Source organism: Phaseolus vulgaris, chromosome 3, assembly GCF_051622355.1.
Source record: "Phaseolus vulgaris cultivar YP4 chromosome 3, ASM5162235v1, whole genome shotgun sequence".
NCBI classification, from domain to species: Eukaryota; Viridiplantae; Streptophyta; class Magnoliopsida; order Fabales; family Fabaceae; genus Phaseolus; species Phaseolus vulgaris.
The window spans coordinates 10,130,124-10,202,212 of record NC_143500.1 but is presented as its reverse complement, the minus strand read 5'-3'; the positions used below and the strand labels follow the sequence as shown (position 1 = coordinate 10,202,212).

The following is a 72,089-nucleotide window of genomic DNA, read 5'->3' as shown; positions in this document are numbered from 1 at the left end:
GAAAAGTTTTTCATGGGTGGCTTCCTACAGATCAACATATTTAGAATAAAGGTTTGCCTATATGTTCTATGTGTATGCTTTGTGAAAAGCACGAGGAATCTATTCAACATTTAATTTTTGAATGTTATAATGCTTTGCATATTTGAAGTTAGGTTCGACAAATTTTTCTTACTTCTCATTTCTCTAATAAGGATGATCTTCTTTCTTTTATTAAGAGTGATGGTAGTCCTTTGGTTAAATTTATTAAGCTTATTGTTATAACTTTTTCTATTTAGATGATATGGCGTATGAGGAATTATGCTAGATTTCAGGATAAGATTGATGTTTTTAGGGCTATTTCGGTAATTAAAGATTTAACTTGTCTATTGGGAAATTCATCTAAAGCTTCAATGAAGTTTACTGTTATAACTTTTTCTATTTGGATGATATGGCGTATGAGGAATTATGCTAGATTTCGGGATAAGATTGATGTTTTTAGGGCTATTTTGGTAATTAAAGATTTAACTTGTCTACTGGGAAATTCGTCTAAAGCTTCAATGAAGCTTACTGTTATAACTTTATTTGGATGATATGGCGTATGAGGAATTATGTTAGATTTTGGGATAAGATTGATGTTTCTATGGCTATTTCGGTAATTAAAGATTTAACTTGTCTATTGGGAAATTCGTCTAAAGCTTCAATCAAGCTTATTCTTATAACCTTTTCTATTTGGATGATATGGCGTATGAGGAATTATGTTAGATTTCGAGATAAGATTGATGTTTCTAGAGCTATTTCGGTAATTAAAGATTTAACTTGTCTAGTGGGAAATTCGTCTAAAGCTTCAATGAAGAATGATATGTTCGATTTCAACATGATTAAGTTTTTTCGTATTAATACTCATTGATAAAGTTCTTCGTCCTCTTCATATTAGATGAGAGTTCCCTTCACCAGGCTGGGTTAAAATTAACATTGATGAGGCTGCTAGGGGATATCCTGATCTTGCTAGTTATGGAGGTATTTTTCGTGGGAGTATGAAGGGGTTTATTGGTGCTTTCTCTGCATTTTTTGAAGTTCAAATTGTTATGGTTGCTGAGTTTTATGGAGTTAAAAAAGGCTATGGAGGAAGCTCAAAAGATGGGGCTTACTAATGTATGGCTTGAATGCGGTTATGTCTTGGTTTGTGTTGCATTTATTGTTAGGACTAATATTCCGTTGATGCTTCGTAATCGATGAAATACTTTTCTTAATTACTGTGGAAAAATCAAGTTTATGGTTACTCATATTTTTCGTGAAGGAAATGCATGTGTTGATAAGTTGACTAATTTATGATTTATTCATAGAGAATCATTTCATTAGTATAATAATAATAAGTTTTCATCTAGTCTATTATTAGAATTATTTATGAATAGGTATAGTCTATCTATGTATTGTTTTTGTTAACATATGAGTTTTGGTCTAGTTCCCCCATTTTTTTGTATTTTTATTTTTTTAATAATATTTTTTTCATGTGATGGCAGATGATTGTTACTTGAGGTGTCAGTGTAGCTGAGATACCGAGTTGCAAGTTATGCCTATCATAAAAGCTTTTATAAAATTTATAAAAAAAAAATACTCCTTACCTTTTCCATCCTTATACTTACTTACTCCTCTTAATTGTTTAGAAAACATTACGCCAACATCCTTTATCCATTCCCCCTTGAGTTTTGTTTTTTAATATTAGAGAGTTTTCCTCTTATTGAGTGTCAAAAAAATCGGGGAATGTTTGTATCATATCATAAAAAAATCTTAAGAATGATTGTAATTTATTCTCATCTTAATATATAACAGTTAAAGAATGTCATAAACTTGGGGGAAATTACAAGTTATACTCAACAGCTACTCATTTTTTTTTAAAGTCACATCAAAATATTGTTGGCCTAAAATTAAAAATATAATCAAAGCCACTTTCTAAAATATGTATAAACATTGTTCTAAATTTATATTTCATATTAAACTGAGACAACGCATGCAAGAGCCTTATCCTCAAGAACTTTTCCACAATTCGAATTGCGTGAAAGCAACAAAATTGCTATGATCACACACATAGGGAAGGAGCAAAATTGTCAAGTTTGCACTGTAAGATGTCAATGGGGACCAAGTTTCATATGCATGAGTCTCAAATATATAATAACCACTTTGAAAGCCTTAGATACAGATGATTTATAAACAATGAAATCAAAGTATAATTAGGCAATGATGATAATCTTATTATTTTTTGGATTACTACTAAAAATATAAGATGAATATATTTCCATATGATAAACATATATACCTAAATAAGGTTCAGAATTCTCATATTTCTTTTCTTCTTTAAGAAAACATGTATCTTAAATGTGACACGAGTGCCGAGATGAATAAAAAATACTACCATATTGCAAAAACAAAATTTATGTGATCATTGCTAATAATGAATTCTACAATAGTTTTTATATTAAAATTCTAATTTTGTTTTGTTTACTCTTATATTTTCATTAAGAATTTTTGTTTCGGTATGTCCAATATAGTCTTACATTACTTAGAAGTCGAGGTCAAAAACAGTTTATATACTCCTTCATCCCTTAATTCATTGAGACACTTTTTAATGACAAAATCGTAATAGAGCTTCGACTCGGTTGTGTCTATTGACCATAGCAATGTCATCTCAAATCTGAACACTTTCTATTGTTATTCTCAATTAAAGTGAAATTGATGTAACTATAAAAATACAAAATTTATTCAATTCTTTTATACCTTCTTTTTACAAATTCACATATTTATTGGGTAACTCCCACTAAAAAAAAATCATTAAATAATTTTTTTTTATTTTTTATTTTTAAAATTGATTTTTATTTAATAATTTTCTATTTGAATTTATTTAGAAATACCCTTTCCTTAATTCAAAAGTTATATTTTGAAAATTTTATTCCAAAAATTATTATAGGTGATTAAAGAATGTGGGGGCTAAGAAGTTGATATTTTGAATTAATTAGTTGAAGTGAAGTAATGGGTTAGTTAGGTACACTTTAGCCCAATAATAATGTCAAATAGAAGGAATTTTGGTGGGGTGTCCATATCAATTTGTGGTGTAATGTAATGAGGTTTAAGTAAATTTTATGTGGAGAAAATGTTGTAATTCCCAACCCACACTACAATGACCTTATTATTAGTTAATAGAAGTTGTTTTCAAATACTTATGTTTTATTATTACTTTACACAACTTACTATCCACCTTAATTCAACATATTCAACATTAGATATATTACTTTATAGGTCACAGAAAACAACATATAAAAAAGTCAAAATGCCCCCAAAATTAATTTATTTAAACATCTCCCATTTAACGACCAACCTCTTCATTCAAATAAAGGACACTTTGCTACCTCAACAAATAAAAAACATCCTTTACTTTTGGGACGGCTCAAGAGTGCAAATTTGGAACGCTCAACTAATTATAACACATTAATAGTTAATTTAAGTTAGTAATTTTGTGTAAAAGAAAGTTAGTCAATAAATTAATAATATTATATTTATTTATAATTATACTTTCTTTTTTCAAAATTACTCTTAAATAGTTAATGTGTCGAGAAACAAAATATAATAATGATATTTTATTTTTCAAAACTAAAATATTCAATTCTCCAGTTTCCTTACGAAATATATGAATACAAATTCGTAACATTTATATTTATAAACCAAAATAATTTAGCAAAAACTATTTAAAATCAAGCACAATTAGAAATTGTTAATGGCAAATTCTCCCCCACCTCCGTACCTTTCTCTTCCATTTCCATATCAAGTGAAAAGTCAATTTTAAATAACCTTACATTTTTAAATAACCTCGGTTGCTCTTCCGCATCCCATATGTAAGAAGGTTGTCAAGAAGATTCGTTATAGTTGACGTTCCTCAATGTGAATATAATTTGTTTTTAGTTTTGTACTCCATTTTTGCATTTCGTTACTTTTTATATGGGTTTTGTGGTTTTCAAAACAATGAAAAAGAAAATAAGCGAACAAAAACATAACCATTATAAGTGAAATACTACAAAACTTACCTTAACCACCAACGTTCATCATCAGTCATCACTATAAATGAACTCTATTTTTCCACTTCGTTAATTTTTTATGGGTTTTGTGGTTTTCAAAACAAATAAAAAGAAAATAAGAGAACAAAAACACAACCACTATAAATGAAACACCACAAAACTTATCTTAATCACCAACGATCACCACCAGTCATCACTATAAATGTACTCCATTTTTCCACTTCGTTAGTTTTTTTTATGGATTTTGTGGTTTTCAAAACAATGAAAAAGAAAATAAGCGAACAAAAACGCAACAACTATAAATGAAACACCATAAAACTTACATTAACCACCAACGTTCACCACCAGTCATCACAAACAATGATCACCACTTGAAAATGAAAAAAAAATCATATTCTTCAACATATTCAAAAAGATATTCTACCACTAGGAAGGTATAGATGTGAGAGAGAATTTGTCTTTACAAGTTGTTGTTAAGTATAATTCTAAGAGATTAATTACTTAAGTATTTGATTAAGTTGCATGCATATTTCTAAGCTCATAACATGATACTTAAAAGGAAGATGAAAATCCACTAGCATATTAGAGAGATGATGACGAATAAAATTATGATTATTATGAAATAATGAATGTCAAATGCATAGCTATGAAATTGAATCTATAGAATAATAAAGGAAGTGAAGGATACATGCAATAATAAATTTTACAAAGTAAGAACATCATGGAATGTACATATAATTAAATCGAAACATTAATTACACTATGAACATGAGAAAGTCATCAAAGATAAGATTAGGTACTTGTCGGAACCCTTGTTCTCCTAGTTCTTTAATCTCTTTCCCTCCATTTTTAATTAAAGTATTATAAGAATCTCCATGTAATGTTAAGCATGATGATATGGGTTGCTTCGTCCTCATCACCCTCCTACTCCTTTTTTTTTTTTTTTTAATTTTCAAATAACTACCATTGAAGGTATATATAACAACTGTACTATCACTACACCAAACCAGATGCATTGTATTGTATGTGAAAACAAAAAATATTCTACTATGTAACACTTTTAATTCTCATATATTTCACATTATTCACATGCTTTATTAAATCATTTTATCAAATTTTATATCAACATATTTTTTTAATATAATCAAGGTGGAAGAAATTTTTAATATAGCAGTTATTCTTTTTTAAAATGTAATAAACATGACTAAAAAATTATTAAATAAAAATTAATTTTAAAAATAAGAATAATTAATTATTATATTGGTTAAATTAAATGTTATTTTATAGATTAAAAAATATTTTTATTTAAAGTAATTTTTATCATTAATAAAAATTTATAAACTAATTTTTATATTAATTTATAATTAAATATTAATTACTTTAGATTTTAATATTAATAGATAAAATATTGGTGGCTAATTAAATATTAATTTAGAAACTAATTTTTTTTAAATTATTTTTTATTTAATGTTTTATTATAGATATTAGTTTGATTTGATTTCTTCCTACTATTGTTGATATTCATGATTATAAATGCATCTTAGTTATATATAGTTGACTATTTCTTTAATTTTATGATTTAACTATATATATCATGTAAAATTAATGTACTATAGAAAATGTTGGATTCACTGCATCTTATCTTCTACTGGTGGTTGGGTCTGGCTTTAAAAAATTGTTCCAATCAATATTTGAAGTTGGATAGTAACAAATAATCTCAATTCGTTTCACAAACACTCGTATTTTTCACCGGATTCAATTCTAGGTGGTGACCTTAATTCAACATTAAAAAATAATATTTACTTTTCAAACATTTCAACTTATGCGTGAAATAACATATTATGAATAGTTTGATAATGGTTTAATAGTGGATGACATAATAAATCCAACAAATATTTGTTAGGATAAACTTTGAAAGACTCTGATATCAATTACAAAATAAAATTTAAACATAACTCAAGCTCATAAAATCGATTTACACTCACTTATATACAATAAAATATTTTAATATCTAGTGAGATCTCAAACATCATTTTAAAAAATAAGGGATAAGTTGCAGATTTGATATTTTATTTTACTTTTATCACAGTTTAGTCTTTATTCTCTTCAAAAATTAATTAGTTTTTTATGTTTTTAAATTGGGGCGTTTTTGGTAATCCATTTACTTTTATTGAAATTGTTTTACTAAAAATAAGAGTAAAAAAATGTTATAGTATAGTGGACCTCTAATAATGGGTTTATGACGAAGCTGCGAGGAAGCTACACGACTTCAACCATCCAATCACAATGTTCTCTTATCTCTCTCCCGCCACCAAAAAAAGAAAATATAATTAATTATTTTGAATCAGCAACCAATAAGTTTACTTATTATTGTTCTTGTTATTATTATTATAAAATATCAATGTTTGAGAAGGATAATTTAAGCCTTGCACGCATCTAAATCCGAAAAAGAAAAGAAATAAATAAATAAATATTAAATCGAATGGGTTGGTTTCCACTACTCTGAATGAATAATTCAGTAGTAACAGTGTGAGCACAGGAGTATAGGTATTAAACATTGACCAAAATAATGAACATAATATAAATATTTAGTCAACATTACACATCACATCTTTGTTTTGGTTCAAACTATGCATATATGAATAAGCTCAAGAATCAAGATCATTGTTCAGTGGTGATCCTCTTGTCTTCTGAATTCTATCTGCACTTTTAAGACACCAAGCGTAGCATTACCTTTGTCCCTTGTCAGTACTCTCACTGAAATCCAAGTCAGAGTCAAGTCTCACTTCCCAAAGTTCTTCACCCTTTTGGCCCTTTCCCATTTGGAAATGGTTCAGCTCAACACCACCAAGATGAAAACCTGGATCTTTTCACACTGATCTTACCCCTTTAACCCTGCCAACCCTTTTCCTTTGCCTAATGGAAGTTATGTCCAACACCATCACCAGACAAACCAAAGTAGCACCTTCTCAAGGCACCATTCACTTCCAAAAGCTTTCTTTTTGGTTCGCCCCTCGAACTCGTCCACCTGGTTAACTTCCTTCTTTTCTTTCTCTTGTACCTCCTCTACACTCAAAAGGGTTTTAACAAAACGGCTCATGATCACAGTTTTGGTCCAAAAGTCAAGCTTTTTGGAGTTTTCCTGATCATAATTTTGCTAACTTCTGCAATTCTAGCTGCATAGGTTGTATTTCTCTTTAATTTCCTACACTGTGACTGCAATTTAAAACCTTTATTATTATGGTTTACTCCTTCTATGACAAAAGCTCTTCTTCTGGTTCTGGCTCTGATACTTCGGGCTTGTTCAATCCCACTTTGCGAAGCCTTGGAGCTTCCAATGGTGATGTTGTGAAGGGTGGCTTGTCATCATCGCATTCTTTGGTTTATGAGAGTGAGAAGGGAGAGCTGGTGAAGTATTCTTCGGCTGCAAGGGTGGGGAAGAATGAGATTTGTGAGGCCAAAGCTTTGGCTGCTTTGAAGAATCATAGTGAAGCAGAGAGGAGAAGGAGGGAGAGAATAAACGGTCATCTTACAACACTACGTGGCCTTGTACCATCCACTGAAAAGGTATGTTTTTCTTCCTTCCTTTTCCTTCTATTGGAGATTTGTTCTTTTATTGTGCATGGCTTATTACAGCACTCAATTATTTTTGCTCTTTAGTTTCATGATTTCACTTTGATTGTATAATTGGACACCAACGGATTCAGAAATTCATATATATATATATAAATTTGTGGGGACAATACTATACTCCATTTTTTGTGCTAAATGTGGGGCAATATTTCACTTCATTTCAAATTTAGGAGGAGATTTGTTATTACACATTTATATTATATTATGAGGAGAAAAAAAGTTTTCTGGGGTAGCTATCCCAACTCTGGGAACCTTAGTTCATCTAAATATGACTTTTTTTATAATTGCCTTACTTGAACGATTATGAACAAAATGGATTTACTCATATAGCACTTCTAAATTTTGCTATCTAGACAGTTCTTACATAAGAACAGTGAAAATGTTTCAGTAAAACGCATATTCTGTTGGTGATATGAATAAGGAATAATAGATTTGAGAGAAGGTTGAAAACTAGGTGAAAAGCCATATGTAGACTTCGTGTTACACTGAATCAGTTTAAGTTGAAGAAGAATGGAAATGCAAACTGTTCTACCAAGGAGAGATGAGATGAGAATAGAAAATTTAAGAAAAACATAAAACATATATTAAGTTATCAATAAGCTACTTGACAAAAAAAATACTGACTTTTGACACATTAGTACAGTTTTATACTCAAAGTTCCATTATGGTAGTTTTATTTTCAGTTATGTCATAAATTCATAATGCTTGTGGCTGTGCATATACGTTTCCCTTTCACATGTTAATTTTGAAAAAAAGAATAGAGCTCGGAGTCTGCTGTATATAAACACCACAAGTTGAGATTTGAAGAACATCATTGTAATTATTGTAATTAAATTAAGGGCTTTTGATTGCATCATTGTTGTCCGTATGTGGTCAACTAGGTACATATATAGGAGTTGTTCCTTGCTAGAGTCAACTACCAAGATGCATCACTTGATTATGTAATGTGGAGTTATTTATTATATATGATATGCATCCTAACTTATTATAATTAGTGTTATAATATGTATTTTTTTTTATGATTTCATATTCTATACTTTTAAACTGAAAACGCTTCACTTATTATTCAATAAGTTATGTATACATGCAAACCAGATGTTTCCTCTTGTGCATCATGTCATTAGGTGAGTATTAATGTCCGTGGATTGTGCTGGGTGCCCAAATATAGTTTCTGCTATTAATACTACTTTATTTGTTAAAAGTTACTGGTTTAGTTGGATTGCTCTAAGAAATATTTTTATAAGAAAGCAAAGGAAGGAGGCAATGTTTTTGTCTGGGATTTATCTTTAACAAGTCATATGAACCAAATTATAAAACATTAAGCACTGTAGAATGTCAATTTTGACTAGGTATTTTAATTTGATGGTCCTTATCAGAGGAAAAATAAATAAAGGAGCATAAATGTCATCTCTATAATCAGATTGATATGATATTCGAATCAAGTATTATCGTAGAAGTGCTAGCTGTTCTTATGGGAATCATACGACAGAGTCAGTATATTTAAATATTATGTGATAAGTTTGTGGTTTGCATGTTTTGTCTTGTTTTGTTGAACAGACATATTCTTTTTGTTGGCTAAGTGATAATGGTGATGTAGGACATGGAAGGAAAACCATCAATGTTTTTAGGCATTGGTTAACCGGAACTAGTGACTAGTTAGACACTTAGTTTAATCAATTACCATAATTAGTATAATTAGTGGATTTGGCCTCTTTTGTAATGAAGTTATCATACTTATTCAAGCCACCATCACCAAAGGATCAATCAACTTGAGTTATCACTTATCACTCTATAATTGGCTTATGCTGAAGTCATGTTGATAGGTACTGAGAGGTGATAATGGAAACAATAATGCAGTAATTAATCCATATAAGTGTCCTTGTCATAAAAAAATAGTACAGTTTTTCTTTTGGTGTGTGACTACAAAAATTATTCTTTTATTTCTGATTATCCTTTCTTCTGTTTAGTAAAACATTTGTTAAAATCTGCTGATTTTTATTTTGTGGGTCAATTGTTATTCCTTAGATGGATAAAGCCACTTTACTGGCTGAAGTGATCAGCCAAGTGAAGGAGTTGAAGAAAACTGCAGTAGAAGCAAGCAAGGGTTTTCTAATCCCAATGGATGCTGATGAAGTGAAAGTTGAACCATGTGACGGATCCAAGTCTTACAGTGCAACTATTTGCTGTGATTTCCGACCTGAAATAATATCTGACCTAAGACAAACACTTGATTCCCTTCCACTGCATCTAGAGAAGGCAGAAATTTCAACTTTGGCAGGAAGAATGAAGAATGTATTCGTCTTTACATGTTGCAAAGGGAACATTAATATTGATACTGAAGAATGCCAAGCTCTTGCAAGAACTGTTCACCAGGCACTATCTTCTGTACTGGATAAGGCTTCTGCTTCACTTGAGTTCTCACCCAGAACATCACATGCTAACAAGAGGAGAAGACTATGCTTTATTGAAACATCCACTTCCTCATGCAACCATGGATCTTGTTTGTGTTGATGTCAACAATTTGATGTGTTTATGTTTCTTCATTTCAAGTGTTACAAAGTGTGCCATTAGTATTTCTTATTTTTTTGAGAAATACTAGCATCACACTTGCTTGTATGTTGTTTAACATATTTTCTATTATTGGGTGAATCTCATTATAAACGAGATTCATTAAATAAGATGTGTGATATCATCATGAAAATCGCGTTTATCCAATAATAGAAATTGTGTTATAAAGTGTGCTAGAGAATGTATTATTAACATCTTTCTGTTGTTCAAAGCTGGATTTGTATTTTAGTATGCAGGCAAATTATACTATGTTTTGATTACCCCTTCCAAAAGTACAAAATCATTCTAAAAAACATGTTCAGAAGGATTATCCGAACATGACAATCATTCTACCAAATTTAAAAAAGGGCTTGTGTGGAAGCTGTTATTGTGAATGTATGAGGAACAATTGAAGATATGTCTTATTTATGGCAGACACGAAGTCAGCACTGAATCATTCAATATTAACGGTTGAGTGAGTAACTGTTGACTTTGAGTGTGGCGTTTCTCATGATATGCTCTTCTTCTTTTTAACCTCTTCTTGTTTACTTTTAGGTCTATATTCTCTTTGTTTTATCATTTTTTTTCAAATTTTCTCTTTAAATTTCTAATTTCATCTCTTAAATTTAATTCTTCATTGGGATTCCTAATGTTTCCATACACATTAGAATGTGTAGAATGAGAACAGTCACTCATTTTTTATAAAAAGATTGTCTCAAAGTTTTGAAAGGGTTTAATAAAAAATGAAGTGACAAAAACTTTCCACAAAAGATTTTCAAGTGTATGTATGCACATACGTTTATTGAACAAAGTGAAAATCAACTAGATGTGTTGAGACGAGTTTTAGTTTTTGTCACGGATCAAGACTTTTAATGGAAAGCTTTAAAGGAAAGAAAAATAAACTTAACAAGTAAATAATAGCTAGACGTATTCTAGTGTGAAAGTTCAATTAATACTTGTAAGCTCCTTGAATCACTTCAACAAATCTAAAATTGTTATATTATAATGTTTGCTTTGGGAGATGACATTGTAATCAAGATATTTTTCCAATACACCCAATAAAAGAAGGAAAAAACTCAAAATCAAGAAAATTACAAGAAAATTTCATGAAAAAACAATTACACAACAAGAACAAGTAGTCACGGATTTAGCTATAAATTTTAGCAGTTAGTGATGGAATATTCCATCACAAAATTTCCTTCAATTCTTTAATGGCTTTTCTATGTAAATTTCGATCCATCTCTCAATTTGCACTCTTTTATAATTCCTTCCTTTGTCTCTTAAGGTCACCATAAGAGTAGCTTAATTTATTCCCCAACAACATCTAAAATGTTATCTTGAAAAGAGGTGAGTTCTCAAGCAACAATGTTAATCATTTTCATTTCACACAAGAATAAGAAGAGAAAAAATAAGAAAAACTTAATTAGAGATGGACTAATTTTGAATGAAAATAAATAATGACAAAACATAAAGAATTTCAAAGAAAGAGATAAGCAGATATTGAGAAAAATTTTGTAGTAAACACACAAAAGGAGTCATATGAGTAGGTTTAGATTTTGAGTACAAAAGTAAAATAAAATGTAAGTTGAATCAAGAACATGTAAGAACATAAGTGGCAATTTCCACTGCAAGAAATTATTGATTTACGAATGAAAAATACCGACGGATTTGTGTTTTGTTAAATTACATGATTTACCCCAATGTCTAATAGAGATGTGAAGTTCTTAAGCCATTTTTGGAAAATTCTTTGGGTCATGCTTGGAACTACAATTCTATTTTCTACATGTCATCCTCAAATTGAAAGACAAACTCATATAGTAAATTGGTCTCTATCCATATTGTTGAGGCCACTTTTATGAGGCAACCAAAAGTCTTGAGATGAGTATCTTCTTTAAGTTGAATTTTCTTATAATCAAGTAGTCCACAAGAAAACTATTTTTTCTCCTTTTTAGGTTGTGTATTGGTTTAACCTTGTCACGCCTCTTGATTTACTACCACTTCCTAAAACTGTTTCTTTGATTCACAAATAAGGATTTTCTAGAACAGAATTTGTCAAAAAAGTTTCATAAGGTAAAATACCATATTGAAAAACGAACTTAGAAATATGTTGAACATAGCAACAAAGGGAGAAAGAAATAAATATTTGATATATGAGATTAGGTTTGGCAGCATTTGAGAAAAGGAAGTCCAAACCTAGTCCTAGAGGAGATGGTCCATTCCAAGTCCTCCAAAGAATTAATGACTGCATATAAGTTCGACCTCCCCGCTAATTTTAGAGTCAATACCACCTTTGATGGTTGTTAGTTTTAAACATCGACAAGTGTACCGAGTCAACTGTAGTAAAACTGATAAGAGATTTTCGTATCCACAAGGACTAGTAGTAAATGTAACAAATTTATCTTTCACAATAATGGGTGCAAGTATTCCTGATAAGTTGTGTAACTAATAGTAATTCAAACAAAAATCTAAACTAATAAGGTTAAAACTTGGTGTAGAAAGAAGTTGTTCTTAAATTTATGAAAGTGTTGGGATTGAATAAACTTTGTAAATTTCTTATACTCGGATAGTTATAAATAGCATGAATTTCAAGCTAAGTACTTTATAAGGTTAAACCAAGTTAATTCCTTAATCATGGTTATCTAGAAATCAACCATAAGTACTAAACATTAAGATATTTCGATGATTTGATTTAGTTTAAAAGATGAAAATATTTATCAATATCATTAAACTTCTAAGATCAATAATAGTTATTCCTCACATATCAAGCTTTAAGTGCAAAATCAAATTAAGGAACTTATGTTAATGTTAATAAGATAATTCAAGATTGAATAGCTAACAACTAAGGAAATATGGCTTTGGATATTGTGTTTCAACTCTGGCCTTTTATTAAATCCTCATTTCCTTTGAACCAAACCTCTTTATTTATAGTGTTGAATGTTTAGCTTAAATTACATCTAGTATGCTCCACACATGGTACACTTACTCAACAAATATGGTTTTTTATGATTAGTTAATTACATGCGCTTAGCTCACCTCCAGCCCATCCTAGTCAATTGACTTTCCTTGCTTCAAAGCTTCTATTCTCTTTGCGCTTCATGGCCTTTTGTTTAGCAACTCATTCTTAAGCTTGAGCTCTTTTCCAGCACAAAACCGCTCAATAGTTATTCCAGGCACTTAGATTTGAGGACTTAAATTTACATGCTCTCTGCCATCAATTCGCTCAGCGCTCTATGCTTATGCTTAACATATAGTTTTAATTTTCACAGTTATGCCTTTGTTGCTCTTTTTCCTTTAATTCCTACAAGATTTCAATAATTTTAACATAAGATCAGTAAATGCAATAGAGTGATCATTCTAAGTGGGAATAAGTAATTTTTAAGACCAAATCTTCTCTATTTTGCCCATTTTAGGCGCCTAAACTAATGTAATATCTAAGACTATTTGGCTCCTATCAAAGTGGTGTTGAGTGTGAGGGAGAATTAGATCTAAGGATAAATCCTTTTTAAAAGGAATGCTCGAATGGAGGACCATCTAGGAGAAACCATATTGGACCTTTAACTAGGGTCATAGCGAGAAAACTAGAGGAGGGAGAATGAGCTCAGAAGGCTCTCCTTTTGTGGAGAGTAATATATTAGACTTTATTTTCCATTTCATTAGCCTTGTAAGAATGTATAAAAGTAAAAAAAAATAGAGCATAAAAATGTATAACAATTAGGATTTTCCGCGTGTAAATAAAATAAGTTCACAATTGTGCTTAGTTTGGATCTAATTATGGGTTGACTAATAGAGTAGAAAAATGTATAAGAATTAGGATTTTTGTTGTGTAAAAAAAATAAGTGCACTTGACTAAGGAGTGAAAAACCCTAATTTAGGAGTCAATGTGCAGTCCTTTCCATTAGGGAAGTCAAAATCCTAATTAAAGAGGCAAAAAGGGAAGCAACCATGACTCAACACCAAACCACAGGGTCATGCAAACACCAAAAGTGAAGCCTTATAAACACACAAAAGGAGCTTGAATTTGGCAATATTGAACTTCGAAGCATGTAGAGGCACCAAAATTAATGCATCTTCATTCTTAAAATTGTGTCCCACATCTCTTAGATCATGGTGTGTGTAGAGCCTCTCTATTTATAAATAAAAGGCCTACCCCGATATTTACTTTGATTGTTGAATGAGAATTGAATTTCATTTTGCATATATATCTTCTTGTTCTTTCAAAGTCTTAAAAATAAAAGTATTCTTCTTCTAAATTTTCATACCAAGAGAACTTCCTTGCAAGAGTACCTCTCGAGTTTCTAACCGACTTCGAAACATGGATAAAAATAATACGATGAATCATGTATGTAATATACATGAGCAAACATTTCCAAAATGTTATGTGAATTTTTCTCATAAAATTTGAAGAAATTATCTTGCCTAACTATTTCATTTTTTTAATTTAGTGTAAATTTTCTTATGGATAAATTTTTTAATATGATAATGAATTTTGGGAATTTAAAATCTTTAGGATATTTTCTACCTATTTTTTAAATTATATGTAAGAAATGTGTTATGATGTTTTTCATGTAAAGATTTCTTACCTTCCGTCTTTGCCTTTAACAAATGTTATATATTAATAACGAGGAATGAGAATTATAGTATAAATATTATTAGGAAGTTTGCATATAGTTTGGTAGGAGGTGAGAGAATCACATTCATATATGAAATTAAGATTAATGTTATTAGTTATTTTTTTATGTTAGATGCTAATTTTTAATGAGGTATGCTTAATAATATGTATAACTCTTCTAAAAAAAAGTCATGTAAAACAATTATGTATTAGAGATGTGATTTAAGAACTTTAATATCTTGTTAATAATGTATCTATTATAATTTGTGATTTATAATTATATATATATACTAAAAAAATTATTAAATAAAAATAAATTTTTGACAAAAAAATAATTAGTTACTATATTAACTAAATTAAATACTATTTTAGAGACTAAAATTATTATTGATATCTAAAGTAGTTTTTATTATTAATAAAATTTATAAACAAGTTTCTAAACTAACTAAAATCTTAATAATATTACTTAAATACCAATCTAGAAACTAGTTTATAAATTTTATTAATAATAAAAATTATTTTAGATACTAATAATTTTTTTAGTCTCTACAATAGTATCTAATTTAGTCAATATAAAAAATTTAGTTTCTATAATAGTATCTAATTTAGTCAATATAGTAACTAATTATTTTGTCTTTAAAATTAATTTTTAATTTATTTACTTGTACTAGTGTAGGAGGGAGAAATTATATATTTTATAGAATATTTATACTTTGAAGTTATGTAATATATATACACTAAAAACAGTTATTAAATAAAAATTAATTTTTGAAAAAAAATAATTAGTTAGTTGATTAAATTATATAGACTAAAATATTATTATATCTAAAATAGTTTCTATTATTAATAAAAAAATTATAAACTAATTTTTAAATTGGTATTTCATTAACTATAAGTCGTAACTATCAATTAATTAAATTAAATTAAATTAAATATATATATATATATATATATATATATATATATATATATATATATATATATATATATATATATACACGTTACAAGTATAATTACTTCTGTTTGGTTCATCGACTTTTTTTTATACAATTTCAACCTCTTAATTTTTATTAAATATTTAAGTTTTAAGTTTTAAACGTTGTCGCTGCCTTTAACGTTGACTAATTAAATTTGTTTTGTAGCTACAGTCATTATTATTTCACTTAAAGTAAGTTTTTTTTCTGTATAAAGACTACTTTTTTCCTATTAAACATTTTGAAAGATAAATTATTTAAAAATTATTAAATAAAAAATAATTTTAAGATTAAAACTAATTAATTATTATATTAATTAAATTATATATTATTTTATACACTTAAAAAATATTTATATTTAAAATAATTTTTATTATTAATAAAAACTTATAGAATAGTTTTTATAAAAAATAATTTATAATTTTTTACTAATAATAATTAATTTATAAATTTTTACTAATAATAATCGATTTATAAATTTTTATTAACAATAAAAATTACATATTCATAATTTTATAGTTTATAAAATAATATTTAAATAGTCATACTAATTCTTATATAGAAAATGTTTATAAAATAAAAGTTAAATATAATTACAGATAATTAAAAATTAATTTGATAACATAAAAAACCATTCTTTTAGTTTCATAATCAAATGATTTTAAAATAAAAAATAATAGTTATGGGTAGTTAAAAATTAAGAGAGAAAAGATTATGGACCAAAAATAGGGTAAATTTCCTATCTAGCACCATTTACACTTTTATTTCCCCCCTCTAGCACCCTTTTGTTTTATTTTCCTATTTAGCACCCTTTTATTTTTATTTTCCTATCTAACACTCTTTTATTTTTTATTTCCCTATCTAGCACCATTTCAAAAATAAATTAAAAAATAATAAATAATTTTTTTTTATAATTTTAATTTTGAATGCTTTAAAAAAATAAATATTTTTAATGTTTAAAATAGTTAGAAATATAATTAATGAATAAAGAAATGAGTTTTTCAAAAAAAAAAAAAAAAAAATTAAAATGTTTAGTTTAAAAATTATTTTTTTAAGAATGAATAAAATAAAAAATTAAACTCTACAACAACATAAAAGTTGAATCTATAAACATAAATTAGTATTTATTTTTATAATTATTGATTATGTAATCATGTTAATTTCAAGTAAAAAATACATGACATAATTATAAAAAAAACAAGTTAAATAAGGACTGATATGGACATAAAAAAGAACAACATGATCGAACAAAAAAATGTTCATATTGTCAAGTATCAGAACACACATAAAGAATATATCCCAACATTACTTGATTATGCACTTCTCGTCATTAATTATGTTTCATTTCGCACAAACTATTTAATGTATCATTGAAGAAAATATTAAATGAATGATCATCTTTCATTTATTTTCATTTTTATGATCAACATATACTTATATCTTATTTGGATTTTTTTTATATCTTTTATCTTTATCTTAATTTGTTTTGCCTTTATTTTATATCTTTTATGTTTTTAGTTATTATTTTTTTTCTGCCATTCTTTTTTTTATTGTTGTTGTTTTTATTTTCTAGACTTTTTTTTTTCATTTTTTGCTTCTCATTTTTAAGCATTAAGTGTAACATTTGCATTAGTGTTTTTTTTAGGATTTTGCATTTAGGATAGACACTTCAATATTATTTGTGTGTCCACTATTAATTAATACTAATTGACTTTGATTTTTTTGTAATTATGTCATGTATTTTTTACTTGAAATTAACATGATTACATCATCAATAATAATAAAAATAAATACTAATTTATGTTTATAGATTCAACTTTTATGTTGTTGTAGGGTTTAATTTTTTATTTTCTTCGTTCTTAAAAAAAATAATTTTAAACTAAACATTTTAATTTTTTATTTTAATTTTATTTTAAAAAACTCATTTCTTTATTCATTAATTATATTTCTAACTATTTTAAACATTAAAAATATTTATTTTTAATGTATTCAAAATTAAAATTATAAAAAAAATAATAATTATTTATTTATTTATTTATTTTTGAAATGGTGCTAGATAGGGAAATAAAAAATAAAAAGGTGCTAGATAGGGAAATAAAAACAAAAAGGTGCTAGATAGGAAAATAAAAACAAAAGGGTGCTAGTTAGGGAAATAAAAGTGTAAAATGGTGCTAGATAGGGAATTTACCCCCAAAAATATGGATTTTGTAAAAAGTATGAACAAGAATTGTAAAAAGAATTCAGAGACTAAAATTGTAAATGATCTAAAATGTGGGAATTGAAATTAAAAAACTTATTGATCAAAATTACTTATAAACTAAACCTTAGAAATATTTGTATAAAGATTAAATGGCACTTTTAATTATAAGATCTAAAATGTATAAACGGGTAATTATTTTTTCTTAATAATGTCGGAATCTACCAGTTAAGTTAAGTAGCCAAGATTTAAAATTTACTTGATTGAATTAAGTTATATGATTACACTTCTAAAAAAAATTAAATACTTAAATAAAGACTAAATTAAAAAAAATAAAAATTAATCACTATATTAATTAAATTAAATATTATTTTATAGACTAAAAAATATTTATTAATAATAAAAATTACTTTAATACTAATAATTTTTTATCTTTAAAATAATATCAAATTTAGTTAATGTATTGATTAATTATTTTTATATTTAAAAATAATCTCTATTTAACTATTTTTATATAAAAAAAAATAGTCTCTCCCATCTTATTACTTTGTTTGTGTTCAACATTCTTCCAACGTTTATCGTATTTATGATAATTTTCAGTGTGGAGCATCTTTATCTCTTGAATAATTTTTGTTTTTCACTTACAAATTGTATAAATAATTGTGAATCCTTTTTCTACGTAATTGCTATTTAAGTCTCCTCTCCCACTTCATTACCTTCTCAAGGTAAGAGGATTTTGACACCATATTATTAACATTTATTTTATCAGCAACACAATTTTAACTTAATAATACATTTTTTTAAAATACACATTCTATGATTTATTAAAAAATGCAAATTTTGATACACCTCACTTATGATTTAATAATACTATAATAAAATATGTCAAAGGTTATATAGGTAATTCTCATAATCGGACATAACGAAACCATCTAACAAAAATGATTTAATTTGGTATATGGAGGTAAAAGAGATACAAAAAAAATGGTATTTATTAAAAATTTAAATATTTTTTGGCGTGAAATAATAATACTTTGTTCCTTTAATTAATTGCTGTGTGTGTATATTAAAGATAATAAATACAGCGTATTAAATATTTAGAATGCTTAAAAGGAATCATTAAATAGTTTGAGTTTCAATTAATAATCATTAAATATTTCTCTCTTTCATAAGTGTGACACAAACAAACAAAACTACGATAACAAACAATTTAAGCCTTGACAAATATGCCTTATTACTATTACTATAATTATTCTCATCAAAGAAGAAGAAGGTTGAATATGAAGGAGATGGAGAAGAGGAAAAGTGAGAAGGAGGGGTGTGAGAAGAATGTGATGGTGTTACAGAAAAGTGTGAAGAAGCTACATTTTGGAAGGTGGGAAGAGAAAGAAGTTGCAGCAAAGGAGATTGAAAGGTTGGCTAAAGAAGATGAGAAGGTGAGAGAGTTGACAAGTGAGCTTGGGGTGGTCAGGGTGCTGGTTTCTATGGCGCTTTCCCCCGTCGCCACCCGCCGCCTCGTCGGACTCAAAGCATTGATCCAGCTATCCCATGGAAATCACAAGTAAGCTTCAAAAACTCCATTAAAATGGTAACAAGGTTCTTTTTCATATTCTGGGAACATATCATATGATTAAAATACTCATTCTTTACCTTCTTCCTACTTCTTTCTGCTATGTATGTGTATGTGTATCCTTCATGCACCTCAATAATACCAAACTGTTTTAAGCTTAATGAGCAATGACTTTGGGTAACTGTGCTTGTAGAAATTATTATTATTATTATTATTATTACCTGTAGTTTTCATTTTATATTCACGAAGTGACATGTAACAGACGAGGTTATAATACAGATTATAAATAGATTAACACAAAAGATAGTTGAAATGACAAGGTATATGAATAAACAGATAGATGATATATTAAAAAACTAAGGGTGTATGTATTACTTTCTTTAATATTGGTGTTGTAACATAAAATGATAGATAAAAGAACAGTTTTTGAAGTTTATGTACTTAATGCTACTTAATGCTAAACCGTAATTCAGCTACAGTTAGTTTCTTTTGCAGATAGGATCTCAGGAATTTTGTACGTTTGTTCTTTTTTCTTTTTTTTTCAGGAATAAGGCTTTGATAGTGGAGGCAGGAATGTTGTGCAAACTGCCTAAGAAAAATGACCTTGATGATGAATCAATAAGTGAATTTGCAGAGTTGCTCTCTTCATTGTCATCTCTAGGAAACATCCAATTTCCTCATTCTAAATTGGGCTTTCTCCAATTTCTCGTAGACATTCTGAAGTCATGCCCAAGCTTTGATACAAAACAGTCGTGTTTGGTAGCCATGTCCAACATCTCAACTGTGTTAGAGCATGCGGGGCCTTTGATTTCTAACGGGGTTGTACCTATTCTCTTGGAACTGTCCTCAGAAAAAGGAAGTTCAGAGAAAGTACTTACCATCCTTGGGAACTTGGTGGTGACTTTAATGGGAAAGAAAGCATTGGAGAACAGCTCAATGGTGCCAAAATGCTTGATTGAGACCTTATCTTGGGAAGATGAACCCAAATGCCAAGAGTTGTCAGCTAAAATTTTGATTATTCTAGCTCATAAAAACTCAACACAGAGAAATAAAATGGTACAGTCAGGCATTATTCCTGTACTCCTTGAAGTAGCTTTATTAGGGAGTTCTTTAGCTCAGGAAAGAGCACGGAAATTGTTGCAATGGTTTAGGGATGGACGGCAAATAAAGATGGGGCCCCATTCAGGCTCACAATCTACAAGAATTGCAACTGAATCACTTAAAAATCAAAGAGATAGAGAAGAAGGGAAGAGAATGATGAAGAGTTTAGTGCAAGAAAGTCTGCATAGGAATATGGAAATAATAACTAGAAGAGCTAATATAGTTGAGGATTCTTCTAATGGGCTCAAGTCCTTGGTTACTAGCACAAGATCCAAGAGTTTGCCAAACTGAGGATCATTCTACATAAATTTTCTTAGAGACTTTATTTATCTGTCGTTTAAGCGAACGCAATTTTATATGGAAAACTCATCCTCGTGAAAGAAATTGCATGTCTTCTGTTACAACATCTCTATATCTTGACCCTTTGATATGAAGATTTTTCATTTTCCGAGAAAAATGTAAATGCTTAACATTACGTACACTAACTCAACTATTTTACACAAGTATTACCACAAATTAAAAAAAATAATAATCTGTCTTTTACCAGAGCCAAAACTATTTATAAGAGACTAGTAAATAACTTATTTATACTTATCTTTCATCATACAATTATTATAAAAATATTTAAATAAACATAAAAAAAACTTTACATATTAGTGCTATTTCTAACTTATTTCGACAAATAACTTAAGCCCATCATTGCAGTCAAATAAATTTGTACAAATAATACATTTACTTGTAACAAAATAATTATACATTTACATAAAAGAACCTTTAAACGAAATCTAGTTAAAATTTAGAACATAGTTGTAGAACGTGTAAAGGACCAGTGACGTATAAGGGGTACAACGCGAAAATTCTATGATTTGCAACTACAAACATATTTAGCAAAAAATAAGGCATAATATTTCGAATATTTTCCATTCTTAATACCCAAACTCCTCCAAAAGAGGTTCTATCTACCAGGCATAATTATTTAATACAACTCACCTGTTGCAAACCAATCAATTTTTTCTCCTTAAACCCAGTAAATATTCTAACTCATAGTCCAATACATCATATTTAAAAATACACCAAAACATAAAACACAAAACAGTATGATATATTACGTAGTGTTATGCATACGTCAAACGCTAACCAGGTTTATTCCATAGAGGAATGGTATCAAATCTTTTAGCCCCATTCACTCACTCCACTCACACATCATTATAAGTTTATAACGCAAAAAGAAAAAACCTCGAGATTTTGGGCAACAGATCCCTAACACCTGTTGAACATCGATATTGAGCTGGTATCACGTTACTGAATTATTCTAATTACAACGTACACAGTCAAAAATGTAATCTTGCCTTCTACCAGAAGCGGCATGCAAAAGTTGTCCACATATTTTCATTTTCACAACTGATCGAGTAGATTCTAAACTGGATACACTGTCTACATACAAAGTGGATATGGTTTTATATAGACACATTACATTTATTACGCATGAAAAGAAGATATTTTGTTTCATCTACAATACAGATTACCTAACTAATAACAAATTATCCCATCTATTGGAAACAAGGGAGCAGGAATTAATAATTGAATGGTATGTGCATGTGTAACCTCGAAAAATAAATCAAGTAATTGTCCCATACATTTAATGCTGTGACGAATGTTTCACTACAAAATTATTACAAAATAATTGTCAATTTCAGCTATGATTAAATAAGCAAAAGAAAAAACTATACACTGATAAAGCAGTCTTACACTGTTTTCCAATCACAAACCCCCATATATGATAGGTTTTAAAGTAACTACGCTAATAATTATACCAAAAGTGATTTTTGATTGGTCAAGAGAGTTGTATGGTCATTAAAACCCTTGGAAAAATATCTAGGCTCCTTCAATGAACATTTGGAAACCAAAATGGCATTCAAAAGTCCTAACCTCAGAAGGACTACAGCAAGGCGGTGTTGGCCGAACTACTTCAAATCGAAAACGACCAGGAGAATCCCCTCGAGAATCATTAGAAAGAGCAGCACATATGGACATTCACAAGTTTTGATACACAAGCCATCAAAATTAGAAAACATAGTAGAAACATTCAGAAAGAAAGAGACATATAATAACTTATCTGGCCCAAAAACATGATCACGACAGGTCAAAATGAACACCAAACTATAGCAAAGCAAGTTGCTTATTATTCCCATGAGAAACACTTGCAAGACGAGGCAAGAACATTTTAAAGTAATAAAATTGCATTAACAAGTAGCCTCGTTTAACAAAGAAAGTAAGTAATAAAACAGAAGTAACAAGATCCTAATTGAAACTTCACCTAAGATTCAACAGCAGCAAAATGAAAAAACAGGTTCACAACCAACACAATTATTCTGTAATGCTCTTCAATTTCTACTATAAAGCCATATATACCTTAAATGCAGTCACCGCAAGCCCATTTTAGTAGAAGCTTCTAGGGAATACCTTGATTGCAGCCTCAAAGGTGGTGTTTAGTGTCAAATCAGAGTTTAGACAATTCTCACCTTTCAAACTAGTTTAACGAGCTTGTGAGATTGAATTAGGTCTTAAGTCCAAATTCTAAGATTTCATACTTTTTTTAACACTATAAAAAAACACAAGTGACCAAGGATGATGTTTAGAATCAAATCGACTAGAGATAAGGCTTACATAGAGCTAGTAAAGCTAGGACAATCCTCACCTTACAAAAAGGTTTTGAGGGTTTATTAGGCTCTAACCTAAAATCCTAAGAAGGTATAGAAGTCTGTCCTATATCCATACTTGGGCCAAAGGATTGCCACACTCCAAGCTAATTTGGATGTCAGAGGATGTGCCGGAAAGCTACCTTAGCTGCAGTAATCCTTAGTTCTCACTAGTTGCAACCTCTTTAAGGATTGCCTAAATTGTAGTCAAGGGTGATGATGCTTTAGGTTCACATTAGCTAAAGATAAGACAGAAATTGAGTTCAAAGCTTGGGCAATAGTTATCAAAAAACTGACTGTGAGGCTCAGTTGAGACCTAAACCAAAATTCTAAAATCTGCATACCTTAAATAAAAGATACAAACAAATAAAACACAAGTAAATCACCAATTAATCCTCAAATTCTGAAATAATAGTAATAAAACTGTTCAAGTGATCCCTAAAAGGTTTCTTAATATTTAAGGGACTACTTCGTTTTATTTAAAATACTTCTAGGATTACTTAAAGTAGTTTGTTTTATTTTTTCAGAGTAGGTTGGCTCGGTGGGATGAGCTTAAAAGTCATCATCATAAATTTAACATTAAAATTAAAGGCTTTAACCTTTTATACATGAAAAAACATCGCATTCCAATTGCCACATCAAGTTTAAGCTCTGATTTCACAACAAACAAGGTGATCAATCTCACAGTTGGCATTTTTCAAATTTACTAGTTTAGGGAAAATCAATAGCAGATCTCATCTTTAACACAGTTTGAATGAAGGCTTGTGAAAAGTGGTTTGGTCATTAAGATTTGAAACTGAATTTAGTATAAAAAACAAGTGAAAGGATATTTCAAAAATATACTCATATATACCCGTGCAATTTTGAAACGTGTTCACAAACGTCCATTTCAGGGCAAACAAACTGTGAATCTCATCAAGACAATTCAAATAAGCCTCTAAAAGACTTGAGGGAACAAATTTACTCATTAAACTTTGATGATAAATTTAGTACAAAACCATGAAGGAAGGATATTTCAAACATTATCCAAAAGTATCATGAACGCCAACATACAAAGCAAAGTACTTGCAAATATCAGAAATTAAAAGAAAGAAATTGAAGTCACCGTGACAAACAGAGTAAATATATGCAAAAAAATATAGACCACAATAAGGAACAATTTCAAAATTTAATGTAACCACCTTGGCATTTAGTCAATAACTTAGGAAAATAATCTAGGCAAAAACTAGGAATAAAAAATTCTACAAAATTTCCACATAAGTACTACATTCAAGTACTACGCCAAGTCATGTAAGCTTCAACTAACACCCATCATAAATGGAACCATAACACATAGATGCAGAGGTAGTGAAGCAGCAACAAATTACAGCAGTCCATGTAACCAAAACCAAAGATTTCATTGTCTGCATGCACGAAAGCAGCACAACCATTTAAAGCATTAGCGTCCAAGAAGCCATCACAAACCTGAATGAAACACCTATCCAAAACTCAAACCAATCATTAACATTTAATAGCAAAACGAACTAACAAATCCCAAAAGCGAAAACCATCACTCGAATGATAATTACAATCAACAATTAAATGAACTTCAACATAGACTGGCCATAAAGAAAAGTATGTTGTCCACAAAAGAAATTAAACACAGTTCATAGCAACAATCAATTTTGCAAAACACATCGTAAGATAAAAAGAGTCATTCAGAAACACATGTAAAAACCTGCATTTGTATTTTAAAAACCATTACTCCATTTCTTTTAAAAACAACCTCAGAGGACTGCTAGCAACACACTCTATCATCATTTACGGTCTGTAGAAAACTACTGAATTACACATTAAACTCGATAAATAAGTTCCAGGACTAATTTTTTCTTTATAATTTCCAAGTCAATATCAAAGACTGTGTTCAAGAGTGTATTGCTTGCATTTTTCTCAACAATCCAGTGCAAGTTCAGCTAAAATAACAACACAGTTATATATTATATATCCAATGAACAAAAGTATGGACTAATCAGCAGTATACTAAGCTTTGTTAACGAAAAAAATTACCTCAATAATAGGGTGGCACGCCTTGGTACATTCCTCCAGGAGGAGGTCTCGGCAATGGCACTTGCTGCTGCGGTGGAAGCGTGGAAGAAGCAGGGTAGCCATACTGGGAGCCTTCAGGGAATCCCCCACCAGAATTGGGAGGCAATCTAGTACCATAGTCACCGGAAACCGGCCCACCCATCTGCGAATTACCATATCCACCACCAATTCCATGGCCATACCCACCACCACCAGAAACCTGAACCGGATTGTTATACTGTGGCACCGGCTGCTGCATTCCGTAGCCATTCCCACCATATCCACCATAATGAGGTACCATCATAGGACCTTGTTGCATCTGTTGCTGCGGATGTTGCTGCTGCTGCGTGTGTTGATGCTGTTGATGATCCCCTCCAAAGGGTTTCGTCTTTTTGCTATCAACAGCCAATTTGCAAATCACTTGGTGCCCATCAATGGTCTTAACAGGTTCCTGCAACGAAGCCCTCGCACCTTCCTCTGTCTTATAAACGAAGAAAGCGAAACCCCTCGATTTGCCGCTGGATTTGTCAAACCCTAGAGGCCCTTCCTCGACCTCTCCGAACTTGAGGAACTCGCTCAATAGTTTATCCGATGAGATCTCGAACGGAACGTTCCCGACGAAAACCTTCCTCGCGGACACGTCCCCGGAGCCACCGGGCCCACCAGCCGCGGCGAGTTGCGTGACCGTCATGCGGCCGTCGATCTTCTTGCTGGGGTCCTTCAGCGCGAGGATAGCACCGTCCACGTGGCGGAACACCACGAAGCCATAGCCCTTGGAGCGTCCCGTGGCCTTGTCGAAGATCACGATGGCCTCGTCGAGTTCGCCGAACGCCGAGAACACGCTCCGCAGGGTCTCGCTAGTGGTTTCGCCGGCGAGTCCACGTACGAATAGCTTTCGGAGGGTGGAGTCGCGGTCCGCGACCGCGCGCACGGCATCGAGGACGTCGGAGTGGCGGAGCGACGCTGATTGGAGGAGGTCGAGGAGCTGTTCCTGGGAAAACGGACGCAAGATCTTGCGGATGTCTTCCGCGGCGAGGGGGGCGGTTGTGGGGACGGTGGCGGTGGGGAATGCTTGTGAGGGTGGTGACGACAGAGAATCAGCATCCCCGTTCTCTTCGGTCTTGCGCTTCTTCGAGAAGTCCATGGTGTGAAGAAGATTTGGGAATTAGGGTTTCAAAGAGATAGGTTCTAAGTGAAGTTACAAAACCAAATTAAGTGTTTCTCCCCACACAGACTCACTGGAATCTGCTTCCTGTTGCTCTATTTATACGACTGAACCTTGTCTGCGTTGCGGGCGGTAGAAACTGGTTTGTACACGTATGCTGTGCGTGCAAACGTGTTTATTTTTATTTTTATTTTTATTTTGTTATATATTAGAAAAACTCTTTTCCTATAAAGTTTTATAAAAATAATTAATTATTGCATTATTATTAGTATTTATTGAGTTACTTTTAATTTTGTATGTAGTTCAGATTAAGAAAATATCTAACATTGCAACTTAGTAACTAGTATTTCATTACATGATGCTACGTATGGATTACGACGACAGAAAAAATTTAAAAAAATATATATAATAGTAGTAGTTTAAATTGAGAAATAAAAAAATTAATTATTTAGAAAAAATATAATTATCATTATATAATAATGTATTTTTGTCCAGAAAACGCAAAGTTGATTTATATAATAAAATTTATATAATTATATCCTTTTATATCATCCTATATTTACCAACTAATTTTTCTGCTAGTCTTATCAAACACTTAAACCAATAAACTCAAAACTTATAAGTTTAAAACAACTTATCAATTAGCTAAAAGCTATCTTGTTAGTTAGAAGGTAACTTATCTGCAACTGGTTAGTTTTATCAAACAGGCACAAGTACTTCAAAATATATTTTTTTAAGATTTTAGCTTTCAACTAGTTTATAGCCTGTAGCTTATTTAACCTTTTTTTTTGTTTTTTTTATATTTTAGTACACTTTCTTATTATTCTCAATTTAATGTTATTTATTATTACTTTTTTCGATTTTACAGAGATACTTATTTTAGTATTTGTTAGTTTACTTTTTAATTTTTTATAGTTCAAATTAAAAAAATATTTAAACTTACAATTTGAAGTAATTAATGTTTTATTACAGGATATATTACTGAAAAGAAAAATTAAATTAATACTCAGTATGATCAAATCATTCAAATAATTAGCTACCAACTATTTTTGTAAAAAGAAACTCATAGCGATGAGCTTATCAGCTTGTACTTGAATTATCACTTATAAACTAACTTATCAACGACCATCTAGTTTATAAATTACTTTTACTCATAACCTAAAATTTACTTCAATTATAATCTAGCTTATATGTGTATTGATTTAGAATTTAGTATTATGAAGTGAACTTTAATTTTAACTAAATCTCATAAAATCAGCTTATTAAATATTTAACTTGTCTAGTGGGAAATTTGTCTAAAGTTTCAATGAAGAATGATATGTTGGATTTCAACATGATTAAGTTTTTAGGTATTAATACTTGTACTGATAAAGTTATTCGTTCTCTTCCTTTTAGATGGGAGTTCCCTTCACCAAGTTGGGTTAAAATTAACATTGATGAGATTGCTAGGGATATCCTGGTCTTGCTACTTGTGTAGGTATTTTTCGTGGGAGTATGGAGGAGTTCATTGGTGTTTTCTCTGCGTTTGAAGTTCAGACTACTATGGTTGTTGAGTTTTATGGAGTTATATATGCTATAGAGGAAGCTCAAAAGCATGGTTGTTTTGGTCTGAAAAGGAATCAAATTACCTTGTCACATGTTACACTATAATTGCTTGTCTAAAAGTTGCAACTATGAGCAATCATGTTATGCTAAATGAAGAAGATTTTGTTTTGATGTACTACATACAAAACAGAATCAAGGTAAACTTGATTTGTGATAATAAGGATGATATGATGAAATCTAAACGCTTGACAAATGATAGATTTTTCTAGATTGTTCTGATATCAAAATTTCTAAAACATTTTGGTGTGGATCTTGATGGAGAGTCTTTGAGGTGATTAAAGGATACTTTAATATATTGAAATGTTCTTATCTGAAGTTTTGGTTGTAGCAGCGAATATTTTAATAGATTACTTTGTCAAATCAATTTATTAAAATTACTTAAAAATCATGAGTAGTTCTAATGGCTTTGTTTGATTATGTTAAAATGAGTTTTTAACGCATTAAAACTTTTTTGTGCTTTAAGAAGAATGTTAGACTATTTTACCAGGTTAAAAGTTTGATTTAATTCACACTTTTCACTAGAAAGTGAAATCAACATATTAAAATGTAGTTTTAATCCATTGAAACTAACATGGTATATTCTATATATATCTCTTTCTTTTCACCTCATTTGACATAATTTTTTTTTAAATCTAAGTTTCAAATCTTTTTCAATACTAAGAAAGAGCTTGCATTAAGCCAAAAACATTTTCTTGGAGCTTACTTCTGATGTTTGATAATTCTTGGTTTTTCAGTACTTTTCTAGACTAATTGTATTTCCTTGAGGTTTCTTTTGTTCTCATTTTTTGTTTTTAGATTCTATTTTTATTTTCTTCAAAATACTAGAGATTCTAAAAAAAGTCATAAAAATTGCACTTTACAACTTATATTTTTCTTGAACCGTCTAATAAGTGCTTTGATCATTTGAAGGAATAATTTTCAAACTGATTTTGACCTTGGAAGCTTGAATGAAGGTGTTGGTGTAATAAAGATTGGAAACCAGTACTTAAAAGCAAAAATATGAAGAAAATCGGAATTAGACGGTCAACAAGTCTTGGTAAACATGCACTAGATGGTCAGTGTTGCACTAAAAAGAAATAATTTAAAATAGTTAGTTTAGTTAGTTTCAATCAATTTTATGGGTCTGATTCAAGGCTCACCCAATTGTTTAAACTTGAAACTGTATAAATAGAAGAATATACAAATATTAGTCAAAGTGAATAGATAGTTAGCAATTAGTCATAGCTTAGCGCAACTTAGAACATAGTTAAACAATGAAATAGTTTACTCTAGTTTTCTGTTTTTCGTTTTCTATTTTTGACGTTTCCATTTCTATAAAGAGTTCTTCCTTTTCTTTTACATTTTTCTCCATCGATTCTTCTTTCCCTTACTTTTTATGTTATGTAATTGTGTTTGAAGTTGAATTTAGTTTTGGAAATGGGTAACATCGAAAAGAAAATCATGTTAGAGGATCCTCTATGTTAGGGTTTTCTTCTTCAAAATATTTTTGGAACTCTATTTTTTATTGAAAATAGTTTTTTTAAGAACATATGAATCGTCTGGTTGTGTTTTTTTTTTCAGTAACAAGGATTCTAGATTTGGGTCTCTTGCAAATTGGAGATGAAGATTACTAAATATGATTTACTTTATCTATTTTTTGTTTTAATTTTGAATTTTGCTTTCCTCATTTTCAATTCGTTTTAATTCCTGCTTGTTTAAGTTTTTTTCACTTTACAATTTTAGTTTACAAGTTCTTTTCAATTAAATTATAGTTTAATTCATTGTCATTTGCATTTTCCACGATGCCCTGTCTTACGTTGCAACAATTTACATTTTTTGCAATTTAATTTCCTCGCAATTTACAATTTAGCCATTTACTTTTCTCGCAATTTAAAATTTTGTCATTTATGTTTTACGCTTTCTTTTCTTTTCCTTTTTCATTGTTTCTTCATATACTCATTAGACAGTCTAATAAGTGACTGCTTACTAAATGATTTAATAGTTATGTAAAGAATTATTTTGTGTAATTCATTTTACTTTTCATACAACAATCGTTAGACAATCTAGCAAACAATTGCTTACTAGACGATCTAATAGTTGAAATTTAGTGTTTCTATTTCATTTATTTTTATTTATAGTTTACATTGCACTTTATTTTCATATATTTAATATTTTATCGTTTACATTTTTTAAGTGTTTCTAGACGGTCCATTAGACAATAGCTATAGACTGTCTAGTCTTCGCTTTGTTTTACTTTTCAATTTCAATTTACATTAAAATTTTAATTCCTTTCTGCCCCCAATTTTAATTTGTACAGTAAGAATATGAGCAATGGAAATATAACACAAGAGATGCGTCTGTGGGGATTCAACCTTGGTTGATCCTATACCACATTAAACTTTTAGCAACCAGTTTATCATTCATATCAGTAATGTCTTTCAAAGGTTCAAGAGATGCATAACAAACTGAAAAAACTCACAAAGATCTATTGCAGAAATATGTTCCCCCCCTAAAACAAGTGCAATCCCAACAGATTCAACCAAATCAAATGCAACAACAGATATAAAACAATGCTTTGGAAAATATAGTGAAACAAAACAATATGCAGATCTAGCTATGTAATCAATAATTCCAATTGTTTCAACAAGAGACTAGATAATTTCAACAACACATATCTACCATAATGAATGATTTGAAGACTTAGGTATGGCAAATAATATCTATAGTAAATTAAATGAAGCAACAAAATTCTAGAGTTATACCTTTTCAACCATTGATGTATCTGAGGAATAATGTAAGTGTTATAACTATTAGAAGATGCAAGGAATTAACTAAGAACACAAAGAAGATCTTGACTAATGAGATAGTATTTTTTGATCAAATGATCTCGCTAGAGCAACCAATGCAAAAAGTCTATTTACCCTTTCCTTCAAAAGCCGCAATAACACGAAAGAATCTAAGGTGATAAAGAATTATGGGAAATGTTCGGTATAAATTAATATACCATTGTTGGATGCCATAAAATAGATTCCTGAATATGCAATTTTTTTTAAAGAACTCTTCCCATATAAAAGGAATTAGAAAAAGGTAAATGTTTATACGATGTTATCTTTATCTGAATCTAGAATACCTTAGAAATGTGAAGATGCAGTTACTTTCACTATGCCATGCACTATTGGAGAATTAACCATTGCAAATGCTTTATTAGATCTTGGAGTGTCTATAAATGTATTGCCATCAACAGTTTATAAAGTACTTAAACTGGGATATTTAAAACCCACCAATGTGACAATACAACTTGCAAATAAAAGCATTACTTAACCTTTGAGTGTGCTTGAAGATATCTTGGTGAAGGTTAACCAGATGATTTTGTAGTCAATTTTTACATTTTGGATATGCAAGAAGAAAGCTCCACATAGAGGTGAACATTAATTTTGGGAAGACTGTTATTAATGACTATGAAGATGAAGATCTATTTTTATAAAGGCACGTTATCTTTAGAATTTGGAGATGATTTTCAAGGTACTTTTGGCTTTGGAAAGGGAGGGGGTTACATGAAGATTGAACTCAATTCGAAAACCTAAAAAGAACAAAGCAAGCACACCATCTAATAAGTTAAAGATAGAGAAAAAGAGAAATAAACACAATATTTTATACTGGCTCACCCAACAACAAGGGTCATGTCCAGTCCCTTCAAGGAACCCGCTCAAGAACTTTTCACTAAGTATTATCCACCTCTTCAGGTACATAAGTATTCTTATACCTCTTAAAGTCACCAAATATTCTTTACTTCTCTAGGCACACCAAGTATTCTCTACCTCTCTAGGTACACCAAGTATTCTCTACCTTTCAATGCACACACAAGTATTCTTACACCTCTTCAGGTAACCAAGTATTTTTCTACTTCTCTAGGAAACCAATACTAATTTCCCATGAGATCAAAACCTCTTAACAATGAGAAAACTCTCTACAGAGAGAATAATGAAATCTTTAAGGCTATACTTTACAGTGTGAAGAATTTGCAATGGTTCTGTTCACTACCCAAACTCACAATGAGAAAACTCTCTACATAGAGAACAATGAAAGCTTTAAGGGTATACTTCACAGTGTGAAGAATTTACAATGGTTTCCTTCACTACCCAAACTCACAATTCGCTCTTCAATAGCAGATGGAAAATTGTATAACATTATTCTAACACACAAATGAATATCACTTGATGATGATGTTACTTTTTGGTTATATGTACATACATTGTTGTGATATTCATCTTCAAGGTTTTTATATAGTCTTCAGAAAATGCTCATTAAAGCTTCTGCGTTCTTCATTCTCCATTATAACCATTAAACACTCAATATAATTTTTTTTTTCTTTAATTGATATTGGTGCATCTTTAACGTGTGAGACATTTTGATTTTTTTTTATTTCTCAAATATAAACGTTGTAACTTTAATCATCTTAACTTTAATATCTTGATCAATTTTCATGTTGATGATATTCATTTTTAATGTTTTAGGTTCACCTTTCTTAATCTATACCTATATATAAAGGGAATTTCCCATTATAACTGTTTTTTGGTTTACACAATTTTTGTCTGATTGTACCCTTATTTAATATATCTCATTTATTAGTACAATGGAGTATTTTGTCATTTCATATGAATTACTTAAAAATAAAATAAAATATTTTTTTAATTTTTATAATTAATATTGATGTACAGTTTTTATACGCAAACTAACTCCTCCACTTTTCCCTTAATTCCTTATTTTAAGGTAACAACAGGAAGAAAGAAAAAGCACACTCTCACCCATTTCCACATCAAATCTCACATATCAAATAAAATAACCTCCACTTTCAATCACTCTCTTCACTCCATTAAAGTAACTATATTATTTGATAAAGCCATTATTCTTTTGTATCTACCATCAAGTCAATCCTAACCTCAACGTGAACATCATCACACTCAAAACTGTCAATGGAAGAAGAGAAAAAGCTTGAAGAAGAAGAGAAACTTAAACTAAAGAAACAGAAAAAAAGAGATTGTTTAATTAATTCATCATTTTTCTTTTACATGTTAATTTTTGTTTTTCAATTTCGACTCATCCAAAATTAGTTTTGTATGTATGTTGAGTAAAATGAGCCTGTGTTTCTGCTAGTTATCATGATGTGAATATGGTTAACTACACCTATATTTTGCAAAATATCATTTCACAATCCTAATTAATACTCACTATTTTTTTGTTACATTACATTACTTGACTTCTACATATTATTTAAACATTAAATTATATATATATATATATGATTTAGGGTGTAGGATTTAACTAAGGTAGTGTTTGCTTCAGGGGTGGACTGTAGTCGACGACGGATGTCCCAATGCCACTCCCGTTTGGTTCCATAGTTGCATGCGGGTGAGGGAGGAGATGGTGAGAAAGTAGAGGGGGTAGTGGTTCTTGTGAGGAATGAAGAGAAAGGAGAGAGTAGTGAAGGGAAAGCTACGTAACAGATGATTAGTTACCAATCTACCCTTCGTTTTTTTTTTTCATTTCTTCTTCACGTGGGTGCCTTCATGCAACGAAAAAATTATTGTTTGAGTTGTATATAAAACCAGTGCTTAGAAACTTCAGAATTCAGTGAAAGAAACTCAAAGTAGAGTGCGCTTGGAGAGGTTCCTGAGGCATCACAATAGTATGGGGGTGACTTTCGCAGTGGTTGTTTGAGGTAAGCATTGGCTTGGTTTTTATTTTGATATAATCGATTATGAGTGTAAAAGGACGGAGTGAATAATCGATTAAGGTGTAAAATATAGTGGATAATCGATTGTTTTTTGTTGCATAATCGATTATCTGGTAGTGTTTTTGGAGCATAATCGATTATGTTAGATGTGTAAAAATTAGGGTAATCGATTATGTGTTAGGATAGTCAATTATGTTGGTTTTTTAGGTGTATAAATAATCAATTATGTGTCTGAAATGCTTGGGTAATCGATTATCATTTTTTTATAACGCATTTAGTTATGTTAAAGTATTTTCCAGAATTTTAATTTTTATGTTGCTTAATTTTTTTTTTCAGGCACAACTTTGTAGTCTCTTCTTGTGCTGGTGTTCTTAATCTTAGTTGAATTGATCTTCCTTTGCTGGTGTTCAGTTTTTTTTTTTATTTGTATTTTTTGTTTGTGGTTTAGATTTAAATTATTTTTTGATGATTATGGTTTTGTAATTAAATTTGTTTAGGGTTTATAGTAGTGATTTATGTTAATAAGTTAGTAAATTAATTTTGTTTGTTAAGTTGTTTATGTAATTTATTATTGTATTTTTGAAGATTTTAATTTTATGGAGATTTTTTTTTAATTTTAAATAATATGTGTATATAACTAACATAATTTAAAGAAACATAACATAATTTAAAGAAACATAAATAATATTAAATTAACTGACAAAATTCATTTAAATTAATAAAATGGAAAATTATAAAATTATATTTAAATATACAAAATTATTTATTTATTTCTTTGAATTTTAAATTAGTTTTTCTTTTATTTATAACTAAAAATTTAATTTCTTTTAATTAAATATAATGTGCACAAAATTAATTATCATTATTTCTTTTTCTTTATATATTAGGGTAAATTTGTAATCTTACAATTTACACAATTAAAAATAATTCAAAATATTCTTACTACCATCACATCACTCATATATTTCAATAAACTTTTCTCACACATCCACTCTAACATACCTCAATTCAAACACCCTCAACTTTCTTCCCACTTTCTTCACAAATCTTCACACTTCCACTGACCCACACCCCCAACTTTCTACTTCCCCCACACCCTCTAATCCAAACAAAGCCTAACCCCCCTGTTTTCTTCTATGGATGTACTATTCACATGTAAAGAACTGAGGGGATATCAGCTATTTGGATCTAGGGTTATGTGGGGAAGTGAAGAAGAGGATATATCTGTGAATAATTAATATCCTGTCCCCTCAAAATGAAGAGATGTAGAGGGAAAGCCATGTCAACATCCCTTATTTCTAAATTTACCCTCATTTGAATGTATCACAGTGCTCCATTTGAATGTATTATTATTTAAAAAATTATTGTGCAATGTTTAATATATATATATATATATATAATATTTAAAATGAAGAAACAAATCATCATAAATTTTAAGGAAGTTTTAAGTTTGTTTATTATTTTATAAAATATAAATTATGTAAATAATGATAAATCAGTGTAAAAAAATATAGTTAAATAAAATCTTTCATTTATATATTAGTTACTAGAGTAAATCAAGTAATACCTATTTTTCAAGTTCTAATCAGATATTTTATTAAATGTGGTTGGATTTAGTTTTGTTTAAAGAAAAGAATATACTATATCTAATTAACACTGAAAATATTACTTGGGTTGGATCATGGGCATCACCAAAAGGTTATACTAAACATTTTTCATTTAATTTTATACTAAATATTTAATTTATTTAATATAAAAATTCCCTAAAAACAACCCATCACTTATCCAAATTTTATATCTCTGTATCTTATATTATTTTATATTCAAACTTGAATGTTGATGGAGTTTTGGAGAAATACATTTGATGTTTCCAACTCACCTGTTCCTGTGACATTTGGTGGACGAATGTAAGTGTAGGGGAGTTTCAAAAAATCCTAAAATGAAGACTTTTTATGGTTCCATGTTTGAATATTTAAAATTATATAAATAATGTTGTTTGAATTCAGTCAATCAAATATATTCAAATAAGTAATAACTGTTTACGGGTAATTTAAAATTTCTCGTATTTTTTTTTGTCTCAAAAGAGTGCAGTGATAATTAAACACTTAAAATAATTTTATTATAACTTAAATTATTCATTAGAAACTGGAAAGATATTTGATATATTAAAATATGTATTTATGTATTATGTTATGTTTTATTTGGTTTAATGGGCACAATACTTTTTAGATGACCCATGCATGCAACAGCATATTCTCTAAAAAGGCATACAAGGTCCGTGAATTTTTCTTGAACAGGGTCCATGGTGATAAAATATTAATTTTTATGTATCAAGTTATGCTTCATTTGGTTTCAGGGGCATAGTGTTTTTTATATAACCCATGCACGCAGAGCTTTTTATATAACCCATGCAAGGTTTGAGAAGTTTTTCTTGACCAAGAGCTTGGTCCATGGTGATGTACACGACACTGGGGTAAATATCACAACTGTCATATGTGCCATATTTATATAAAAAAAAGGAAGGTTGGATACTTTTCTATGAACTATTGCATGTGAGGTTTGTTTATAAACATTCTTCTCAACAAAATTCTTCCTTCTAAAGTCCAAGTTCTTGTGCCTCCATCCTAGTTTTTTTTTAACTATCAAACTTTCAGTCATTAATCAAATAAAAATAAAACAAGTGATACATTTTGCAAACTACGAAAACTCGTCATCCACACGCCCCTCACTTCTCCGGCGAGTTTGGTCAATGCTTCTTATCGAATCCCACCACGGTCGGTTATTGTATTGCATTCGCTTGTGAGCTTGTCCTCGTGGATTCTTCTTCTTGTCTTGCTTGGCCACCTTAGGAGTTTGTCCTCTCACTTTGCCCGGACGCGCAAGAGATCCGAGAACCTTACCCATTTTGATGAATTGATGCTTCTCTCTCTGATACGTTCAGCTGCAGCGGCTACCAGTAAAATCCCCCTCCATCCTAGTTCATATATACTTTGTGTTTTATTTTGTTTTGGCACTGGAGTTTTTTTGCTTGTTTTATTTTTTGTTTTTTTGTTCTATTAAATTCATAAAAAAAATGCATGTTGTGCTTGTGCATTAGTGGTTTTAATATGCATTGGTGCTTTCTTTCTAAGTTGTGTGTTTTACTATTGCAGTGTTATTAATAACAGGTGGGATTTAGGGACTCTTGTTGAGTGCAGAGAATTAAATTATAACCTCTCATAATATTAGAGGCTTCCTAATCTTCTTCTTTCATGTTAGTCCGTAATTTTTTTTAGCTTTCAAATTTGTTGGATTTGTTTAATCATGTACAAATAAAAGTTAAATTTGTGTTGTTTAACATGTATGGATGTAATATGATTAAATCTTTAATTTAATTTGTAATATTAAGGATGGCAGTGTTGTGCAACCCCAAATCTTACACAACAACCGATTTTATCCGTATTTTAAGGTTCATTTATGACAAATTTCATTTATATTTATTGTAAATTTTCTCTTAATTGTTTTCTTAAATATCAATTTTTCATTAGGATCGTTTAGGTGCCATAGATGGCACTCATGTACGCGTGAAGGTCCCACGTGGTGATGCACCGTGCTTTCGAGGAAGAAAAGATTGGCCAACTCAAAACGTTTTCGCAACGTGTAATTTTGACATGAAATTCACATACGTTCTAGTCGGGTGGGAAGGAACAACCTCGGATTCAACAATAATAAATGATGCATTGATACGAGAGGATCCTCTTATTGTTCCGGAAGGTCAGTTGAAGGTATTTGGGTCTGCATAACAATTTTTGTTGAAGATGTTTCAGGACTAATTATGGTTTGCACAATGTTTGTAGGGAAATACTATCTTGGCGATGCAGGTTTTATGTTAAAAGGAAAAATATTAACACCTTATCGGGGGGTTAGATACCATTTGAAAGAGTACTCTCGAAGAGGTCCACAAAATGCTCGAGAGTTGTTTAATCATCGGCATTCGTCGTTGCGAAATATAATTGAAAGAACTTTCGGTGTTTTGAAAAAGCGTTTCCCAATTATAACTAGTGGGATCGAGCCACATTACTCTTTGGACATTATGAGAAATATAGTTTGTGCTTGTTGTATTATCCATAAATTTCTTTGTGTGGTAGACAATGATGATTCTTTCATTGAAGAAGTTGATCGTGAATTGCTAGAACAAGATTTACAAGTTTCAGTTGCTCAACCTCGTGAGGATGATTATAGGATAGGTTCACATATTAGAGACAATATAGAAAATGAAATGTGGCAACATTATGTAAACAATTAATTTTATGCTATAAATTGTATTTTGAATTTTTCTTACTCTATTTGGCCCTAACTTTGATTACAATTTTTAAATGGGTTGTGGTAAAAATGTTGTTGTAGTTTCATCAGGCAACTTGAGAGAGTGGAAGAGGCACGACGAGGTTCAAGAGTTGATGGTAGTTGGACCACACAGGGCTATAACAACATTGTTATGGCATTACACGAGGTTGGAATGCATACCATAACAAAAAATCATGTCAAAAATCGTCAAAAAAGTTTGAAGAACAGGTGGAGGGAGGTGCACGATTTATTTTCTAGTCTTAATGGTTTTGCATGGAACCAAAGCAGTAAAACATTTGAGGCAGAGGACAAAGTCTGGGATAGCTTGATCCATGTACCATAATTAATAATGTTGACAACATTTCTTTAAACCCTAAACAAAGGACTATTACTAATATTTTATTGACATTTTATTGGTTACAGGCAAAGCCTTCTGCCGATAAATGGCGTGTCAATTCCATCCACAATTATGACCTTATGGAGGAGTTGTGGTTGAATGAAAGAGCCACCGGAAATGGGGGAGGACACCTCGACAGGTAACCATGGCCCAACTGAAAATATACGTGTCAATCTAAGTGATAATAACATGAATTACACAGCAGAACCGCCGAGGTTTGATGCTCCCGATGCTCTTGATGAGGATCTTCCTCGTTCACCTGGATCACATGCCGAATCAACTAATAGTCCAAGCAATACTCAATCTACGCCCTCTCAGGCAATGGGTGAGGCCTCCTCATCAAATGAATCAAAGAGAAAAGCACCCATGGTGGATGTCATTCAAAATCAATTTTCCATGTTAAACAATAACCTTGCGGTTTTAGGGTCCTACATGAAGCATGGTAATGAAGTGGCCACTGATTTGGTTGAGATTGCTCGTATACAGGCGACCGCAACACAAGATGTAGTTGCAGACATCAGACGATGCACCGACTATTATGGTGAGCATGTACACCATCAACGCCGCATAACGTCCTACCAATACTTCGAGTCTAATATTTGGTCTTTGTTGGTTGACATGAACATTAGTGATGAAAATCTCCTGGACCAATGCTACAACTTCTTGTGTGAAAACCCAACTAAGGTCAAGCAACTATTTGGATTACCTGCCCAACGAAGAATGACAAAGTTTAATATGATGACTCGACGTAATTGAATAATGTTTAAGTTGTATTTTAAGGTTGCATTTCATTTTAGTTTGGTTGTGTTGTTTATTTGAGTCTTTAAATCATTGTGTTGTTGATCGAACTCTGTTGTTTTGATTGTGTTGTTTATCGAACTCGATTGTTTATCATTGTGTTGTTTATTAAAGTCTTTAAGCCATTGTGTTATTTATCGAATTATTTAAATGATTCACAATTTTCTTCTATTTACTTGTATTTAAATTTTATTAATTTAGTCTCTACGCTAGCTCATAATAGGTTATAACTTTATAATTTATGACATCCTCATCCACCGAGAGGTTGAAAACCCATAAGGATAAAGCTCCAACACATAATTTTCATTTTTTTTAATATATTTTTCACGTATTTTTACATAATTTATTAATAAAAACTACACTTCATTATAAATATTAGTTATTAAATAAATTTAACTAACACAAATATTTAATAAAATAAAATAATAATAATTAACTATTAAACTATATCGAATTATACAACTAATACGTTTTTATCCTTATTTTTTATGAAATCCTTTTCTATGGTTAATTAAGTTATATTTTTGTTGGTGTAGTATTTTTTAGATTGTTTTATTGTGAGATTTTTAATATTAAAAAATATTAATTTTCTATTTATATAAGATGTGATTTATTTTCTAATTTTATAGTATATGTTTAATATTTAAAGAAATTATTTGAAATTCTTTTTTATTTAATTTGTTGTTATGTTTATATTAATATATTTCTATGTATAGTTATTATGTTTATGTTTTGATTATAATTTTTTATAAAAAAAAATTCTATTGTTAATTACGTCATATCTTTGTTTAGGGTTTATGTTTAGGGTTTTTCTATTTTTCATGGTTTTTAATATTAAAAACAATATTTTTTATATATATAAGATTTGATTTATTTTTTAATTTTATAACACATGTTTAATATTTTAAAGAAATTACTTGATGTTTTGTTTTTATTTAATTTGTCGAATATATTTTTTTTCTAATTATAATTTTTAAATCTACAAAATATGTGAAAGTTGTTCATTTTTAAACAAAAACAACTCATTTTATTATTATTTTTTTTAATAGGCAAGAGTAAATCTGTAAAGTAACATTTCACATTTTAAAAAAAAATTAAAATTCTCTCACAACCATCACATCACTCTCAAACTCTCATAAACTTTTATCACACATCTATCCTAACATACCCAAATCCAAACACCTTCATGTTCTTCGCACTTTCCTCACACATCCTCACACAGCGACTTCCTCAAATCTCCACACATCTCCTCCTAATCCAAAGAGAGTCGGTCTTCTCAATTTTTAATTCTAGAATACGTTTTGCTAATATGTTTTTCAGATGCAGGGACTAGCTTTTTTTTCCTTGTCGCGAAATTTACTTACAATAAAAATGGTATTTTCACCTTACGTTAATTTCTATTTTTGTGTCTACTTGGCTTAATTTTCCCTCAATCAAGGTCTGACTTTTTTGCTTTTTTTTTTGATAAAAAACCAAGGCCGTGCTGAGAAATTTTAGAAGCTAAGGCATTACAAAACCGTTTAATTTTTTTTTAAAAAAATTATTTATATTTTTTTATTTGTCATTTTGTACTAAAATAATAAAGTGTAAAAAAAAATAATAAGAAGACTATATTGCGAGATGTAAGATGTTTGTGATTGTAGTTTGAAAAAACCTAAATTAAAACAGGAATGGAGATGCAGGGGATCGAACCCTGTACCTCTCGCATGCAAAGCGAGCGCTCTACCATTTGAGCTACATCCCCTTTTGAAAATTTAGAACAAGCTATAATCTGATAATATTAATCCATTTGAAATATTTAGTTTTGTCAAAAAGGAATCAAATGTAGTTTTAAAACAAGAATGGTACCTAAGGTAATGTCTTTGAACCTCTTTTCTCATGGGTGACAAAAGTTTTTCTTTTAAAAGCTCTAGAGTTTTATCAACTCTAATTTGGCCCATGATTTCTCCTTCATGAAGAATTTTTCTCTTATGTGTAAAGATAGTCTCGTTGTTACAACCATTGTTTATGAGAATTTGTACACTTGGCAATGGTTGTCTCAATAAGACATGACAAGTTTCTTTAGGCACTACCTCACATAAAAATTTGTTTTTGTAGGTGCTTATAGATAACTTGACATTCACTTGGTGATATCCTAGCACATATGAGAAATAATCTACTTCATCTTTATTTATGCAAGCCTCTTTCAAGGATTCTTCTTTTGTGACTATGCTTGTAAGTGTTCCTTTACAAAAGGTAAGGCTAGGTTGTTCAACAAGAGGCATATTTTCAACTTTTCCTTCTTGTTGAATGACCTTGTGAAAAGGAACACTCTTCTCCCACGCCTTTTGCTTTTCAAGGGTTTTCTCTTGATTTTCTATTTTTAATATGCTTGTAAGGGGTGTTATAAGATATTCCTCATTCTTTTTAGATTCACACCACCCCTCACTTGGCTTTTCTTTTTCTGTTTCTTTAGCTTCCCTTTCGTCTTCCTCTCTTTTCTTTTGTATCTTTCTTTCCTTCTTTACTTTATGGGAAGCAATCAATTTTTCTACCCTCATTTCCCAATCTAAGCAAGCTTCTACATTTTCTTTTCCATGGAAATGGGATGGGTCTACCCTAACCTCTCTTGGGCTTTCTTGTTCTCTTCTATCTCTTCTATGTCTTCTAGGGGGTGCTTGATAATAATCTTTTATTCTAAGGCTTCCCTCCCCAAAAGAATCATGATCTTTAGAGATAGATGCATGAGAAGGTAATTTTTTTGAAATGTGAGACTTCTCATCCTTTGCTTTAGTCAATTCATTAGTTTGGGTCTCATTCTCCAATTGTTTAGATGAAATTGATTGAATATCCTTGGAAAGTTGTTTTAAAAGAGATTTCAAGGATTTCACATCACTTTTAAGAGATTTTGAGGAGTGAGAAGACATGACTAAAGCTTTGTGTATAGAAATGTATTACTTTAAGAAAGATGAGGAAAGTTAATGAAGGTAGTTTTCCAGGTAAGAGAGGTGAGTCACAATGGACTACTTAAATACCAAGTCTTTGCCTTAGCCAAAAACTATCCCTCAAGATCTTCACACAAATCTTTCTCTTGGTAAATCACTTAAAACACAATGAGGATGTAGAAATCAAATTTTTAATGCAAGAAACAATGCAAGCTATCTAACAACCCAAGCAAAAATTATCAAAGCTTAAACAAGACAAAAGCAAAGCAAAACAAGCGTAGCTAACTAAGGCAATTGATGTAATTAAAACAATTAACAAAAGCTAAGCTAGATAGTTTTAAGCTAGTCGGCCCTAGGTGAGGCTTCTTGGACACTTGGAGCCCTTGAAGACACACTCACAGTCTAATTGCGTAATTAACAAGTAATTAACAAGAGTTAAGTTGCAAAGAAATTAGATGGAACTCCCTTTGTTGATTTTCTATTTGCACTTCCTTTGTTGTCTCTTCCTTGTTGGGCCTTCCAATGTGTGCGGTGTATTTAGTATGTGTTTGTTGCTGCCCTTGCCTTTGTTCCTCTTGGAATTAGGTAATTAAAATCTTCAATCCAGCACCTATCAAGCAAAGCTAGACTCCTCTCAAGTCAATTCCCACTCAACAAGTACCAATTGATATTTAATCCACCACAAAGCTTAGAGGTCAAAGAAAGAAAGCAAGAAACAAATTAATTTGAAAAACAGTACCACACAAATGGAATTAAATGTGCCAACTAGAAAGAGTTCAAATGAAATTAGACAAGCAAATAAAAAGGGTACTCAAAGAAAGGATGACACACAAAAAGGAACCTATGGAATAGCACTAGATTTGATTTTAAAAAAAAAAAACAGCACCACTGAAACAAAATGTTGTGGTCCAGAATGCGTGATTTTCACAGATTTATGCTGAGTTGGCCTTTTAATATTTGCTTCTGAAAATTGATATTCAAACAAATCAAGATCTCAACAAATTTTTGGCGTTGGTTTCACTCCAAACGTATGCACCATTTAATTTTAATAATTTTTCTAAAATCAGTGCTCAGAACCGCCACTTGTAGCGTCAGGATTGCACACTTTTTTTGTAATATTTATCTTTTTTTTTTCTTTTTCTTTTTTTCAACTGATTCTTTTTTTGTCCTTTTGCTAACACCTCAATCTAGTAAAATCTAGAGGCTCAGAATTTTCTTATGTTGTATTTAATTTTCATAAGCAAAATCAGCCAAAACAGAATGGTGGAAAACAGAGGATTCTGAAAATCTGGAAACAAAAAACAGAATGATATACCAACAAAAACACAATGGAATTAGTGTAAAGAATTTGTGTGGATCTAACACACAAATATGAACTCAAACTAAAAATAAAAATCACCAAAGGATCAAAACACAGCAGATTTCAGATCAAGCATTCAAACCAAAAACAAGAAACAAAATAAACCAAGAAAAGTACTACTAGAATTTGTTGACAAATATGGAAACACAAGATTTAGACAAAACTTATGGATTCATAAAATGAAAAGACTCAAAACATCATATGACCCAAATGAAATTTCAAGCAAGACTAAAATACCTAAAAATAAAAACAGCAACACAAAGATATCAAGAATCCTACACAAAATTGAAAATAGATGTTCATGCACAATTTTGAACAAACCCACCGATTGAAATGAATAAGCAAGCATTCAAATCATATTAAAACACAAAAACAGCAAGACAACTTGGAATAAAGATGAACAACTAGGAAATAAGAAGAACTCAAAAAAAAATTGCAAAGAGATACTCATCTTTGAAGAACCATAACTCATGATACCAAATGATGACATTCCTATGAGCTCTTCTTTGATTTTGATGATGATGGTTGCGGAAGCTTAGTGGAGGAGAGTGGAACAAGGCCTTCCTAGGAAGTATGGGTGCCTTGAAGGTGCATGAGGAGTAGTGAGGGTTGGAGTGGTTCGGCCATCTCCATTTGAGAGTGAAGGTTGAAGACTAAATACCTAATTCTAGAGAGAATTTGGCAAGGGAGCAATTTGAATGACACTTGGGCAGCATTTCATTACTCAAAATAGTCTTCAAAATACAAGGTGTTGGCTCCTCCTTTTATAGGCTAAGGAGGACCATAATGCAACCCTAATGCTAAACAAAAATGAAATGCAAATTACATCACATGGCACATGGCCGGCCTAGTGGAGAATCCTTCTAGAACGTGACCAAATCTTTAGCAAATCTAGGTCAAGTCTCATGGAATCAAGTTTATGCTATTTACACTACACTAATACTAAGCTACCCTTAATGGGCCTTCATGTAGCATATACAAATCTTCATGGATTCGCTTGGCCTATGGACCTAGCAATTGGTCCTAGACGCTCCTCCCCTTTGGCCTAGACGCTCCTCCCCTTTGGCCTAGACGCTCCTCCCTTAGCCCTAGATGCTCTTGGTTTGGCTTTGGATGCTCATGTCTTGGCTCTTGTCTTTCTTGTGAGGTTGTGCTTGGCCCTCTTCCATCACAAGGTCTGACTTTTTTGCTTTTTTTCTTGATAAAAAACCAAGGCCGTGTTGAGAAATTTTAGAAGCTAAGGCATTACAAAACCCTTTAATTTTTTTTTAAATATGATTTATATTTTTTTATTTGACATTTTGTACTAAAATAATAAAGTGTTAAAAAATAAAAATAAGAAGAAGACTATATTGGGAGATGTAAGATATTTGTGATTATAGTTTGAAAAAACCTAAATTAAAACAAAAAATGGAGATGCAGGGGATCGAACCCTGTACCTCTCGCATGCAAAGCGAGCGCTCTACCATTTGAGCTACATCCCCTTTTAAAAATTCAGAACAAGCTATACTAAACTAATATTAATAAATTTATATTATTTAGTTTTGTCAAAAAGGAATCAGAGCTTGTTGGATAAGATTTTTCTAATTACAAAATAGATGAAGTTCATTTTAGCATAATTTTATAATTTATTGTTTTTTAATTAGACGAGTATCAATATCAAAATATTAAAAAGATATGTATACTGTAATAATCTTACCAAGAAATAGGGGCTGGATTTGTTCAACTCATTTTTTTAGAATCAATATTTTTTTTAATTAAATTCTTTTATGTACATGATTCCTCGATGTCTAGATATAACTCAATTATAAATATTTGATATTTAATACATAAATTCAAAATTCAATAAAATTTTCAATAACTAGTTATATGAAAATTTTAATTTAAAACATCCACCAACACACTTATCTTTTAGTGATCTATTTAAATAGTTACTCATTTCTTAAATTTATTTTACTTATAACTTATACTTTAATTATAATTCAATTTACCTTACTATTTTTACCTTCTTTATATCATATATATATATATATATGTAATGTATGTATTCCATGTTAAATTAATTAATTATTTGTGAATTATTATTAAATTAATAATTAAAATATTATTTTTATTATTGGACTATTTGAAATAGAATTATCATTATATAACTATCTTGTCATATGTACACAAATATTTGAAGTAAACACAAAACTCTACAGAGAAACTAAAATTAATTCATATATCTCAATGTCAATTTAATTTAAGTATGTATTTATTATCACTTATTTCATAATTGCATTAGATTCACATGCTTATTTTGCATCTATGAATATTGTTTTATATTGTTTTCCACCCATGCTAAGACAACACAATAGTACAAAATGATGAAAAAAATACTCTTTATTAAATGCGGTTTTGAGCTCAAACGCATTCGTAAAAACGCGGTAGCATTTTTTAAATTAATTTGATTTACAAATACGACTATTTGTATAGCCGCAGTTGTAAATCAAAGCGTTTTATTTACAAATGCGGCTATTTGAATATCCGCACTTGTAAATCATTTTTTATCCTAAAATTTGAATTGCACCACACCACTTTCATATTTTCTTTTCTACTTTGCCTTTCGTTTTTACCGTTTTTGCGCTCGCGTACGCTTGCAGTTCATCTCTTCCTCTACATCTTCATTAATTTGTGTCATTGTGAGTTTCTTGAATCACTTTCTTCCTCTGCATCTTCACTACGTATAAATTTTTTTCGTTTTTCTTATATTTGTTTTTTCTCCTTGCATTGTGGTCGAACTGTTCCATTGACATTCTCATCTCCATCGCTGCTCCGCCACCGCTTCCGCTGCCGCCGTCGTTGTTGGCGCTCTCCTACCACTCTTTACCACCAATGTTGGTTCACATACAAGGTTAGTGTTCTGTTTTAAATTTTTTGAATTTTTCTTTAATATTTTGAATTTATTTTCTTATGTATTATAATTTGTATATTATTTATAAATAATTCGTACATTGTGGGTTACATTTGAACATATTTATTATTTTTTTATTTACTGAAGCATATACAAGTGCGACTAAATGAAATAGCCGCACTTGTAAATGATATTTATAAATGCGGCTACATAGCCGCATTTATATATTCAAAATAGCCGCAGTCATTGTGTTTTTGCACCAGTGACATCTTTAAATATAATTTATAATTATTTATTATAAATCCTACTTTGACTTTTTAGAGAATTAAATATGAAGATTCGATAGTTTTTTTAAATCAATATAAAATCCATAAAGAAAATATCTTTTGAATTTAAAATTTATTAATTTAAAAAAAGCTATTATCTTAATTATGTGAAATATTATAGTAGTGAAGTTTATACTAAGATTCGAATCATTTTCTTCCATTTTAAACTAAGTTTATTGTGAAATCAAATAATAAAAAAAATCAAATATATCTCTCTATATATATATATATATATATATATATAAGACAAACTATTTCTTTGTCTTACAATCTTATGAAGAATCTAATTCCTCCCATCATACTCATTTCAAATTATTTTTATCCGACCAAATCCTACTATCTTGTCATGTTGGTTTCCTCTGAATATGATTTATCTTTCTAGTTTGTTTCTCAATTCTTGAAACATAGACTTTTCTCTCATCATGTGACATGAGCATCCACTATCTTGGTACCAAGGTTGGACTCTTATTTTTGCCATTGAGTATATATATAAGAGGGATTATTAATTTTTAGGTATCTATACAAATTTGCATCATTTTTTGTTATTATATCTTGGGAGCCCCTCTTTAGGATTTCCATTTGATGAAACATTATAATCAAATTTACTAGAAGATGTTGTATGTATATCTATATGAGTTTGAGGCTTGCTTTCCCTTGATATCCTATCCCTATTTTATCAGTGGGTCTATTTTACTTTCTTACTAGAAGATATACAAATTTCACACCTATAGAAAATTGGGATAGAACCTTTTTTAGATAAGCATTTTCACATAGTAGACCACTTATGGTCTTGTTGTCTTCCTTTGTTTAAGGTTTATTTCCATCACTTTCAATTTTCAGAAGCATTGCTGATGTAGTCTTATGTTGAATTCATGCATCTCTTTGTAATTTTTGATATGTTACAGTTTAATGGATGCATTGTGTGGGTTAAATGGATGAAGAAAAATGAATGGAAAAATGATAATGGTTGGTGAGGTAGAGACTTAAAAGCTATATTGCAAATCACTTCTTCAAGGAAGTAGTTAAAATGCATGGACTTCGTACTAGTATAGTTTATGATAAGGATTATAAATTTTCTTTCTTCATGGTGAAGGATTCTCTACGCTCAGCCCATTTGGATTCACTAAAATCTTTGTACAATAGATATCTTTAATTATTTTGGCCTCAATCCAGTCAACGCATGGCAGAGCACTCAACATTTTAAGTGTTTTCTTGAGGTTTGTTCTCTGGACTCAATCCGCTAGGTCATTCTCTATGCACTGGGCGGATTGTCCTTTCTTGCTTGTTTTTTTTTTTTGTTTTTTTTTTCCTTTTTCAAGTGTGAGTGATGGTGATGGAAGAGGCCCAAGCTTGGGCCCTAGTTCAAGCCCAACAACTAGGTCCATGGCAAAGAGGATTCAAGAAGATTGGGATTCTACTACTGATGGCAAAGAAATGTTTCTTTATATGTTCAAAGAGGACCACAAGAAGTAAAGCCCAAGCCATGAGAGCTAGTTTCTTTATTTGTAATTTCAGTAGCATAGGGTTCATTTAGCATAATGGGGGGTGTGCTTATCATTGTAGCTTGAGTAAAGCCTTTTAGGGTAAGAAGTTAACCTAACTTCTAGAACTTTGCTCTTAGGGTGCGACATTGACTTTAGTCAAAACCCTAGCAGCCGCTCTTTTGTGTATTCCCCTTCCTACCCTTGCTCCTTGTTCTCCAAGGCACCTGAACCTATATAATGGGGTGCTTGGCTCATGTTTTAATAAGATCAATTTTATGAGTAAATTGCTGCCAAATATTGCAAGCTTCTACTCCCTTGTCTAGTCTCTCTAGGTTAGACACTTTGATCTTCACCTCCACCTTTCTCCAAGTGATATGGCCCAACCAATCACTCTCCATACCTTTCATGCACCTACAAGGAACCCATAGCTCTATATGAGCCCTCCTTGATCCATCACATCCATTGCTTCCACCACCCTTTTCAAATCTCCAAGAAGAACAACCCATCTTTTGGTATCAACCCATCATTTGGTATCCAGAGCTTTGGTTCTTCAAGAGATAAGTGTTCTCTTAATTTTATTTTTTTTGAGTTTTCTTCAAATCCGTGTTGTTCATCTTGCCTTGATTGTCTTGCTGTTTTTTTTTGTCATTTTAATTGTGTTGCTGTTTTAAAATTGGTTCAAATTGTTCTTGAGCTTCTAAACCGTTTTTAGGTTCCATTGATTATTTTGTGTTGGCTGTTTTGTTTTTAATTTTATTTGAGTCTTATTGATGTTTTAATCGGTACAAAGTGTTTGTGGTTGAGTCTTTTTTTTATTTTTGAATCCATACAAGTTTTGTCAAAGTCATGTTCATCCTACAATGTCATAAATTCCTAGTGGTGCCTTTTATTGTTGATTTGGTTGCTTGATTTTGATTTTGAGTGCAGCTTATATTTCTATTTTTGAAGCTTTGGTGCCTTTTATATTTTCATATTTGAGTTCATACTTGTATGTTAGTTCCATACAAGTTCTTTTCCTATAATTTCCATTGTGTTTTTGAAGTTTCCTTGTTGTTTTCTAATTCCAGTTTAGGATTTCTATGTTTTCACTCTTACTGTGCTGGCTGGAATCTTTCCTAGAAATTAATTCTGTGGGTGCAAAATTCTAAAATTTTGGATTTGAGTATTTTTATCTGTTGAGAAAAAGTGAAAAAAAAAGTACATCAAAATTCAAAATACAAAAAAAATGAAAAATGAAATACGAACAGAGTGCAAAAATTCTGACTCTGGAAAAACGGTGATGCGGCAGTGATCTTGAAAAAAATATTAAAATTATTTGGCTCACTGTTTTGGTAAAATTCCAACGCATATTTTGAGCTAAGACATTGAAGTTTCTGTGGTTAAAATTTCAAGCTCAATTTTGAAGTATTCTGTCCAGCATAAATTTGGGAAGTTGTGAAAAATTTACACACAAAAAATTCTGTAGTGCTGTTTTGGTTTTATTCATCTATTCTAGTTCCATTCACTAGGATTCTACTTTGTGTGCAACCTTTTCTTGTGTGCCTTAATTTTTTGCTTCTCAATTTTATTGAATACTCTTAAGTCTTGTCAAATATCAACTCCATTTGCAGTAGTCCTTGATTTTAAAATTTGAGTTTTGTTGCTTTAAAACTTGTTTGACCTCTCTTTGGTGGAATTTACCTAAAAAGTGTTTTGGTGAGTAGTGGAGCTAAAATTTTGTTTTGGTGAAAGCTATATCACTAAAAGGGAGTTGGAGTAAAGACTCAAGGTTGAATAACCTAAGGAGACAAAGCAGGGACCTCACTTGAAAAATACACAAATATGCACAAAGGAGCTACAAGTGAAGGAGTGCAAAGAATAGGACTTTAATTTTTGTGCATAAAATAAAAATAAAAATTGTTGACCTAATTTCATTTTATTTCTTTGAGTTGTAATTTGCAATAAATTTGATTAATTAGTGGATTAATACGTTTTAGTCGGTGAGTTTGTCTTCAAGGTTCCAAAGTGCTAAGAAGCCTCACCTTAGGATTCGACTAGTTTTAAAGCTTTCTAGATAGCAATATTCTCGTGTGTTTTATTGCTTTACATTGTTTTCTTGCATAAAACTTTGTTTTCATCTTTCATTGTGCTCTAAGTGAATTACTTAGAGAAGGGTTTGTGAAAGTATTGTGGATTAGAATCCGGCTAGGAAAGGCTTGGTACTTAAGTGATCCAAGGGGTCCACCTCCCTTTCCTGGGAATCTACCTACGGTACTCCACCTATCTTTCTTTTGGTAAATTGCTTCAAACACATAACTTTCAACATGTCTTCTCATTCTTCTTGTCCAAGTGAAAGTGAAAGAAAGTATATAAAATCTCTTTTAAAACAATTAGCCAAAGACTTTCAATCACTATCACATAGACAATTGCAACATGAGGCCCAAATCATAGAAGATAAAAAAGAAAGGGATGCTCATCTTGCTATGTTAGAAGAGGAGTTGAAAATTGTGAAAGAAAAGGATGAATATATTAGAAACTTAAAAAAATCACATGCATCGAGTGAGTCACATGCTGAGGGGAGTCTGAGAATTAATGATTATTATCAAACTCCACCTAGAAGAACTAGAAGGGAACACCCAAAGGAGACTAGGGTAGACTTGCCTCATTTTTATGGGAAAGAAAATGTTGAAACCTATCTAGATTGGGAGATGAAGGTAGAACAACTTTTTGCTTGCCACCATGTTAGTGAAGAGAGGAAAGTACCCCTAGCCACCTTAAGCTTCCAAGGGAATGCTATGTATTGGTGGACAACACTAGAGAGAGATAGGCGCCTCCACAAGGACCCTCCCATAGAATATTGGAATGACCTTAGGGGAGCCTTGAGACACTGCCATATTCCTTCATACTATAATAGAGAGTTAATGGACAAGCTCCAAAGACTCCAACAAAAGAACATGAGTGTAGAGGAGTACAGGCAAAAGATGGAGCTTTACATGATGAGAGCCTCTATTAGGGAGGAAGAAACCACCACCATAGCTAGGTTCCTCAGTGGTCTCAATCTTGAGATAAGGGATAAAGTGGAACTCTTGCCCTATAGGGACTTGAATGACTTGATCCAACTTTGTATAAAAGTTGAGCAACAAAATTTGAGAAAAGGATCAAGTCGCAAGGAGAGTTCTTACTCTAACTCTTATCCCAAGAAAGAGTATAGAAGAGAAAGGGAGGATAATATTTCAAAAGATAAACCGAAAGAAACTCCCAAACGTGTAGGAAAAGATGTGTCTACCTCACAACCCCGCAGTAGAGATATCCAGTGCTTTAAGTGTCTTGGTAGAGGTCATATAGCATCCCAATGCCCAAATAGGAGAACCATGTTTGATGGAGATCAAGCTCAAGAGGACATGGAGGCCAATCAACAAGATCAAGACGAGGTGGAGGCACAAATAGAAGACGCCCATGGAGGTCAAAGTCCACCTCAAAGGATTACAAGAAGCATGTTCAAAGCTTTGGGAGCTAAAGGACATTTATTTTCTCTTTTTGTAATTTCTTTAGTTGAAGGTGCTTAGAGGAAAACATTAGAAACCTCTTTTGTTTTAGCATCTTGTAGGCTTTAGTTAGGAGCTTTAGGGGGGTGTATTAGTAGGTAGGTGTAGAAGTAGAATAGGAGGTGCCAAAGTAGAAGTAGAATAGGCGCCGGTTCTAGAATGATTTGGGAGGGAATTTTTGAATTGTTTTAGCTTGCTTTTTCAGCACCTTAGGCTATAAATAGAGGTGCTCTCTTTGTAAAATTCAGATTGGAATTAATCTAAGAAAACTCTACTCAAATTTTGAGTGACCTTTGGAGAGCTTTTGGAGCCTTCTTCTCTATTCTTATCTTGATGGATCATTGGAGTCCTCAAGTGGCGGCATCACTCTCATCTAGGAGCATTCCACACTTCTAGTGGCGAGATCATCCAACATTCTTCCATCTTCATGAGCACTCTCTTCTCCTTCCTTTCTTCTTTTTCAATTGTTCATGTTGCCTTGTATTCTTGAGTTGTTTTGGTTCGGTTTTTCTATTTTCCAGCACCTATGTTCTGGTTTTGTTTCTAATTTCTATTTTGATCGGTTCATATGAATACTTGTTCAATTCTGTTCAGTCATTCCAGTTTTTACTCTCTTTGTTGATTCAATTTGACAATATTTGGTTCATCCAAATGAGTTTGGGATTTGGTACTAGTTTTTGGTGAGTTCTTGTCTTAGAACAATGATCCAACTCTAAGAAAAGTGCCTCTATAATGTCCAGCTCAAGGTGATTCCTAAGAATGTCAAGAATCATTCTCTATGTGGCTATTGGAATCACATCATGTGGTATCATGAGTCTTAGGTTCATTCTTGTTTAATTGTTGAGTTGTGTGCACTTTAGTTCAAGAGCTCTTTAATTTCTTGCAATTTAAGTTTCTGTTTTAGATTTTTGCTTGAGTTTTCTTGCTGTTTTTCTTTTACACCAAGTGTTTGTGAAAAGGTTTATGGCACTCATTCTTCTTATGAGTATGGTTGCTCTTTTGGAATGGCATTATCCTTCCTAGAGTTTACCTTAAGCTTCCTTTCACTTGTTGTTAAAATTTGTGATGTGTCTTTTAATTTTGTAATCATGTCAAGTTTTGTCTTAGTCATGTTATTCCATATATGTCATTACTTCTAGTAGTACTTTTATTGCTTTGATTGTTTCTTGCTTTGGTGTCATATAATTTTCTGAATTGATGTTGATCCTTTGTGCATTTTCTTTTTAGAATTGAGTTCATACTTGTATTCTAGACCTATACAAGTTCCAATACATCATTTTCTATTATGTCTTTGTTAGTTCATCATCCTGTTTTTTATTCCTATTAGGATTCCTCTGTTTCTGAAAAAAGTGCTTACTGTTTTTCCTTATTGCAATTGATTTACGTACTGGAAAATTCTGAAATTCTGGATTTGAGATATTCAAAGTGTTAGAAAAGAATAGAAAAAAGAATCATTCAAAAATTCGAAGTACAAAAAAAATGATAAATAAAATAAAAAAAGTGTACAATTCTGCCGAAAAGAATACGGTAATCTGGCAGCAAGTTTGAAAAATTTATTTCTCTCAATTGGCTTACTGTTTTTAATTGATTCCAGTGCCATTATTGAGTTAACATCTTGAAGTTTCTGTGGTTTAATTTTCATAATCCAGTTCGCTCTACATCATTCCAGTTAAATCAGTGAATATCAAGCACAGTTTGCCTTTTAAAAAAAAAAAATTTCCAGTAGCTAATTTTTTTGTTTTCTTCATCTACTCTAGAACTTTTCCTTAAGTATTCTTTTGTGTGCCTACTTTTCTCATTGAGTTCTTTATTTTCTTGATTGTCTTTCATTCTTACTCTTTGAGTTTTTCTTACATATAGTATTCCTTTTGCAATTACCTTTCCTTGCTTATACCTTTTCTTGTTTGTCTTTATTGTTTCTTTGGTTTTGTGGTGGTTTACTCTTGAGATTGGTGTGCTTGCTTTGACATATTTCATTTGAGGATTCCAAGGCCTCAAGATCAGATTGGTGCAAGAACATTATTTCTTTGAGAGTGATCTCTTTTTCAGCCTCATTTCACTTCGGCAGTTTCATTGTCAAAGCTCACTGTTTTTGCTAATTTTTAACTTGTTTGCTGTTTTTGTGTGTTTGCTGTTTTTAATTACAAATGGCTGGATTTTCAAGTGATGCATCCTACAAGCAGAATTCTCCTTCCAAAGCTTCAATTCTTGGTGAATTACATGAAGCTCAAAGAACAATTAGACGGTTGGAGGAGAAAATGCAAAAGATGGAGGTCCAACAAGCTAGACCATCTCCTTCTATTCATGATGGACATCATTCTCATAGACCATCTTCAAGAGCTTCTTCAAATGATGTTGGCCGTGAAGATGAGCATAGGAGAAGGAGACCTCCACCCCAAGTCCATGGACAAAGACATCATCACCAAGGGGAAAGAATTCACTACGACAATGGCTTCTATCATGATGCAAAGTCCAAGCTTCCTTCGGTCAAGCTACCTTGTTTTAATGGTTCTAGTGATCCAAATGTATATTTAGATTGGGAGGCTAAGTGTGAAAAAAATTTTGAGATCCAAGATGAGCATAAGCTCAAGCTAGCCACCTTAGAGTTTAGTGATTATGCCATGAAATGGTGGCATGGAATTGTAAAGGACATTATCTATCACAAGGGTCCTCCCGTGGACTCTTGGAACTCTTTAAAGGATCATATGCACGCTAGGTTTGTGCCCCCACATTTTAGGAAAGACCTCATGTTGAGACTCCAACGGTTTCAACAAGGCACACTAAATGTGGATGAATATTATAAGGAGCTTGAGACGCTTGTGCTTAAAATTGAATTAGAAGAAAGTGAAGAAGCCATGGTTGCTAGGTTTGTGAGTGGTCTTAGGAAGGATATTCAAGACATTGTTGAGTTACAAGAGTATTCATCATTGGGCTCTTTAGTTCATCTTGCAATGAAGGTGGAAGCCCAACTTGCTAAGAAAAACTCTTTTAAAAATGCTTCCAATGATGGATACTACTCCAAGTCTTGGAGAAACAAAACTTCTTTTTCTAAACATCCTTCCAAAGATTCTTCTTTCAAACCCAAGGAATCTAAGCCATCTACTTCTAGACCTAAGTCTCCCACTAGAACATCTAACACTAAATGCTTTAAATGTATGGGTTATGGTCATATTGCTGCAAATTGTCCTTCCAAACGAAGTATGTACATGCATGAGGGCATTGTAGTTAGTGAGCATGATTCGGATTCTCCAAAGCATTCATTGCATTCTCATGCATCTAGTGAGGAAGAGAGCGAATGTCCACTTGAAGGGGACTTGTTAGTTGTGAGAAGACTTCTTGGACAAGTTTCACAACCTTTTGATGAAAGTCAAAGGGAAAATATTTTCCATACAAGATGTCTTATTCAAAACAACATTTGTTCTTTGATAGTGGATGGGGGGTAGTTGTGCAAATGTGGCTAGTACAAGAGTAGTAGATAAGCTTGGATTGCCTACTATCTCTCATACAAAGCCCTACAAATTACAATGGCTTAGTGAAGTAGGAGAAATATTTGTTAATAAACAAGTCCTCATCCATTTCTCCATTGGAAAATACAAAGATGAGGTATTATGTGATGTTGTGCCCATGGAAGCCACTCATGTTCTTTTGGGAAGGCCTTGGCAATTTGATAGAAAAGTTTTACATGATGGCTTTACCAACAAACTATCTTTTGAATTCCATGGTCACAAGGTTACTTTAAAATCTCTCTCTCCAAGAGAAGTCCATGAGGACCAAGTTATCATGAAGAGAAAGAGGGAGAGTGAAAAAGATCAAAAAGATAAAAAAGATAAGAGTTCTAAGCCTACACTCCTTGTGTCTAGGCGTGACATTGAAAGGGAAATAGTGGCTCATCATCCTCTTTTTTTAGCCATCCCTAGAACTCTTAGAGTAGAATCACTTGTTGATAGTCCTCATTGCTTGGAAAATTTGGTAGAAGAGTTCCAAGATGTGTTTCAAGATCCTCCAAATGGACTTCCACCTTTGAGAGGGATTGAGCACCAAATTGATTTGATACCGGGCTCTTCTTTACCAAACCATCCAGCATATAGGACCAATCCAAGTGAAACCAAGGAAATTCGCCAACAAGTTGAGGCTTTGATAGAGAAAGGGTGGGTGCAAGATAGCATGAGTCCTTATGCTATGCCTATCATCTTAGTGCCAAAAAAGGATGGCACATGGCGAATGTGTTCAGATTGTAGGGCCATAAATAAGATAACCATTAAGTATAGGCATCCCATACCTAGACTAGATGATTTGTTGGATGAATTACATGGTTCTAAAATCTTTTCAAAGATTGATCTTAAAAGCGGCTACAATCAAATCCGTATCAAACCGGGTGATGAATGGAAGACGGCTTTTAAGACCAACTTTGGTTTATATGAGTGGTTAGTTATGCCTTTTGGTTTAACTAATGCACCAAGTACCTTCATGCGCCTCATGCATCATGTTCTTAGACCTTTCATTGGTAAGTTTGTTGTGGTTTACTTTGATGACATTCTCATTTATAGCTTATCTTTGAATGACCATAGGTTGCATGTTAGGCAAGTTTTAGAAACCCTTAGGAAGGAACATTTGTATGCTAACCTTGCTAAATGTATGTTTGCTCTTGATCATATAGAATTCCTAGGGTTTGTGGTGAGTTGTAAAGGAGTCCATGTAGACAAAACAAAGGTGGTGGCCATTCAAAATTGGCCTACACCGAAATCTTTGAATGAGGTTTGAAGTTTTCATGGTCTTGCTTCTTTCTATAGAAGATTTGTCCCAAACTTTGGTACCATTGCCGCACCACTCAATGACATAGTGAAAAAGGATGTGGTCTTTCATTGGGGAGAAGCACAACAAATTGCTTTTGACACTTTGAAACAAAAATTGACTAATGCTCCCATCTTGGCCCTTCCTAATTTCACTAAGACTTTTGAGATTGAGTGTGATGCTTCAAGCATAGGTATTGGGGCTGTTCTCCTCCAAGAGGGCCACCCCATAGCCTATTTTAGTGAGAAATTGAAGGGAAGTCATCTCAACTATTCCACCTATGATAAGGAATTATATGCACTTGTTAGGGCTTTGTTTACTTGGCAACACTATCTTTTTCCCAAAGAGTTTGTGATACATAGTGATCATGAATCTCTTAAATATTTGAAAAGCCAAAACAAACTTAACAAGAGGCATGCTAAGTGGGTGGAATTCATTGAGCAATTTCCTTATGTGATCAAACACAAGCAAGGCAAAATAAATATTGTGGCGGATGCTCTTTCTAGAAGATACACCTTGCTAAATCTTTTAACCTCTCAATATCTTGGTTTTGATCACATTAAGGAACTTTATCATGATGACCTTGATTTTTCTCTCCTCTATCAAGAGTGTCTTAAGGGAGGACACAAAGATTTTTTTATTCAAGATGGCTTTCTTTTTAAAGGAAAACGTCTTTGTGTTCCCCAATGCTCTATTAGATTATCTCTTGTTAGAGAAGCTCATGAGGGGGGTTTAATGGGACATTTTGGGGTTGCTAAAACTTTGGATGTGTTGCATGAACATTTTTTTTTGGCCTCATATGCATAAACATGTTCATAGTTTGTGTGATAAATGCATAGCTTGCCGCAAAGCTAAGTCTAAAATGCATCCCCATGGTCTTTATACTCCTCTTCCTATCCCTTCAATGCCTTGGGTAGATATATCTATGGATTTCATCTTAGGCTTACCCAAGACATCAAAGGAAAGGACTCCATTTTTGTGGTAGTGGATCGTTTTTCAAAGATGGCTCACTTTATTCCTTGCCACAAAGTGGATGATGCATGCCACATTGCAAACCTCTTCTTCCAAGAAGTGGTTCGCTTGCATGGGATTCCTAGGTCTATAGTGTCCGATAGAGATCCTAAGTTCTTGAGTCACTTTTGGAAGACCTTGTGGGGCAAGCTTGGAACTAAGCTTTTATTTTCTACCACTTGCCACCCACAAACTGATGGTCAAACCGAGGTGGTGAATAGAACTTTGGGACAACTATTGAGATGCTTTATTTCGGGGAACCCTAGAGTGTGGGAGAATTTACTACCCCATGTTGAGTTTGCATATAACCGAGTAGTAAATTCTACCACCTCCCATTCTCCTTTTGAGGTGGTCTATGGGTTTAATCCCCTAACACCTCTTGATCTTCTTCCTATTCCCCTTTTTGGAGATGTCTTGTGCAAAGATGGGGATGAAAAGGCTTCTTTTGTGAAAACTTTGCATAAAGACATCAAGAAGAGAATTGAGAAGAAGGTTGGCAAGTATGCTGAACTTGCCAATAAAAGGAGAAAAGCTTTGTTGTTTGATGAGGGCGATTTGGTTTGGCTTCACTTGAGGAAGGATCGTTTTCCTACTCAAAGGAAGTCCAAACTAATGCCTCGAGGGGATGGACCTTTCCAAGTCCTCAAGAGGATTAATGACAATGCTTATGAGTTAGATATGCCTGATACATTCTTAGGTAGTCATACTTTTAATGTCAGCGATCTAACTCCTTTTTCTGTAGGTCTCCAAAATTCGTGGTCGAATTCTCTCCAACTCGGGGAGTATGATAGAGATCAAGCTCAAGAGGACATGGAGGCCAATCAACAAGATCAAGACGAGGTGGAGGCACAAATAGAAGACGCCCATGGAGGTCAAAGTCCACCTCAAAGGATTACAAGAAGCATGTTCAAAGCTTTGGGAGCTAGAGGACATTTATTTTCTCTTTTTGTAATTTCTTTAGTTGAAGGTGCTTAGAGGAAAACATTAGAAACCTCTTTTGTTTTAGCATCTTGTAGGCTTTAGTTAGGAGCTTTAGGGGGGTGTATTAGTAGGTAGGTGTAGAAGTAGAATAGGAGGTGCCAAAGTAGAAGTAGAATAGGCGCCGGTTCTAGAATGATTTGGGAGGGAATTTTTGAATTGTTTTAGCTTGCTTTTTCAGCACCTTAGGCTATAAATAGAGGTGCTCTCTTTGTAAAATTCAGATTGGAATTAATCTAAGAAAACTCTACTCAAATTTTGAGTGACCTTTGGAGAGCTTTTGGAGCCTTCTTCTCTAGTCTTATCTTGATGGATCATTGGAGTCCTCAAGTGGCGGCATCACTCTCATCTAGGAGCATTCCACACTTCTAGTGGCGAGATCATCCAACATTTTTCCATCTTCATGAGCACTCTCTTCTCCTTCCTTTCTTCTTTTTCAATTGTTCATGTTGCCTTGTATTCTTGAGTTGTTTTGGTTCGGTTTTTCTATTTTCCAGCACCTATGTTCTGTTTTTGTTTCTAATTTCTATTTTGATCGGTTCATATGAATACTTGTTCAATTCTGTTCGGTCATTCCAATTTTTACTCTCTTTGTTGATTCAATTTGACAATATTTGGTTCATCCAAATGAGTTTGGGATTTGGTACTAGTTTTTGGTGAGTTCTTGTCTTAGAACAATGATCCAACTCTAAGAAAAGTGCCTCTATAATGTTCAGCTCAAGGTGATTCCTAAGAATGTCAAGAATCATTCTCTATGTGGCTATTGGAATCACATCAATGATCTTAAGAGAGAGGGGTGAGTATAGCAGCCAAGATGACGAGTCTAGTGGGGAAGAAGAGAAAGAAGATAGTGAGGGGGCATATCCTTGTGAAGGAGAATTAATGATGATCAGAAGAACCCTCAACAATCACCCTAGTGTGAACCATGAAACACAAAGAGAGAACATCTTTCATACAAGATGTAAAGTTTTAGAAAACATTTGTTCTCTCATTGTGGATAGTGGTTCTTGTTGCAATTGTTGTAGCACTAGGATGGTTGAAAAACTTAATCTACAATTAGTATCTCATCCAAAACCTTACAAACTTCAATGGATCAATGAAGATGGGGAACTAACTGTAGACAAGCGAGTAAAAGTTAGTCTTTATGTGGGGAACTATAAAGATGAGATTTTTTGTGATGTAGTACCCATGGAAGACTGTCATATCTTATTGGGAAGACCATGGCAATTTGATAAGAAAGTTATGCATAATGGTCTTACCAACGAGATTACTTTTACTCATAAGGAAAAGAAATTTTTACTTTATCCTTTAAGACCCTCACAAGTGGTAAAGGACCAAGTACAAATGAAACTAAAAAGAGAAAATGAGAGAAAAAAAAGAAAATAGAAAAAGACCTTAGAGAGAAAGCTGAGGCGTGGGAGAAGAGTGTTCCTTCCCACAAGGTCATTCAGAAAGAAGAAAAATTTGAAAATAAGATTGAAAAGATACTTCTATCTGAACAACCTTCAGGCCTCCTTCTTTGTAAAGGAACACTTATATGCACTGCCATACTTTCTAAAGTTTGTGAGCTACCTTCTCAAGTCCAAAAACTTTTAAAAGAATTTGGTGATATATTGCCTAAGGAAGGACCCATTGGACTTCCACCTGTTAGAGGTATAGAACACCAAATAGATTTAGTTCCGGGAGCTAGTCTACCAAATAGACCAGCTTATAGAACTAATCCTAAGGAGACTAAGGAGATAGAGTCACAAGTTCAGGAATTGTTGGAGAAAGGATGGGTTCAAAAGAGTTTAAGTCCTTGTGCTGTACCTGTTTTGTTGGTGCCAAAGAAAGATGGCAAGTGGAGAATGTGTTGTGATTGTAGGGCCATCAATAATATCACCATCAAATACAGGCATCCAATTCCTAGACTTGATGATATGCTTGATGAATTGCATGGGTCCACTATATTTTCTAAAATTGATCTCAAAAGCGGATATCACCAAATAAGAATCAAAGAGGGTGATGAGTGGAAAACTGCTTTTAAGACCAAATTTGGATTATATGAGTGGTTAGTGATGCCTTTTGGACTCACTAATGCACCTAGCACTTTCATGAGGCTTATGAATCATGTCCTTATGGATTGCATAGGTATATACGTAGTAGTTTATTTTGATGATATATTAGTATATAGTCAAAGCCTAGAGTCCCACCTAAGTCACCTTAGGGAGGTTCTTTTAGTGCTTAGGAAAAATAGTTTGTTTGCTAATATAGATAAGTGCACTTTTTGTGTAGATAGTGTAGTGTTTTTAGGTTTTATAGTAAACAAAAATGGGGTACATGTTGACCCCGAGAAAATCAAAAGCCATCAAAGAGTGGCCAACCCCACAAAATGTAGCAGATGTTAGGAGCTTTCATGGTCTCTAGCAAGTTTCTATAGGAGATTTGTTCCTAACTTCTCAAGTCTAGCTTCACCACTCAATGAGTTAGTGAAGAAAGACACTCCATTTTGTTGGACGGAGAAGCATGAGCAAGCCTTTCAAAGGTTGAAAGTTCAACTCACTAATGCACCCATTCGAGCTTTACCAAACTTTTCAAAAACTTTTGAGCTAGAGTGTGATGCATCGGGAGTATGAATAGGTGTTGTGTTGTTGCAAGGTGGGCACCCAATTGCATATTTTAGTGAAAAACTTCATGGTGCCGCCCTCAACTATCCCACCTATGACAAAGAGCTTTATGCACTTGTGAGGGCCCTACAGACTTGGGAACATTATCTAGTCTCAAAAGAATTTGTCATACATAGTGATCACGAGTCTTTGAAATATTTGAAGGGTCAACACAAGTTGAACAAAAGACATGCAAAGTGGATGAAATTTCTTGAGCAATTTCCATATGTTATCAAATACAAGAAGGGCAATACAAATATTGTGGCAAATGCTCTATCAAGGAGACATGCCCTCTTTTCTAAACTTGGAGCCCAAATTCTTGGATTTGAAAACATACCTGAACTTTATAAAAAAGATCATGATTTTGCAACCACTTTTGCTGAGTGTCAACATAGAGCACAAGGAGGTTTTTATGTTTCTGAGGGGTACTTATTTAAAGAAGGAAAACTTTGCATACCCCAAGGAACACATAGAAAACTCCTTGTAAAAGAAGCACATGAAGGAGGACTCATGGGCCATTTTGGAGTTGATAAAACTCTTGAGCTTTTAAAAAGAAAATTCTTTTGGCCACACATGAGGAAAGATGTCCAAAGACATTGTCATAGATGCATTTCATGTTTAAAAGCTAAATCTAAGACAATGCCTCACGGACTCTACATTCCTTTACCTTTTGCAAGTGCTCCTTGGGAAGATATAAGCATGGATTTCATATTAGGACTTCCTAGGACACATAAAGGTTTTGATTCCATCTTTGTGGTAGTGGATAGGTTTAGCAAGATGGCTCATTTCATACATTGCCATAAAGTGGATGATGCTACCAACATCTCTAAGCTCTTCTTTAGAGAAGTGGTAAGACTACATGGTTTACCTAAGACCATAGTTTTGGATAGAGATCCTAAATTTGTAAGCCATTTCTGGAGAACTCTTTGGGAAAGGCTTGGAACTAAGTTGAATTTCTCAACTTCTTGTCACCCTCAAGCGGATGGACAAACTGAAGTTGTAAATAGATCTCTTTCCACTATGCTTAGGTCAATCATGAAAGGAAACCACAAATCTTGGGATGAGTACCTTCCTCCTATTGAGTTTGCATATAATAGAGTAGTTCATAAAACTACTAACATTTCTCCATTTGAGGCTGTGTATGGGTTCAATCCTCTTACTCCTTTGGATTTGTTACCTCTACCTAATCCACAAGATTTTGTGCATAAAGAAGGAGTAACAAAGGTTGAATTTGTAAAGAAAATGCATGAGAGGATTAAATACAAAATACAACAACAAACAGAGAAATACAGGAAACATAGCAATAAGGGGAAGAGAGAGGTGATTTTTGAGGAGGGAGATTAGGTTTGGCTTCACCTTAGAAAAGATAGATTCCCTAATCAGAGGAAGTCTAAACTTAGTCCCCGGGGTGATGGCCCCTTCCAAGTTCTCAAAAGAATCAATAATAATGCATATCAAATTGACCTGCCTAAAGAATATGGAGTACATACTACCTTCAATGTTATGGATCTAAGACCTTTTGCAGGTAGTGAAGATGAAGAGGCAGAAGCATGTGATTTGAGGACAAATCCTCTTTTAGAGGGAGGGGATGATGGAAGAGGCCCAAGCTTGGGCCCTAGTTCAAGCCCACTGGCAAAGAGGATTCAAGAAGATTGGGATTCTACTACTGATGGCAAAGAAATGTTTCTTTATATGTTCAAAGAGGACCACAAGAAGTAAAGCCCAAGCCATGAGAGCTAGTTTCTTTATTTGTAATTTCAGTAGCATAGGGTTCATTTAGCATAATGGGGGGGGTGTGCTTATCATTGTAGCTTGAGTAAAGCCTTTCAGGGTAAGAAGTTAACCTAGCTTCTAGAACTTTGCTCCTAGGGTGTGACATTGACTTTAGTCAAAACCCTAGCAGCCGCTCTTTTGTGTATTCCCCTTCCTACCCTTGCTCCTTGTTCTCCAAGGCACCTGAACCTATATAATGGGGTGCTTGGCTCATGTTTTAATAAGATCAATTTTATGAGTAAATTGCTGCCAAATATTGCAAGCTTCTACTCCCTTGTCTAGTCTCTCTAGGTTAGACACTTTGATCTTCACCTCCACCTTTCTCCAAGTGATATGGCCCAACCAATCACTCTCCATACCTTTCATGCACCTACAAGGAACCCATAGCTCTATATGAGCCCTCCTTGATCCATCACATCCATTGCTTCCGGCACCCTTTTCAAATATCCAAGAAGAACAACCCATCTTTTGGTATCAACCCATCAGATGGGGCAGATTTAAAATTATTTTCTCGACAAGCAAATTAAGTCAATTGTAGTACAATTGAAGATTGTCGTATCCATTGGGAATTAATGTTTATTGTAGTATAAATAACTTTCAAGATGAAGTGATTCAAAAACATAGATTGATTACATATATTTTATAAACAATTATACTAATTCTAGTATAATATTTAGTTCGAGAGGTGAAACTTTGACAAAAAAAACTCTAGTAAAGGATGGCGATATAACACAAATGTTGGGATTAAAGAACTTTGTGAATTCCTCTAATTATTGTTATTTATAAAGACTATGTTTGTTCAAATTCCATGTTCCTTATGGTCAAACCAAGTCGATTCCTCGCATTAGGTTATTTAGGACCATAAAATATCCCAATCAATTCCTTCAATTTTTATAGCTTAATTATTCATTAAGATGAAGAATTCACCATATTCGCAGTTTTGCGCTCTACGACCATTAAGATTTATGGCTGATTTTTTAGGGTTCACTTACATGAACTCGCCTTCCGGCCTCATTCATGCTCCAAGGACATCAATGGTCGTTCCTCACCATTGAGCATTAAGCATACTACCAAACCTAAGAAACTTGAATCTCAAATAAAAACAAGCATTCTTAAACAACAATAACTTAAGAAATATCACATTATTTTTCAATCCCAATAGGGTAAGTTTAGGAACTCATAATAAAGTCTTATAATGAATGCTCAAGTATGAAAAGTTAAAGAACAACAAACATGGACCCTTAAATGTTGATTGCCAACTTAGGTTGTTGATCCTTTCCTCCATAGTTTTGTCTAGGCTTCAACCATGAGGCTTTCTCCTTTCAATTTATCTTTATACCTATTGATGCCTTTCGTCCCTTTCGATGGTTTTGAATGAAGCCCTGAGATCCCTAGTAATAGATTTTTAGGAGGGAGCCCTAAGCGATTCAACAGATTTGACTTTCGCTTAGCGCAGGTCAATCCGCCCAGCGGATTGACTTTCTTTATGCAAAAGTAATCTTTGGGCTTCTTAGGATTCTCAGATGCAGGGATTTGTCAGGGATTCGCTCCAAGATGATCCCAATGCTTTGCTTTCTTAGCCATGAAGTGTTCTTTGGCTTGGGCTTGGCTTCATGTTGGTTCAAGCATTCCCTATATTCCTAATTTTGGTTCATGTTGCCTTCAAACCCTTCTTGAGCAAAATTGAGCTTTCTTCATGATGAAGGATTCTCTGCGCTCAACCCATTTGGATTCGCTCAACTCTTTGTACTTTGGATATCTTTAATTCTTTTGGTCTCAATTCTTTTGGATATCTTTTGCGCTTTGCCATGCGCTTAACGTTTTAAGTCTTTCTTTTAGGCTTGTTCTTTTAACTCAATCTACTGGTCCATTCTTTATGCATTGAGCAAATTGTCCTTTTCTGCTCTTTCCTCTATTTGTTTTTTTTTTCTGCAAGATTCCTGCATATTTCTTCTTTTCTTGTTTTCTTTAGAGCTCAGCTGGCTTTACAGGGGTTTGACGTGTTTTTTCAGATTTTTCTTCCATATATTTTATGAAAAATGCATGTCTAATGTATTATGAATGTTACAATATTTGTTCCTTATAAGTCACTTGTGGAGGATTTTATGGGAAAAACTTGGAACTAAGTTTTTGTTTTCTAAAAAATTTCATTCCCAAACATATGATAAAATAAAAGTGATAAATATAACCTTATCTCAACTATTAAGATGTTTAATTTTTAGAAATTCAAAAGAATGTGGAAAACTTATACCTCACATGGAGCATGTGTAGAAACACTACAAATCTCAAAGTTAAAATTTTTAATGTTAAAAATTAAATAAATATTTAAATTAATCTTTACATTATTTACGAATATTCCTACATGTGTCTCTCGATGAAAAGTTTGATGTTAAAAATTGAATAAATATTTGAATTAATCTTTACATTATATTTACGAATATTCCTACATGTGTTTTGTTTAGCATAACACAATCATAGGCATCAGAACCTTCTAAATGTTCAAATCATGTACTTGATGATTAATTAGTTAGTTTAAACAATTAAATGTTAACTGAATGTAAAAAAAAGTCAAATAATTTATTTGTTTTATTTTAAAAATAACATATTTTATAAGATGCAAATTGCTCAAAAACTTAAAGAATAACTTCAAAAAACTTCTTATAAATAAAAAAAAACATATTATTCAAGTAACATTTGAATAGTGTTTTAAGAAATCATGTAATCCTAAAATTAATCAAGAACCTTACGAAAACAAATATAACAAAATATACTTTATCTCGCAAATATGCATTGTTTCTTTATTTACATCTCAAAGACAACAAATGGAAACACAACCTTCCATATTTTGTCTTAAGGAAAGTCTTATTTGTTAGGCACACATACAACATGTTTTTTTTCTTTGCTCTTACATAGAAATAGTTAGTGTTTCTCTACACTCTCTCTATATGTATATAATCTTTTAAATTTTTAATATTTTGATATTGATACCCGTCTAATTAAAAAACAATAAATTATAAAATTATGTTAAAGTGAACTTCATCTATCTTGTAATTAGAAAAATCATCTTATCCAACCAGCTCTGATTCCTTTTTGACAAAACTAAATAATATAAATAGATTAATATTATCTTAGTATAGCTTGTTCTAAATTTTCAAAAGGGGATGTAGCTCAAATGGTAGAGCGCTCGCTTTGCATGCGAGAGGTAAGATCCCCTGCATCTCCATTTCTTTTCTGTGTCAAATTTTGCTCATTGTTGTGTTTTTTTCATATGCATGTTTTGGGGTATTTTAATTATTCTTACCCTAAATAATACAAAACAATATATATATATTCAGATCCACAAAATCATATTCTTGTCCTTCATAGGTTTGCCTTGTCACTATCCACTGTATTTAAGTGAGATGGAGTTTATTATAATGTTTGAAATTTGCATAATGATGAAAGAAAGAGGACAAAAAGTTGTTTGGAGTGCCTTTTGCAATTTCATGAAAGAGAGCTTTCTGAGTGGATCCTTGGAGATATGCATGCTCATTCCAGCACAACCAAATTCTCCACTATACCACATCAAGATTTCTTTCTGCATTCTCTACTATCTTCACCCAAATCATTACTTCCACATACCTTCATGCACTTCCACTTTATTGTTTTTGTTCCAAATATAGAACTCTCAACAACTCAATAACAACTTTAAAGAATGTGTTAAACAAATTTTACCTAAACTAGGAGTGGGTATAAAAATTCAATAGAAAAGTTTATATTTTCTAAAAGAATAGTTTAAAGTTTTATAAACTCAAATATAACTAATTATATTAGATTTTAAATTCAAATCTATATTTTATGCTCGTTGCTTCTCGAAAAATGTTCAACTAAATCTTATTCTAGTCGAAAAAGTAATATTAAATCTGATAGAAAAGTAACACAATAGCCATAAAAAAATCCAAAAAAAAGTAAAAAAAATTGAATCATCACCAAAAAACTAAAATGGTATAACTTTACATGTCAAACTACTTTTCAACTGAAATAAGAGAAATGTAACTTGTCAATCTTATTAATCATATTAATCATGTAAAAACCACCTCTCATCACTCAATAAATATTTTAATTAAATATCATGACATATTTAAAATATCAATTTTGATCAATACATTAAAACTCTTTAAAGTTATAATCTAACCATGAAATATCCCGAAGTCATTTAATTTATGATACTTAAGTGGACGTTCTTTTAAACACAACAATCAAAAACTCTCTCATAGTGAATAATTTGTTTATGCTACTTTCTTATTTATCTAGATCAAAAATTAAAGTATAGTTACTTTTGTCTAATACATAGTATCTAGTGCATATTTAACCTAAGGATATATTTTACGAAAGCAAGGCTTAAGATAAAATCTTCTACATATATTTCAGCATGTTTCATCTCATGAAGCTTAAAACATTTTTCTTTAGAAGATTTATACAAATATGATCAAGCATATATATTGAAAGGCTTATTTTATGCTTATCTCTTCTAGCATAAAGAGAACACGTCAGATGATAATATAAAAAGAAATAAGTAAGAGAGAAGTTATACATAATAACTTATATTAGTTCATCTGTTGCAACAAAGTACATCTAGTTCTTGACCAAACCAATCAAGTTTAACCAAGTAGACTAATGTTGCAAAGTACACATCAAGTATTTTTTGAGCTCGTAGTCACGTTTGGTTAATCCTTTGGCCACTCCTAGATTAACCAAGTATTCTTTGCTCAAGTCACTCCTAACTAACTCTTAGTATTATTTTCTCAGGCCACTCTTGACTAACCCTACGTATTCCTTAAACCTAGCCACTCTTAGCTAAATGGGTATTCTTTTATATTACAACCACTCTTGGCTAACCCCATCATAAAGTAATCTTTACTCAAATGACTCCTAACTGACTTTGAGTATTATTTTCTAAACATCCACTCTTGAATAAGACCTGGAAGTTTAGTATTTAATGATGTACTGATCATTGGGTCTGATAACTAGGGAAGATTACGTCCAGCAATAGATACAATGTTTAAGTTTTGTCTCCTAGTTTAGATCATCTTGCTTTCTAGGAAGAGTAGTGTTTTTTAATGTAAAGAATGATTGAGCTCACTCTTCTAGGAATTTGGATAACCACTCTAAGTGTTTTTCATTAGGTTTTTTAGGATCCTAATACATTAATCTTTCAGTTTGAGGATCCTTCTTAGAAGCTATTAGGCATGTGCTATCATTAGATCAACACATATGTGTGTTGCAACCTCTTCTTGGCTTAAAGGGGCTCTTCATGTAAGCATCCTTTTTTGGCATTCCACATCCTTTCCTCTATATATCTCCCCATACCTATGCTTCTTCTTCTTTATAAGTTCCTTTTTATAGGCTTGTTGAACAAGGCAGTCATTAGATGATCTTTTATTGTAATTGTTTTGCATTTAACGAGCTTTATTTCATGATTGATGTTATTCTGTACAGTGTAAATAGTTGGGTCAGAGTTGACAATCTCTGTGTTAGAGTTATCAATGCAACTTTAGCTCACTTCTCGAGAGATATTCAATATCCAAATTCAAATGGATCTCTTTGGCAAGTGAAGATTTCTTGCAAACATAACATAGGTACATTGATATTTAATTTTAAGTACAAGGTTTGCATAACCTATATGTACCATCTGATGTTTATTTGACGTTTCATTTGTTTTTTTGTGCGCCTTATCAGACTTCGAGAAAAGACTGCATAGTGTTGTATCATTAATTATTAAATGAAATACTCATGTCTTACATGATTTGATGTTTTCATCATCTTAGAGACAAAATGTTATCATATTTTACACTTAGTTGTTTTGAAGCACATTAAAATCTTGGGATGTTGAACTTTTGTCTTAATAAGGTGGAACCTTCTAATGATGGATAAGACTATTTGGATATGTCAGATTATGAGGTATCATATGATGTAAACCAACATTCTACTCCTTACTCAATAAGGTCCAAACATGCAGAAGTTGATTTCGGCTACCAACTTAATTTATAATAATAAGGATAATTTAATTATTTTATAATTTCTTTTAAATTTATTATATCAATAAAATTACTTACAAATTTCTCTCTATTTTTCATTTTTTAATTTAAATAACTTTACTTTCTATTTTTTTTACTTATCTTCAAACAAACAAAGAGATGTTTGATGTAAAAATAAAATAATGGATGCTTGAGATCGAAATAAGCAAGCATATATTGAAATTTTAAAGTAGTTATAATCTCAAACATTAATTTTAATTAATAGTTATAAATACATTTTATCTATTAAAATATAATTTCTCGTGTTATAATATTCAAATCGTCCTCAAAGTAATGTTTAGTTATGAAGAAATCGTAGATTTTTCGTATTAATTACAGATATATTTAATCTTAAAGTACAGTTTCAGACGTTAAAGAAGTCAGATCTTGTATTCAAAATTATGGTTTCTGCACACTGAGAAACATGTTACACTGAATGAGTCCATAACATTTCCATCAAGAGTTGTCTTCGATAATTCCAAGCTTCTACACCCTGCACATTCCGTTCTGCAAATCCCTCTTACACATGTTTGTTTCGTACTCTTTTTTTTCCCTTTTTTTGAATATGAAAGCAAATTTTATTTTTTTTATATTTTATAGAAAATTATAGAAAAGTTATCGAACTAAATTCTCGTATCTATAAAAAATTCATTCTAAGGCAAATTAGGATGAGAAAATTACAATCCTATGAAAAATATTTTTATTTTAATTATTTTAAAATATATCTAAAAATATAAATAAATAATAAAACACACATATATATATATGAGAATATCACACTATGATAGAGTCCTACAAATATGATTCCTAAAAATACAATATTAATAAACGCACTTTTATTAATTGTTTATGAGCATGGTGGTATCTTTTGGATTTCTTTGGTCAAAGAGCTAGTTTGGTGAGGTATGCTGTATACATTCTACAAAAATCAAATTCAACGTCTTACAATACAAAGTTCAATTCAATGAGTCAAAAATGAATTTGTTAGTGGTGGCATGAATTATCCCATTATATAATTGTGAGGAATTTAAGTGTGGAGTTTGGAGTCGCATATTGAATGAAGATAAGTGAGGTGAACAATATATATTAAGTGAACTTTGAGTCTAATTCAACCTTATAAAATTGATTTATAAGATGAGATTTGCACCCACTTATATACTATGAAATGTCTTTATCTCTAGTTGATGTGGGATCTCCAATAATATATAAGAGAAAAGAACCACAAACATAATGTCTTATGGTTTTGGGTCGAAGGTGTTGTAAATGTCTCTTACATGTAGATTGACTCATGACTCGAGACTCATTGGATCCACCTCTCCTAAGTTAGGTACCGACTCTCCCCTCATGGTGTGAGTTGATTTTAGGTTGATTCATTTAAGTGACACTTTAGAATTAGAATTGAGATTGATTAGACAATTAAGGTGACAAGTCTAAGGAAAATTTCCACTGGACATTAACTTAACAAGTGTTAAGTACATGTGAAGGTTCATTTCCATAAGACCAAAGGAAAAACACAATTATAGGTGATTATGAATGACAAAACAAGGTGCGGAAACAAGAACACAATTCAAGACAATTAAACCGAATAGAAACATCAAACAATGTAAATGAACCGATTAAAATCAAAAACACATGAACAAGACATATTTAGAAATTGAAATGGAATGGAAATGGAATTGGAAGATGAAGAATAGGAAAGCTTATGTGGTTGAAGCTTGGGAAGAAGATCACGCCACTTGGAATGGTGAATATGCTCCAAGATAAGTGATGTTGCCACCAGTTGAGAGCTCCCAAACACTCACAAGATAAGACTAAGCCAGGAGAAACAATTCTCACTATTCTCACACAATTTGTGTATAGCAACTTTACTCTTCAGTCAATGTAATTTTACATGAGCTAAGCACCTCTATTTATAGTGTGAGAGGACCGGATTTCAAAAGGAAAATAGGTGGGAAATTCAAAAGGCAAGCCATACAAAATGGTGCCTAAAAAAGAGTCACATGGAAGGTGTGACTTGTTGCCATTTCTTCTCATAGGCCCTAAACTTCTATCCACACCTTCCTTTTTATGTTCTATTAAATCTATTCTAAAGAAATTACAAAAAGAGACATCAATTGATGCTCATCTCCTAATGTTTGTGTCCTGCTCCTAGTAATCCTCTGAGGCATGGTGGATGATGTGATCATGGGTTGGGCTTGGGCCTCATGCACCCTCTCTCCTTGGTCGTCATCACCTCATCTCCATTGAATGTGGGACTCTAGACTCCACCCTTGAATTCCTCACAATCTCCCCCTCAAGTGTGAGTCTCCACATGGTGTCAATTGTTGGGTTCCTCGATAATAACGAAGCAAGTAAGAAAGAACAAGATTGAAAAATAAATAAATTATTAATAACAGAAGGTCTATACACAAAGAACTTCCACAACAATGTCTTTACAAATATCACAAGAACTCTATGTATAGACTTGAAACAGAAGGAGTAACAGAAAATCATTCAAAAAAAAATGCTAAGATAGTTATAACTTATAACAAACACATACTAAATTGTCTAACTCGTTTCAATACTACTAGACGATCTCCTTCTCCTTGTGTATAGACAATCTACCCTTTACAAAGTTGTTATAGAAGGGTATGTGGACGTTGTTTGGTACTGCAGTTTGCTAGAAATCTAGTCTACAATAAGTTGTGGCTTTATCCACTACTTAGGCAAGGTATATTGCTCTCATAGAAGGGGTAAAAGAGGCAATATGGTTGAAGGGGATGATTGGAAAGCTAGGGATGATTGGAGAGCTAGGAATTGTACAAGACTATGTGGTTGTTCAGTGTGATAGTCAAAGTCTTATACATCTAGCTGACCATTAGATTTACCACAAGAGGAAGAAACACA

The 72,089-nt window shown here is 31.8% G+C and overlaps 3 protein-coding genes, 2 non-coding genes and 1 pseudogene across 7 annotated transcripts; 2 read left to right on the top strand and 4 right to left on the bottom strand.

Moving 5' to 3' along the window:
• The first annotated feature begins 6,788 nt into the window (after positions 1 to 6,788).
• LOC137806532 (putative transcription factor bHLH107) lies at positions 6,789 to 10,420 on the top strand. Its single transcript, XM_068606721.2, has 2 exons — positions 6,789 to 7,610; positions 9,702 to 10,420. The coding sequence occupies exons 1-2, from the start codon at positions 7,284 to 7,286 to the stop codon at positions 10,185 to 10,187; spliced, it is 813 nt and encodes a 270-aa protein (XP_068462822.1). The 5' UTR covers positions 6,789 to 7,283; the 3' UTR covers positions 10,188 to 10,420.
• Positions 10,421 to 19,265: 8,845 nt separating this feature from the next.
• LOC137806531 (U-box domain-containing protein 45) lies at positions 19,266 to 21,053 on the top strand. Its single transcript, XM_068606720.2, has 2 exons — positions 19,266 to 19,564; positions 20,119 to 21,053. The coding sequence occupies exons 1-2, from the start codon at positions 19,284 to 19,286 to the stop codon at positions 20,963 to 20,965; spliced, it is 1,128 nt and encodes a 375-aa protein (XP_068462821.1). The 5' UTR covers positions 19,266 to 19,283; the 3' UTR covers positions 20,966 to 21,053.
• Positions 21,054 to 24,512: 3,459 nt separating this feature from the next.
• On the bottom strand, positions 24,513 to 26,748 carry LOC137806530 (UBP1-associated protein 2C). 3 transcript variants are annotated; one of them, XM_068606716.1, is made up of 2 exons: positions 25,420 to 26,748; positions 24,513 to 24,850 (listed from the first exon to the last, which is right to left on the bottom strand). In XM_068606716.1, exon 1 carries the CDS (start codon positions 26,579 to 26,581, stop codon positions 25,421 to 25,423), a length of 1,161 nt encoding a protein of 386 aa, XP_068462817.1. In that variant the 5' UTR covers positions 26,582 to 26,748; the 3' UTR covers positions 24,513 to 24,850; position 25,420. The 3 variants fall into 3 exon arrangements, with proteins under 3 accessions (XP_068462817.1, XP_068462819.1, XP_068462818.1); XM_068606718.2 differs by having other exon boundaries at positions 24,513 to 24,776; positions 25,420 to 26,713; XM_068606717.1 differs by having other exon boundaries at positions 24,513 to 24,837; positions 25,420 to 26,691.
• Positions 26,749 to 36,645: 9,897 nt separating this feature from the next.
• On the bottom strand, positions 36,646 to 36,880 carry LOC137805797 (small ribosomal subunit protein eS30z/eS30y/eS30x pseudogene; annotated as a pseudogene).
• Positions 36,881 to 41,109: 4,229 nt separating this feature from the next.
• On the bottom strand, positions 41,110 to 41,182 carry TRNAA-UGC (transfer RNA alanine (anticodon UGC)). Its single transcript has one exon. It is a non-coding gene; the product is annotated as a tRNA-Ala (tRNA).
• A 3,951-nt stretch (positions 41,183 to 45,133) lies between these two features.
• TRNAA-UGC (transfer RNA alanine (anticodon UGC)) lies at positions 45,134 to 45,206 on the bottom strand. Its single transcript has one exon. It is a non-coding gene; the product is annotated as a tRNA-Ala (tRNA).
• Positions 45,207 to 72,089: the final 26,883 nt, after the last annotated feature.

Excerpts from the sequence above, each read along its gene's own strand:
- LOC137806530 (XM_068606716.1), bottom strand. The coding sequence starts at position 26,581 with ATGGACTTCTCGAAGAAGCGCAAGACCGAAGAGAACGGGGATGCTGAT.
- LOC137806531 (XM_068606720.2), top strand. The coding sequence starts at position 19,284 with ATGAAGGAGATGGAGAAGAGGAAAAGTGAGAAGGAGGGGTGTGAGAAG. Across the intron at positions 19,565-20,118 it reads CTATCCCATGGAAATCACAA|GAATAAGGCTTTGATAGTGG; the intron begins GTAAGCTTCAAA and ends TTTTTTTTTCAG.
- LOC137806532 (XM_068606721.2), top strand. The coding sequence starts at position 7,284 with ATGGTTTACTCCTTCTATGACAAAAGCTCTTCTTCTGGTTCTGGCTCT. Across the intron at positions 7,611-9,701 it reads TTGTACCATCCACTGAAAAG|ATGGATAAAGCCACTTTACT; the intron begins GTATGTTTTTCT and ends GTTATTCCTTAG.